This window comes from Hevea brasiliensis, chromosome 5 (assembly GCF_030052815.1).
Source record: "Hevea brasiliensis isolate MT/VB/25A 57/8 chromosome 5, ASM3005281v1, whole genome shotgun sequence".
NCBI lineage: Eukaryota > Viridiplantae > Streptophyta > Magnoliopsida > Malpighiales > Euphorbiaceae > Hevea > Hevea brasiliensis.
Genome location: NC_079497.1, coordinates 3,949,743 through 4,021,831, shown reverse-complemented (window position 1 = coordinate 4,021,831; position 72,089 = coordinate 3,949,743). Strand labels below are relative to the sequence as shown.

The 72,089-nt window shown below is 31.8% G+C and overlaps 2 protein-coding genes and 2 pseudogenes across 2 annotated transcripts; all 4 read right to left on the bottom strand.

Annotated features, from left to right (window-relative positions):
* Window positions 1-1,536: 1,536 nt before the first annotated feature.
* Window positions 1,537-2,558, bottom strand: LOC110654585 (germin-like protein subfamily 1 member 13). The gene is made up of 2 exons (XM_021810619.2): window positions 2,409-2,558; window positions 1,537-2,250 (listed from the first exon to the last, which is right to left on the bottom strand). Exons 1-2 carry the CDS (start codon window positions 2,527-2,529, stop codon window positions 1,706-1,708), a joined length of 666 nt encoding a protein of 221 aa, XP_021666311.2. The 5' UTR covers window positions 2,530-2,558; the 3' UTR covers window positions 1,537-1,705.
* A 10,825-nt stretch (window positions 2,559-13,383) lies between these two features.
* Window positions 13,384-14,182, bottom strand: LOC110654587 (germin-like protein subfamily 1 member 7; annotated as a pseudogene).
* Window positions 14,183-36,635: 22,453 nt separating this feature from the next.
* Window positions 36,636-56,229, bottom strand: LOC110654515 (germin-like protein subfamily 1 member 16; annotated as a pseudogene).
* Window positions 56,230-59,926: 3,697 nt separating this feature from the next.
* On the bottom strand, window positions 59,927-60,897 carry LOC110654588 (germin-like protein subfamily 1 member 13). Its single transcript, XM_021810621.2, has 2 exons — window positions 60,739-60,897; window positions 59,927-60,594 (listed from the first exon to the last, which is right to left on the bottom strand). The coding sequence occupies exons 1-2, from the start codon at window positions 60,857-60,859 to the stop codon at window positions 60,050-60,052; spliced, it is 666 nt and encodes a 221-aa protein (XP_021666313.2). The 5' UTR covers window positions 60,860-60,897; the 3' UTR covers window positions 59,927-60,049.
* Between the last annotated feature and the right edge of the window lie 11,192 nt (window positions 60,898-72,089).

Sequence of the window (72,089 nt, the reverse complement as noted above, 5' to 3'; positions counted from 1 at the left end):
TGGATAAATTTTTGCAACAGAACTAGAAGACAATGCAAAATTTTGGTGGCATAATTATAAGTTTGATGGCTGCTAAACCATTTTTTAATCTCTAATAATGATATGGTGTTAATATTAAATATGCATATATACAACAAAGAAAAATACGATTTTTCAAGAAGTGGTTTTGGCTGGCCATATTCTTCAAGCTAGCTATGATCCAATCCAAGACGAGCTAAGTAGTTCTCATTCAGTAGGACCATGGAGACAAAGGGAACAAATGACCTTATTCTGGTAATTCTATAACTAATTGGAAATCCTAGGTTGGGTATTTTGTGAAAGGCTTGCTCTGGGTTTTGCTGATTTTTTATAAGCATAAGTTCCATTAAATTATTAAAAAAAAAAAAAAAAAAACATGAGGAGAAAAGCCAATTAATTTGTCAATATATGGTAGTAGGTGTATAACGGCAAACAAACTTATTAAAAAATGCAACTTTCTATACATTTTCCAAGAAGTGGTTTGGGTTGGTTATGTGCTTCAAAGTTCAACGCTCAATGAGTGTGACCATGTAGACGCAGTAGATAACTGTTGTCCATAGATGTTAAATATAAGATTTAGATAAATATTCTTGTTTAAGTTAGCTTTTAAATGAAATTAAATCTACTCTATTCTCTTTACATATATCAGATTTATCCTACTTCAATGTTAAACTACTTGTATTTAATTGAAAATATTTATATATTTTAGAAACTTACAGCTATGTTTATTTATTAATTTTATATTTCATATATTCATGCTTAAATATAAAGAATGTATTGTCTCATATTAATTTATATAAAATATAGGCAAAACTCCTCCCTTTATAATAAATTTTGGGGTGAAATTAATGCCTGTACATTTTCTTTGCAATAACTTTCTGTGATTGTATCTAATTGAAAGCCCCATATAGTAAAATCACAACTAAAATGGTAAGTTTTTGGAGTTTGCATTTTAATTAAAAAACAGAATCTTGTCTGCCGTCTAATTTCATATAAACATGTGGGTGGTTGAGCAGTCATCGATTACCGAAAAATGCGTACATCATTTGTGAGCTAATGGCTGCTGAACAATATTGTCTTATAATATTTATCCAAAAAATTTAATCGGAAGCTTTGGCATACTTGTAAATATTTGCATATTTTGGGAAGTCAAGTAATCGAATTACGTTTAATATATTAGTGGTATTAATTAAACATTGAATTCTAACTAATTAAGAGCACATTCCAACAACTTTGAGCATCTATCTAAAACTTTATGTTATGTTAAACCAAAAAACAACAACAACAACAACTACTTAACGTTGAACACAGCGCTGTCACATGGGACTGACCAATCCGTAAGACTAGTGAATCAGTGAAGCAAACTAGTGTAATTATATTTTTGTTAATAACAGTTAAAATAATAATTAGTGTAATTATTTGAGTTGATTTCAGATCTCCTTCCCCTAGAGAAGTAGATGAATAAAAATGCCATACTGTAACCAAAATAAATCAACATATCTATATACATATAGGAAAGGCACAACAAGAACGCATCTCTTTATTTAATTAGAATAGGCACACCAAGAAATTACATCATTTTATTTGATTAGGATATGCTTGCTCAATTATTGGAGACACTGCATCGAACATAACTAAACTTCATTCTTAAACAGTGAGCAGCACTGACTTAATTTAAATGGTTGTTTTATGCATTGGCAAACAGTTTCTGAAGTTTTACCACTTCATCGTTGTCCAATTGGAAGGCCTTAGCGAGAACATCAGGATTAATGGGTGGATTAGGCCCGAAGATTGCATTTGCTATCGTGATGACACCTGGGTTTTGGCTGCTTAGACCAGCAAAGGCAATTGCATTGGTCTTTGCAATATTAAACTGGAAGTGAATGAGACCAATTGGAAATACAAAAACATCTCCTGGGTATAAGATTTTAGTGAAAAGGCGATTAGGGTTGGATGTCACAAAGCCAACATAAAGGGTGCCTTCCACGACTACAAGGATCTCTGTGGCACGAGGATGGGTGTGAGGAGGATTTAAGCCACCATTGGGTGCAAAGTCTAACCGAGCGAGAGAAATACCAAGAGTATTAAGTCCAAATAGTTTATCAACATTCACGAGGGTGACATTGGATCCAACTCGATTTCCTGTATTTCCAGGAACATTGAGTCCCGGGAAAAAGAAATCTTCAGCTACAGTAAGGTTTGGGTTCTTGCAGAACTTCCCATTGACAAACACTGCATTAATATATCAAAGTAATTGTCAATATCCATTTAATATACATATAACAAAATGAGAAAAAGATTTCTATGCAGGAAATACTGATCTTTGTAGGATAATGCTATGACAGAAACATGAAAGAAAACCGAAAAACTGAAAGCAAGCTTACACATACCAGCATTCTTAGGTTCAGGTATGGCAACACAGAAGTCCTGGAGAGGGCTAGGGTCAAAGGCAGAGGCAAAAGAGAAAGCCAATGCCAGAGACAATAAGGCAAAGAAATGAAAGCTTTTCATTATATGACTACTTTCTTTAGCCTTTAGTCGTTGAGGGGAAGATGTGAAAAATCTTGCATGAATAGATGAGTATTTATAGATGAAAGTTTCTCAAAATTCTCTAATGTGAAAGGTTGCCAGGTAGTCGTTAATGGTAGCCTTTTTTTTATTTCACCAATTACCAATTCTTCTACAATTGTATATGCATACATTTAATCATTAAATCATCCCTCCTTTTGAATTAATTTCCAATATCAACTTGGACTGATTCAACTCTTTCAAGCTTCTGTGAGTTGTGATGAAGTTCTTCGTTTTCACCTCCTAGAGTTAATTAATTTTCTTTTTTCACCCCTCTGTTTTTGCTTCAAGGGAGAGAGAGGGTATAAGGATTTGTACAACTTTTTCCATTATAAGATAAATGCATATATATTTTTTTCTTTTTTGAACTGCCCATTTTCATATTTAAAAGCTCAAAATTGTCCACATTATCCTTAATTACTATGTGTGAAAAATTAATTAATAAAAAGGGCAACTAAAATTCAATAAAACCTTGGTTAAAAAAAATTGATAATATATTATACAACCACTCGATTAAAGTAAAGTAATTTAATTTTGGCACAAAAAATTAATCGTTTTAGCTCATGTGATAATAGAAACGCATTTAGATTAAGGGTCCTTGAATTAATTAAAAAGAAAATTTCATATGCTATCGTGGATTTAATTAATTGGAGTGAATGAGTCAAAGTAATTAACTATTGATTTATTGTGATGGTTGGATTAAGATATTCTTAAGATTATAATCAAGCACATAAGTCTAATGGCAAGGACTTTAGACGTCGATCAAAAATAAATTACTTGGTTTTTGTTATCTTTCTATGTTGGTTTTCATTTAGAAAGCTATGGCCTTCAAACTGTACTTTCTATCTTCAGATAATTAGAAAACCTATCAACAGCGGGCATCGAGTCCCTGAGATTTTAAAAGTTTACAGGAGTGTAGTGGTAATTTTTCAAAAATTAATATTTTTTTAAAATAATCTATAATTTCATCTTTGATATTTGGTGAAATATATAGTTTAATTTCTATATTTTTAAAATAAAACAAGTTAGTCCTATTTTTAATTCATCAAGAAAATAGTCCTTATAGTTAATATACTGTTAAACCAAATTTCAATTGAAACAATGTAGTTATTATTATTTTTACGAAATCAATAATTTAATCCTTACATTTTTAAGATCAAACAAATTAATTTATTACTTTTTAAGTTTTATATTTACAAAGTTAACATATAGTATATTTAAATAATTATATATATATATGTTATATTTAAATATAAATATAATATATACATATATTATTTCACAAACGTAATAAATATGATTTTTTATTAAAATATCATGTATGCATCATATCCTAAATTATTAGAATTAAATGTGCCAAAATATATGTACTTGTATTTATAATTTATAGATAAATCCATTAGATATATGTAAGTACAATTAGGATGGTTAAAATAATTTTTTTAATATTTCTTTCAAAAAAAAGTAAATTTTAAATAAATTGGACAAGTTTTTTTTTTTTTTTAAATTGTATGTCATTAATATATTTTAAATTCAATAATTTATAATATTAAATATTCATTGTATTTTTGAGTTTACAATAATTCCATTTAATTTTTAGCAAATTAATTTTATTAAAAAAATTAAGATGTTTATTCTTATCACTATAATTTATTTATAACAGTTTATTAACTTTTTCTCTGTTAACTTATATTTATTTTATTTATATTATTTTTATAAATCATATATTTTAATTAGATTTTCCTAAATTAAATTTTTATGTCTGTCACTGTCACTACCCACTTAAGACATATACATTTCATAGTCCAGGAATTCGAACAATCTTAAAATATATATAATATTTTAATAAAATTTATCATTAATTAAATTTTATTTAATTATTTTAATAATATAATTGAAATTGAGAATACACTCCTGCTTAGAATATCCTTTATCGAGGTTGGATACATAAATGCATATTTAAGGACTTGAAGAGTAGTTGGATTCCTGAAATGGATAAGATAAATTGAGCTGACTATTTTAACAAATATTAGTATTGAACTCACCCACCCATTGCTTTCTATTCACATTACATGAATGATTAAGTGCCCTTACGTTTGTAAGACAATAATTAACCCTTAATTTAATGATAATTTTTCATAACTGAGATTTTCAAAATCAAAAGAACCTTAATATATATATTGGCAGATTTTGTTTTCTCTAATATAGTATTAAATCTACCTCTTTGATCATTATGACCTGAACAATTTTTCACCAATAAAATATATTTTGGAGGTGAAGTTTATTTTATCAAAAACAAATTTTGTTGGGTCTCTTAAGATTAGGGCCGCCATGCATTTGCATTTTATTTTTACTGATTTTATTTTGTCTTACTAATAATTCAAGGTCCCAGAATTATATTGAAAACTGATCACAATGTTGACAGTTTAACAGAAGATTAAAAAAATGTTTGCATATTTGTAAGAAAACACATATAATTAAATCTCTAATTGCACCTAATCCAGAAGAACCTGGGACATTTTATACATAGTCTTACTTGATCCTCTTTACTTATTCAATCCATGATAACAGGTATGTCTTTTTACTTATTTAAACCATAAAGAATATGATATTAGGTAGCTACCTTAATTAGTCTTTCGTAATTTCCTCCTTAATTAACGTTCACCACTTTTTTTTTTTATAGAAATGAAAAATATTTTATTAATTAGACATAAAGTTAAAAAAATATATATAATTCAACATATTATATTTTTGTATAAATGAAACTAATCCCTCGTATAAAAAATAATATAAAAAATTTGAAAAATTTGATAGTATTAATAGAGTATGTAAATTGTGATTATGTTAATGAGAATACATATGCTCACATATTTAATTATCCCCGTTTGCCAATTGAACTTTCAATTCCACTTTATTAGACTGGTTCAATTTTTAACATGTAGTTGGTATATAACGGAAAATATTTTATTTTCTGGTTCTTATAAATTTGAAAGAAGTGATTTTAGTGGTTTACCTGCTTCAAGACGATCCAAATATGAATTTGGTGGTTCAACCCTTGAATGTGGTGTTGGAACAGACGTGACCATTTTTTGTGATTAATTAATATTGTAGATTACATATAAAATAAATTATATATACCTTTGAAATTTTCCATTTTTAGTTCATCTTAATTTTTTTTAATTAAGCTGGATACACGGATAAACACCAAACATGTATATGCATATATGCTCTTTTTTATTAAATTTAAACTGTGAATGCATCATTTCACCTTAAATTTTATTAAAAAAGAATTATTTAACACTTCACCTTTAGTTACAACCCATATAATAACCAAACTTCATAAAAATGTAAATATTTAACCTTTAACATTTACACAATAAATCATTTGACATCTCATTTTATACTTGATTTTATAAAATTTTAGTTATTTAATCTTCATGATTGGTAACTTACATGCGTTTTGACGTAGATATTAATGCTGACTTTGCTAATTTCATTGAAAAATATGGACAAATTATGCTTAGTTAAATAATTAAAAAAAAAAATTTAATTAAAAAAAAAAAAAGAACGAACTTGGACACAAAGTGTCTAGGTTCATCCCCTTGCACCTTTTGTTTTTAGCTTGTCAGAATTTTTCCACGAGGGATTATTCAGTACACCTGGTGCACATACACCCTTTCTCTAAAATTAGGGAAAATTTGATTTTTTTTTTCTCTCTGAAGGAGTACTATCTTTTAGTACTCCGGGTGTATATAGTAATTCTCACTTTTCACACCTTGATTCCCTTTCTTTTTCATCTTTTTTACTCTTCCTCTAGTAGCACCTATTGGCGCCTACCACTCTAAAAACTAACCCCCTTTCTTTTGGGAAGCCGATGATTTATCAGTTGTTTTCGACGATCAGCACAGGCAAAGTATGCACCAATTAACTCCCCTCAACCCTAGCTTCTTTCCCAATCAATGGTACTTAATTTGGTGGAGTTTTCCAACTATAAGAAGAGAGGATAAAGAATTAGAGTAGCTATTATAATTTAATTAGTTTCATAATTAGAGCACATTTATTTTTTTTTTTTCATTAGTTAATTAGATATTATTTTAATTCAGCAGTCTAAATAACAATATAATCACATAGGTTTTTGGTACTTAATATCCAATCTTCGTTCGATTGACAATTCTCTTATCAATGTATTATTTGAGACTACACCGTGCACTTGTGGATTTGGTCTATTAAAGTCTTCAATATAAAGGCTCAAACAATCCTCCCATTAAGAAAACTTTTAGAATTGAATTAGTCGAATCTATTTTCTCTATAGTCATATATTTCAAATAGAAAATAAATATTTACATTATACCTTATTAATTAAGCTAAGTCTCATAAATAATAATCCATATCTTGAAACCGAAAGGTAATTTAGCATACAAATATAGTGATTGACTTATTGTATTGGTATTCAGGTCTTGCAAAAACATAAAATTTTTATTTGCTATCAATTAATTTTAATCTAAACGTTTTATATTTTTATTATTCTTTAGTACTATTCATTGCCAGAATTATATTGGATTATTTGAGATACGAGGGTTGGAAAATAAGGGGGAGAGATGAGGTATTAGAATTCTGACAAGGAAAAATAGAAAGATTAAAATTAAAATATATTTAATTAATTAACAATAAAATATTATTTTATTAATTTAAGTTGATTGTTAAAATTTACGCAAATATAAAATTTTAAAAAGTACATAAATAGAATTTGAAAAACTGTTAAAATTAATAATAATATTAGAAAAAAAAAAATAAAGTGTCTCCCCAATTTAAGTAGAAGCTATTTTAGCTTTGCCGCGTTAGAAGCGAGGTCAATATAGTAATTTTATTACTTTATACACTGAATTCAAGCAAGTAATTGCATACCCCATTATCCACAATTTTTTAGCATCTAACTTAAAAGTTATTACAAATTAAGAGTTAATTTATTGCGCAGAAAATAATTTTTATATAAAAAATATTTTATAAGAAAAATATTTTTTAAAAAAATATTTTTTTATTATTTGCAATGTTAGATTAATAATTGTATATTTCATGTATATATAAGTGTTTTTACATTTTAATAAGATTATCAAAATTTAGAAAATAGAAAATGATTTAATTTTCCTTTGATCAAAAAAATATTTTTTATTAATCCATTCTTCTTAAAAAAGCGTTAAAAAATATAGAAAATATTTTTCATAAAACAAACAGAACCTAATTTATTAACACTAATTCACCGAATAGCAATTATAACGAAAAAAGACTTTATCTCATTAAAATATATTTCTCTTACGCTGTTCACATGGATTATAATTTATTATGAGATAAAACTATACTTAAAGAAATATGGATATAGAAATTGAAATATTGGCGCATACAAAATGTGCAACATAGGAAAGGGGTCAGGCCAATTGTAACACTCTCACCATAGGTAGTCCGTACATTTTACTGTTCTGACTACTAATGTCTGTTCGGAAAGTCAAAATGTCTGAAACTACACCTAAACTATAGTGAGGAGACATAAATTGAAGAAATAAATGTAAAGAAAATATATGAAAATTTTAGAGAATTTATTAATTGATACAAAAATAGTAAAAAAATAACCCGATATGCACCATGAAGGATATTTTGGTCATTCACTCCAGAGATGAATTTTGACCTAAATGTCAAATTAAAATTTAGAAATAAAATAATTAACATAAATTAAATTTATGAATTTGAATTTGGAAAATGAGAATAAAAAGAAGAGGAAAAGAAAAGAAAAGAAAGGAAATAGACTTATGAAATTTAAAAACAATAAAGTATAATAATTATAGAATATATATAAGACACAAGATGACAAAAGCCACCAACTCACCTTCTTCTTCCTCTTCTTTCTCCTTTGTGCCGCCCACTTTGGTCTTCTCTCCACCATTTTTTTTCAAGCTTTAAGCTTGAATATTCCTTCATCTACCCATCAAAACCTTTAGCACCCTTCACAAAAAATACTCCCCACTCCATAAGGAAGCTATAGAAACCCATAAAGAGGAGAAAAGTTGAAGTTTAGGAAGCTTAAAGTTGGGTCAACGCAAAGGTTAGTGCTTTAAACTTTTAATCTCTTCTTTAAACATGAATATCATGCTAAATCAAGTGAAAATTTGCATGAAATTGAAAAGAAAATTTGAAGGAAAGAACCCTTGATTTTCGGCAGTCATGGAACTTGAGGTTTGTTGCTTTTAAGTGATGAAAAAATGGTTCCATGAGAATGTGTGATGAGTTGAAATGATTGGAAGTTTGATTGTGTAGTGTTTGTGTAAATTTGAAACTTTGAAAACTAGGGTTTGTGTAAATGCTTGAGGACTTTGTGTAAAATGCTTGAAATTGACCTATTGAGTTGAGATTGTTACTTATAGAAGTGTATTGCATGCAAATTGAAGTAAGGAAGTTGGAGGAATTGAGATATTGGGAGTGTTTGATTTTCTGCAGTTGGGACTTAATGAGTCCAGTCCCTTTTTTGAACCATAACTGAAAATGTGGGACTCCAATTGGTATGAGGCTAATTGGAGGTAAAATTAGACTCAAAATAGCCCATTTTTCATGCAGACACCATGTCCAAATTTTGTCAAAATCATGACCAATTCTCTGCCCAAACCCGGATGACCAAACACTGAAATCTAGAAAATGATCAAATGAATAGTATGTGTTCATTTGGTCATAACTCTCTCTATATTGGTCCAAATGACCTAAAATTTACATCAATGAAAAACTTAGACATAGGGCTACACTTTTCATGAAGATCACTTGACCCAGTTTTGCCTTTAACCAAGTCAAATTGTTAGTACAATTTGGGTCACTAAAGCTGCCAACCCAGAAATTGACCAAACCACTGTTCCTTTGGTATGCTTGACCAGTTTTGGTAAAAATACCATAACTTGGTCTCCAAAGTTGCAAATTAAGTGAAATCTATGCCAAAAGTTTTATAACACATAGCTCAATAATTTTTATGTTTTGAACAAGCTCCAAAACCCATTGCATCCTAGGGAAAATATTAGCCAAAGTTAGGAATTGAAATCTGGAAAATGTTAAGGTGAACCCAGAATACCATTTGATACCCGTGTGTTCATTTGGCCATAACTCCCACTAGGAAATTCCATTTGAGATATGCCAATATGATCTGGAACCATGATACTTAGGGCTACAACATTGATTTAGACACCTTTGCCAAATTCTAAGTGTAAAGACCCTAAAAAGAGGGTCAATCATACTGCCCTAAAGTTTGACTATTGCCTTTATAGTATTAAGAGTCCAGGTCAATACATTGACCATAACTCAATATTACAAGCTTGAAAATTTATGAAATTGTACCTAGGAGTCCCTAAGACAAAGAGGAACAAATCTTATGAAGGAACTTAAGTCTAAAAATGACCATAAAATGATCAAATGACTGGTCAAAGTTTATTAACCACGAATTGCCAATTCTGGACAACTTAGAGGCAAATGGACCAGTTATGGTATTTTGACCATAACTTGAGTTCTATAACCCCAAATTGAGTGATTCAAAAACTGAAATTCAAGTTTAAACATAGAGGAACAACTTCCAGGATGAAAGTGTGGCCAAACAGTGGCTGCAAACTGATCAAATGGATAGGAAAAGGTGAGACACAAAAACTGAAACTAAAGAAAGGTCAATGAGATAAATTATCTTGTGGTAGGGAATTTAACCCTAACAAGCTATTAAACACTAAACCATATGAAAGAGGTATGTGGGACCTATTTTCCCACTATAAAGTGATATGAACATTTAAATAAATATGTAATAATGTGTAATTGCCTATAGTATACCTAGACTTATTTATTTAGTTTGGATCGATTGGTATACCAATTAGGGACTACATCTAGCAGTACTGCCTATCGAGAAAATCATGAACTGATAATATATATCTGGTATGATTGTTCTACAGGCTATATGCCTAGTTACTGGCCATTGTGCCTACCTTATTTCTGGCTTTACAATCTTGACAGCGGCTCTCGTGCCCGACAGCTAGCCTCGTGCCTGACAGATGTATACAAGGTAGACATATGGCTATCTAACCCATATACTCCCATGTATCTAGCTCTTATAGTCTGTTATAGATTTATTGGGCACTGATAAAAATTAATTAGGACTTAAAATACAATAAGTAATTATAAAAGATCTCGATAATGTTAATTATTTCCAAAGTGCAATAAAAATATAAAAGACCCAGAAATTATGATTTGCAAATATTAATTCAATTGTTTAATTATTATTATTATAAATTATGCACCACTAAGCATTATGTTTAGCGCGTTGGTTTTCCATCGCAGTAATCGAGATCAGTCCCAAAGAATGCAAAGAAGAAGACCAAAGAGTGCCCCACAGAGCTCACCAGACCTGATCACACCAAAGTTCACCTCACTAGTCTTTTGTATTTTGGTAGGGCCCATGTATAGACTAATATTTTAATTCATTATGTCTAGTCATGATGTAATTACTAGTTTATGATGTATTTCATTTTGGACTTGTAAGTAAACTTTGAGATTGAAATGAAAACTTGTAATTTATTATTTATGAATTTCCATATAAATGCAATAGATCATACTTCATTTTGAGATCTTATAAATAGTTGTGAATGATATGATAAAAGAGAATATGATATGTGATTGCATACTCCGCAAGTATACTGGTCGTTCAAGTAGTAAAGAAAAGATATTGTCTCACAGAGATTTATTATTTGAGTACCAAACTATAAAAGTCATGATTATTTGGGCTATCGATAATTTGTACCAAAAATAGAGTAAGAGATGCAACAAATTAAATAGGAAAAATAAAGAAATTATGATGAATGAAGCAATTAAAATTCTAAGCACTATACTAATTTACTAAAATTTTTAATAGGTAATTAAGAATTTAATTAATTAATGGCAAAATTGATTCTAGAGTTGAGGTTCATGAAGTAAATTTCATTGGGATTTGGATAAGCAAAGCCAAGATTAAGGGAAATACAAGTTTGAAGGAAGTTGATTCTGATTTCCTTTAATCTCTCTTTCAAGCAAACTAAAGAGTGTTATAAAGGAAATTAAACCCCATTCTCATGCGATGTTTAATTACCCAAAACCCTTTAAGCATTTTAATTAACTTGAAATTCATCTTAACCCACTAGTTTATTTCTAACACTAGGTGATTAAGTTCATTATCTTGATTATCTATTATAGATTTTCACCTCTCGGTCCTTTAATCTAAGATTAAGAACAAAACCCAAAGGGTACCAATAATGGGTATGTAAATAAGCACACAAGATAAGAATCAAAGCTTATATATACTAAAGTCTAGTTAAAACCAGTCCAAATCCACAAATAAAACTTAAATCATTACACCCAACTCTGAAATCTTAAGTATCTACTCACTTATGCTTGTATTTACAAGTAGAAAATATGAAATAGAGCAAGAAAACATGATAATAAAACTAAAAATGAAAAAACTCAGAAGAAGAAAATCCAAATCTCTGAAAATGGAAGCTGGAAAACGTCACTCTGTAGGTGTTCTTCCTCCAAAAATGGCGTGATTCTCTCTTTCTTTCTTCTTTTAAATTTTTTTCTCTCTCTTTCTCCTTATGGTAAAAATGAGAATATGATGCTTATATATCCCTTCAAGGATTGCCCTAAAAATAGTCTCTAAAGGGATAAAGACAAAAGGTGTAAAAAGTGTGAAAAGAGAAAATTTTTCCATGTCAGCAAATCTGTTAGCGCCATCCCACATGCCTCATGTTGATTTAAGTTGTTTTCCACATGCCTCATGTTGATTTAGAGGAGGAGCCTTTAGATTCTGCACGACCAGCTACACGGGGCATGTGGGAGTCCTTGAAACTTTCGGCGTGTTTTGCTCCAAAATCTATGTTTACACGACCCTCAACACGGGGCATGTTGAAGCCCATGAAACTTTCGACGTGTTTTGTTTTGAAGTCTCTGTTTACACGACCCAGTGTGAATTTACATGCCTCATGTGAATTCCTGCTGGCTAACTCTTATCTTCACATGACCCTCAACACGGAGCATGTTGAAGCCCTTGAAAGTCTCGGCTGGTCTTGAATTTTCTTTATTTTTCACACTACTTTAAGCTTCCAAATCACTTTGAATTTCTTCTGTATGAACCTTTTTACCTTTAAACCTTATTAAAAACCTGTCAAAAACATTAAAATTCCAAAATTCAAATATAATGAAACTAAAATTGACAAATTCACTAAAATAAGCATTAAAAGCATAAAATTACTAAACTAAAAAGGTAAAATGGATGCAAAACTACCATAAAATACTTATATAAAATGAGTTTATCAATATGGAAATGTGTGAAATGAATATGGACATGTTAACAGACGATTAGTGGAACCCGCTAAATGCTAATAAAACAGAGGAGGCTCTATCCAGGTCTCCACAGAAATAAGTTATAAAAAAAAATTCCACATATGGAATACCTATTTTTAAATAATATTAAAAGTTGACAATAGATATAATAAAACAAGATAGGGTGCTCCAACACCGAATGTGACACTTCTTGCTTAGCTATATAGTAGATGGGTAAGGGGCGTCACACCAAGTGACAAACTGCAGCCATTATACTTCGTTTAAATCATATATACCGTCTTCAAAAATATATGCACACACAAAAATTAATTAAAAGCGTCTCTTGATTTAATTAATACTTGCTTGTGGCAATACAGAGAATGTTAAACACCATTACAATCAAATGGTTTTATGCGTGTTCTATGTATGTCTCTCTGATTAATTGCTTTCCCAGAATAACTTCTGAAGATAGTTGACAACATTCTTGTTTAATTGGAAAGCCTTAACTAGGACATCAGGATTAATGGGTGGATTTAACGCAAACAATGCATTTGCAATAGTGATAACACCAGGGTTTTGGCTGCTTAGACTAGCAAAGGCAACTGCATTTGTCTTTCCAACATTGAACTGGAAGTGAATGAGAGCGATTGGAAACACAAATACATCTCCTGGATATGACACTTTAGTGATAAGGCAATTAGGGTTGGATGTCATAAAGCCAACATAAAGGGGTTCCTTCAACGACTACTAAGATCTCTATTGCACGAGGGTGAGTGTACGGAGGATTTAAGCCAGCATTGGGTGCAAAGTCTAACCGAGCCAGAGAAATACCAAGAGTATTAAGTCCTGGTATTTTATCAATGTTCACGAGGGTGACATTTGATCCAACTCGATTTCCTGTATTTCCAGGAATGTTGAGTCCCAAAAATGAGAAATCATTAGCTACAGTGAGGTTTGGGTCCTTACAGAACTTCCCATCGACAAACACTGCATCAAAGAAATGTTGTGCACATATCAAAACAGGAAATTAAGGATTTCAAAATAATGGCCTTTATATATAGGAAATACTAAAGTAGAAATTAGAACTAAAAACAAGGTTATATATGCCAGCATTCTTGGGATCATCCATTGCCGCACAGAAGTCCTGAAGAGGGCTAGGATTGTCGGCAGAGGCCAATGAGAAAGCCAAAGCCAAGACTAGTACTGTAAAAGCGGCAAGGAATTAACTACCTTCCATTTTTTTATGTGTGTGAAGACTGTCTTTAGCTTATTTCTTATGAATGCAAGGTGCGAGAAGCCTTGCAGGTGTTGATGACTATTTATAGGTGAAAGTCTCTGAATTATTCAATGTTATACATTACACACAATAAGTGGATGAAGTGGTCTTTAATGGTTTCTTGTATTTTTTTTTTTTTAATTCCAACAACGAATCATTCTTGTAGAAATATATATCTATATATGGAAGTAACATTTGATTTTCTTTCTCAAAGCTTATATTACATCGCTACATTTTCCGAATGGAAATGGATGTTTCTCTTGATTGTTGAATTAATTTCAATATCTTGGACTGGTTTAACACTAGGCCACAATTTATTTAAAAATTTTTGAATTAAGATAGATAACTTTTTGTTGTGCACTGTGGAAGCATGTAAACTGTAAAGAAATAAAGCAAACACACAAAATATCAATATTTACATAGTTCACCCTCTCAACATAGGGCTACATCTACGGGCATGCCATCTTCTACTATCATCAATAATGAATCATTAATTACAAGCTCAAACTATACTACCCATCAACCTAATTACACCCAAGAGAACCCATACAACATCAAACTGCTTATAGTAAATATATTAGTTAGTCCATCTCAGTATTCTCTAGATATAACCCAATATATTTACTATTACAATACTACACTACAAAAGGTGTTTTCAATTATATGGGCAAGAGCCCTCTCATCAATGGACAAGAATTCCTTCCTCTTGAATTCTATGTCTTTACTCCACTTTAGGCTGAAGCCTCTCTCCACTACAATGGGCAAGTGTCTCTCATCAATGGGCAGAGCCAAATCCTCAGCAATTGGCAAACCCCCTCTCTACAATGGGTGACAGCCTCACTCCATGGGCTGAAAGCCATTCTCTTCAATGGGCAAAAGCCAAATAACCTTTTTCATTATTCTTCTATTTATAGTGTTAATTCTCTCAATCTTTATCTGATTAGGAGTCCCACTTAATTTAGGAATAACACTAAAATAAGAGTTCTACTCATTATAGGAAATATTCCTCCATCCTATTGAGGAATATTTCTCCCACTCAAATTAGGAAAAAGATCTCTCTCCAAATCTCATTAGGATTTTGAGTCATAATTCTAACAATCTCCACCTTGACTCAAAATCCATCAACCATTGTATACCTTAAATTCTTGGGTGTCATCAAATCATCAAATCTCCATGCTTGAGCTTGAACCCTTAAAATCATCAATTCTTCAATCTTCAGCTTGGGTGTAACTTGCTTCATTCTTCAAAAAATCTTGAATCATCAACCATCTTTATTTTGCATCAATAGCTCCATCTCAATTTCAACTCTCCACCACTACCATTATTGCACGTGCAATTTTGTACATGTCGCAATAGCTCCACCTTCAATCAAACTCACCAAGATCATCCCCATGCTCTGATACTAATTTATTGTGCACTGCGGAAGCATGTAAACTGTAAATAAACAAAGCAAATACACAAAACACCAATATTTACATGGTTCACCCTCTCAACATAGGATTACATCCACAGGCATCCCATCTTCCACTATCATCAATAATAAATAAATCATTACAAGCTTATAGCTATACTACCCATGAAAATAATTACATCCAAGAGAATCCATACAATATCGAACTGCTCATAGTAAATATATTAGTTAGTCCCTCTCAGTCTCCTCTAGACATAACCCAATATATTTACTATTACAATACTACACCGCAAAGTGTGTCTTCAACTATATAGGCAAGAGCCCTCTCACCAATGGATAAGAATCCCTTTCTCTTGAATTCTATGTCCTTACTCGACTTTAGGCCTAAGCCTCTCTCCACTGCAATGGCAAATGCCCCTCATCAATAAGCAGAGCCAAATCCTCAGCAATTGGCAAACCCCCTCTCTACAATGGGTGACAGCCTCACTTCATGGGCTGAAAGCTATTCTCTTCAATGGGCAAAAGTCAAATAACCTTTTCCATCATTCTCCTATTTATAGTGTTAATTCTCTCAATCCTTATTTGATTGGGAGTTCCACTCAACTTAGGAATAACACTAAAATAAGAGTTCTAATCATTATAGGAAATATTTCTCAATCCTATTAAGGAATATTTTTCCCACTCAAATTAGAAAAATATCTCTCTCAAAATTCCATTAGGATTTTGAGTCATAATTCTAACACTTTTCTTTATTTAATAGAGGGGCAAAGTAACAATTAGTGGGCTAATCTGAGATAATTCTCTCTCTTTTTTTCAATAAATATAAAGATTTAAATTTAAAACTTCTCACTCTTTATCTAAGAAAAGAAATCAGGCTCCTTCTATTTGCAATTAAGATAGATATATACTTTAACACAGTAAATGAAACTTTTAGAAGAACTTATTATTTTTTTTCAATTTAAATATTTGAGAAATTACTATATAAACTTTGGGTTGAAGAGCAATATTGATTGAGATAAACTCTAAATCACTTTTATACTGATTTACAAAAATCAACAAATCGTGGAAATTTGGTTTTAATTTTTGGCAGTATTTAATTTCCATCAACTTTCAAAGTCCTTGCCAGTAGAGTCTACGGTAGATTTATTCGCTTCATTATAATCAAAGGATCTCAAAAATCCAACTATATATCACATTTTAGGTGAAACCAATTAATAGTTAATTAGTCTTATTCCAATCCAATTATGAATTAACCAAATCCACCATAGCATGAACTTTTCTTTTGCGTAAATTACAATTGAATTTCTGAAATATTGTAATGCACACAAATCAATCTCTAATTTATTTTTAAGTAATGATATAAACCCCGGGGATGTTTTTGTGTTTCCAATTGGACTGATTCACTTCCAATTCAATATTGCAAAGACCAATGGTGTTGCCATTGTTAGTTTAAACAGCCAAAATCCTGGAGTTATCACTATAGCAAATGCAACCTTTGGATCTAATCCACCTATAAATCCTGATGTTCTGGCCAAGGCCTTCCAGCTGGACAAGAAAGTTGTCAAAGATCTTCAGGTGAAGTTTGGTGAGAGCAACAAGTAGGGAGACATGCATAAAACCAGCATAAACCCCTAACTTGTTTGATAATATTGTTTAATATTCATTGTAATGCCATAAGTATAATAAAACAAAGAGTGGTTTCCTATTATGTGCTGTTGTCTATATATATTCATTTTGGATGCAGTATGAAAAATTTGAAATTTGTCAAATAAGCTTTCCTGCTATTTCAGGAGCTCCGTTAGTAAGGGGACCAAATTTTCCATTTGTATATAACGTTGTTTGACTAGAGTGCTAAAGGACAATTAAAGTGTCAATTCTGATTACCCCCACAGTTCTGTGCCTCAACCAGAAATTTCCTAGAATAAAATCTAAATACACCTCTGTTTTGACCCTTGATCACCAAATTTATTTGATATAGATAAAAGATCAAAGTGATGTTTAAAAATGAGACATATAAGCTAAGGTTGAGAGAAAAAAATAGTAAAATGAAGCTTACCTCACTCTCTTGAAATTGAACCATCATCCGTTTGCCTCATCTTTACATGCAAAAGACACCACATTGTCAAATACTTGGTAAGGTAAAATCACTCATTGTCTATGATGATCCAAAAAAAAACAAAAATGAGAGATTTAGCAACGCCATTTGAAGAATTTTTGAGGGCATGGGAGCAGAAAAAAGAAGATTCCTTAAAGTTTGGAGGTGTTCGCCTTCCCTTCATTGGGGAATAAAATGAAAAAGTGGCTTGATCTTGAACCCGACAATCGGATCCTCACCACCATCTTCTCTCCTTTGCTTTACTTCGTTGGATTAATTCACTAGATTATGGAACCACCCTTCCTTTTACTATCAGAAGAAAAATTGCATATTTCGTTGGTTTGGTAGTTTCTCAAATGGATTATTGAATTTGCATTGATGGCATGGCAGGACTTTTCCTTTTTTTTTTTTTGTTAATAATTTTTATACGTCTTTATCCATTTTTGATATAAAATAACAAGAGGTTGAAATTCCATCCAATTAAAGAAATCGAATTGTCATCATTCATTACATCAAAAGGAGATGCTCTGAACACTCTATCCAGAATAAACCACCTATTTGATGGATTAAAAAAGTAAAAATTGAGCAAAAACCTTAATCTTTTTTAAACGAATCATTCATGAATGGGGCTTTCTAGTGGACATGGTACTTCTCTAAACAATGCCTTACAGAACACACAGGGATGCTGCCCTAGCATACAGGAAATTTTGAACAGAAGCACCTATAAATAACGAATTGAGAAAAAAAAAATTGTGCATACAGATAGTCAATGAACCCACATAAGTTCAAGAATGTATGAAACTTGGAGACACATTGATAACCAAATGATGTCCTCAAGAAATTGGCTTTAATATACCCAAAAACAATTCTATTATAATCCCCTCAAAAGCTATTCATTCTTCATGCAACACCCCCATCCCTGGATTCACTCTTGAATCTGTCAATGCCCGTTTCGTCCAACCTGCATAACTTCCTCCCATTGCTCTCCTTTCTGTCGTTTCGAGTCAATATGATTTTTTCAGTAGTATTAAATTTTATTAATTTAAATTTTAATCGAACAAGTTAATTTTAAGTTTGATCGACTCTTTTATATATGAATCGAAAAAAGTTAATTATATGTTGATTTCAATTCTCACAAATCAGATCAAAATTTGCTTAAAATAGCAAAGTAGAGTACGCTTACCACATTCTATAAGAAAAGGAAAACAAGTAGAACTTAAAAAAAAAATAAAATATTTATTACATATATCTGTTTCCATCAACATTAATTAATATGTGAAAGTCTTGTTAGTTGTTGGATGAAATTTAATTAGTATAATTAAAGTTTTCAATAAGATGCTAAAAAAATAAGTGGTGAATGGAATATGCTAATTCAACATTAATTATTTAAAAGGTAAATTATAATTTAATGTCTAAAGTTTGATAAAATCTATAATTTAGTCTATACCATTAAAATTTCAAAAAAATTACTATTAATTCTAACGAAAATGACCATAATGTCTTTAACTCCATTATAACAATTTATTTTCTGATGAACTGGCTACCTAGGGCATTTTACAGTCCACAAATAATTATCACTTTTTTATTAAAAAACACCATCATTAATAAAAAAAAAATATATCTCACTGCTATTACATTTCTAAATTTGAGTATTAGTAACATTAATCAAAATTATACTTCTTTTCTTTATAGTTATCCATCAACTTTTTTTAGAGAATTCATCAAATAATGTTTATTTTCATTATATTTGTGTAATTTCATTGGCCATAATCTTATACAAACCCAACATCAAATGCTTATAATCCCATTTAAATGCTACTACATGAGAATTCTATTAAATTCCTAATAATATATAGAGTTTTTTAAATTATTTTCTTATTTTTTTTAATTTTATGATACTTTTATTTTATTTAAGATATATTGATTTTTAATAATCAATTTAATTTAATTCTTTATTATTGTTAATAATATTATTATTGCATAACAAGAATTTATTTTTTATTTTAAATAATAGTAGTCTATAATGGATTAGTATACAATATTCAACTAAAAAAGATAATTTTTTCCAGTAATTATTTTTAAATATTAAGATAAAATTATAGACTTGTAGGGAAAAATTTTCTTTTCTTCTTTATATTAACTATGATAATAAATAAATAACTGTTTAGTGACAAAAATTAAATTATTTTTGTTTAATAATATAGTAAACGGTTATTCAAAATGCAACTTAAAAAATGTTAGTGTTAATATTGTTAATACTACAGATTCCAAAATGTTTTGAGCTTAAAAAAGTCACAAATAAGGATTACAATGAGTTGAGTATTGTTTTTGTACTCAATCCAATTAAATTTATTGGAATGAATTCATATAGTATATGATTGAGTTTAGAATATATTTAAATTTTAAAAATAATTTACATATCGAATTTATATTAAAGTTGAATTTTATGTGCTAAGTACTTATTATCTAAATTAGTTTATATAATTTATTAAGTAAATATATTATAAAATTTCTAATTTTAAAATGTAAATTATTATTAAAAATATATATTTTTATAAATTATTAATTAAAAGTTTGATAATGAAATTTGAATAATTTAAGATAAATTTAATTAAATTTAAAATAAATTTAAAAATTAATAATTGATGTTGAATAATATATATATATATATATATATATATATATATATATATATATTATTTTTTTATTTTAAAATACCCTATGCATTGTCTTCCTATTTTCATCAACCCATTAAACTATTAATCCCAAAGTACCTAACTGTTTTTGTTTAATGGGTTGATGAAAATAGGAAGACAATGCATAGGGTACAATGCATAGGGTATATATATATATATATTATTCAATACACCCTATGCATTGTCTTCCTATTTTCATCAACCCATTAAACAAAAACAGTTAGGTACTTTGGGATTAATAATGTGTAACGCCCTCACCATAAGTAGTCCGTACATTTTACTATTTCAACAATTAATGTCTGTTCGGACAGTCAAAATGCTTGGAACTACATTTAAACTATAGTGAGGAGGCATAAACTGATGGAATAAATGTTAAGAAAATATAGGAAAAATTTAGAGAAAAATAAAATAAAATTTAGAGAATTCATTAATTTGTACAAAAATAATAAAGTGACCCGATATGCATTATGAAGGACATTTTGGTCATTTCACCCCCAAAAGTGAATTTTGATCTAAATGTTAAAATAAAAATTTAGAGAATAAAATAATTAACACAAATTAAAAATTATGAAATTGAATTAGGGAAATGAGAAGAGAAAGAAGAAGAAAAGAAAAGAAAAGAAAAGAAAGGAAAAGAAAAGAAAAAGGTTTATGAAAATTAAAACAAATTAAGTACACATAAATATATAAATATATATAGCATAAGAGGATAAAACCCTACCAACTCACTTCTTCTTCTTCTTCTCTTTCTCCTTGTGCCGTCCACCCTTGTGCCCCCTCTCCACCATTTTTGTCAAGCTTTCAAGCTTGATTTCCCAAGCTTCCACACACCAAAACCCATAGTCCCCTTCATTAAAAATACTCCCCACACCCTAAGGAAGCTATAGATACCCATAAAAAAGAGAAAATTTGAAGTTTAGGAAGCTTGAAATTGGGTCACCACAAAGGTTAGTGCTTTAAACTTTTAATCTCTACTTTAAGCATGAATATCATGCTAAATCAAGTGAAAATTTGCATGAAATTGAAAGAAAATTTGAAGGAAAGAACCCTTGATTTTTGGCAGCCATGAAAGTTGAAGTTTGTTACTTTTAAGAGATGAAAAAATGATTCCATGAGAATGTGTGATGAGTTGAAATGTTTGAGAGTTTGATTGTGTAGGGTTTGTGTAAATTTAAAACTTTGAAAACTAGTGTTTGTGTAAATGCTTGAGGACTTTGTGTAAATGCTTGAAATTGAGCTATTGAGTTGAGATTGTGCTTATAGAAGTGTTATGCATACAAATTGAAGTAAGAAAGTTGGAGGAGATTGAATTTTGGGAGTGTTTGATTTTCTGCAGGTTGGGACTCAATGAGTCTAGTCCTTTTATTGAATCATAACTGAAAATGTGTGACTCAAATTGGTATGAGGCCAATTGGAGGTAAAATTATACTCAAAATATCCCATTTTTCACGTGGACACCATGCCCAAATTCTGTCAAAATTATGACCAATTCTCTACCCAAACCTAGATGACCAAACACTGAAACTCAGAAAATGACCAAATGAACGTGTTCATTTGGTCATAACTCTCTCTATACTAGTCCAAATAACCTAAAATTTACATCAATGGAAAGCTTAGACATAGGAATACACTTTTCATGAGGACCACTTGACCCAGTTTTGCCTTTAACCAAGTCAAATTGTTAGCAAAAATTGGGTCACTAAAACTGCCAACCCAGAAATTGACCAAAACACTGTTCCTTTGGTATGCTTGACCAGTTTTTGGTAAAAATGCCATAACTTGGTCTCCAAAGTTGTAAATTGAGTGAAACTAGTGCCAAAAGTTTTATAAGACATAGCTCAACAATTTTTATGTTTTGACCAAGCTCCATAACCCATTGCATCCTAGGGAAAATATTAGCCAAAATTAGAATTGAAATATGGAAAATGTTAAGTTGAACCCAGAATGCCATTTGATACCAGTGTGTTCATTTGGCCATAAATCCCACTAGGAAATTCCATTTGAGATGTGCCAATATGATCTGAAAACATGACACTTAGGGCTACAACATTGATTCAGATACCTTTGCTAAATTCTAAGTGTAAAGACCCTAAAAAGAGGGTCAAACATACTGCCCTGAAGTTTGACTATTGCCTTTATAGGATTAAGAGTCCAGGTCAATACATTGACCATAACTCACTATACCAAGCTTGAAAAATTATGAAATTGTACCTGGGAGTCCCTAAGACATAGAGGAACAAATATTATGAAGGAACCTAAGTCTAAAAATGACCATAAAGTCATCAAATGACTGGTCAAAGTTTATTGACCAGGAATTGCCAATTCTGGATAGCTTAGAGGCAAATAGACCAGTTATGGTATTTTGACCATAACATGAGTTCTATAACCCTGAATTAAGTGATTCAAAAACTGAAATTCAAGTTTAAACATAGAGGAGCAATTGTTATGAAGGAAGTGTGACCAAATAGATATCCTAACCTAGCTAAATTCTTAGATAAAGATAATACATCAAAATGAACCTAAAAAAAGGTTCATGGGGAAAAATGCTATACATGGTAATTAAAATACTCATAAGGCTAATTAAATATTAAAAATGATATGAATATGTAAATTGGGGCTAATGTCCTATTAATATGAAATTAATGATACCACTGAACAGTACTAGAAAATAGTGACAGTGAATAGTACTAAAATAATTAAAAATGTTTAATTGCCCATAGTATACCTAGACTTATTTATTTAGTTTGGATAAATTGGTATATCAATTAGGGACTACAGATAGCAGTATTGCCTACTGAGAAAATCATGAACTGACAATATATGTTTGGTATGATTGTTCTACAGGCTATATGCCTACTTACTAGCCATTGTGCCTACTTTATTTCTGGCTTTACAAGCCTGACAACGAGTCTCGTGCTTGATAGCTGGCCTCATGCCTGACAGATGTATACAGGGTAGACATATGGCTGTTTAGCCTGTATACTCCCGTGTATCTAGCTCTTATAGTCTGTTATACATTTCTTGGGCATTGATAATGATTAATTAATACTGAATATACAATAAGTAAACAGAAAATATCCTAATAATTTTAATTGTTTCCAAAGTGAAACAAAAATGTAAAAGACCCAGAAATTACGAATTACAATTATTATTTCAATTGTTAAATTATTTTTATTATAAATTATGCACCACTAAGCGTTATGCTTAGCACGTTGATTTTCCATCACGTAGGTACTAGATATCAACTGCAGCAGTAGCAGCAGCACCAGTAGTGCCCTGACAGAGCTCTGACTAGATCTGCCACCCACCAGAGTCACCTCACGAGTCTTGTGTATTTTGGTAGGGCCCATGTATAGACTAGTATTTTGGTTCATTATGTCTAGTCATGATGTATCTCATTTTGGATTTGTAATTAAACTTTGAGATTGAAATGAAAACTTGTAATTTATTATCTAAGAAATTCCATATGAATGCAATAGATGATACTTTATTTTGGGATCTCATAAATAGCTGAGAATGATATGATAAAATACAATATGATATGAAAATGTGAGAATGAATATGAACATGTTAACAGGTGAATAGTGGACCCACCAGATGCTAATAAAACAGAGGAGGCTCTGTCCGGGTCTCCACAAAAATAAGTTATATAAATATAAATATAATATATATATATATATATATATATATATATTTCTACACATGGATTACTACTTTTAAATGGTATTAAAAGTTTACAATAAATATGATAAAACAAGATAGGGTGCTCCGGCACCGAATGTGACACTTCTTGCTCGGCTATACAGTAGACGGGTAAGGAGTGTCACATTTAGTGGTATCAGAGCAAAGGTTTAGGCGGTTCAAGACCTAGATAGTTAGAAATAAATAGATTGCATCACATGCATGGGCCTTTAAATAGAGTTAAAATGACACTAATGCAGATCTATTCTTTGTCTGTTTTATAGGATCGATGGCATCTGATGTTTCAGAGCACAGACCTCTAGGACCGATAGAGGAGGAGGTAGAAAGTCACGTACCCACACCTGCTCCTAGTCGGGGGCAAAGTAGTAGTAGAGTGGAATTATCTTGAGGTGTTGTGAGTAGGGCACAGTAGGCCTTCTATAAATAGATGACACAGCTGCTCCGTCAGGTCACCGAAGCCATTCCTCAGCCACAGCCACCCCCACCTCCACAGCCACAGCCACCACTACCACCACCACCTGTACGGCCACCTCCACCCCCACAGTAGCAACCTGTACACAGATCCCCACTAAAGAGACTGCGGAAGTATGGGGCAGTTGACTTCAGAGGTAAGAGGGATGATGATCCAGCCGTAGTAGAGCATTGGCTAGAGAGGACAGAGAGGGTATTGCAGCAATTGCACTGCACCTCAAAGCAGCAGTTGGAGTGTGCTCTGTCCCTACTATAGGAAGATGCTTATAGATGGTGGGTGACAGTATCTAGAGTGGTACAACCTGCACAGATCACTTGGGAGTTCTTTCTGGCTGAATTTAGAAAGAAATTCATCAGTCATGTGTACTTGGAGGCCAGAAGGAGAGAATTCCTGGCACTGAGACAGAGGCAGCTTACAGTCTTCGAGTATGAGCGAGAATTCGTGAGACTCAGGGGATATGCATTAGAGTTGATGCCCATAGAAACTGATAAGTGCAGAAGGTTTGAAGATGAACTAAATGATAACATCAGGTTGATAGTGACATCTCACCACTTCATTGATTTCTCTCTGTTGGTAGCATCAGCCCTTAATGTGGAGAGAGTTAGAAATAAAGAGTAGTCTAGAAAGGATAGGCAATGCAAGAGGGGTTCTGGATTTGGTCTGTCTGGTTCAGCAGACATGGGTAGTAAGAGGCCCAAGGAGTCTCAGGGTTAGACTTAGGGTCAGGGTAAAAAGCAAAAGTCTCAGTTTGCTTCAAGTAGAGGAGGAGGACAGTCTGGTACATCAGTGGGTAGTTCACCTGGTGCAGCTACACGGGGATCAGCTCCACCACCTGCTTGTGTACATTATGGTAGACCCCATAGAGGAGAGTGCAGATTGTTGACGGGTGGATGTTTCAGATGTGGGTTTACGATCACTTCCTGAAGGATTGTGCACAGAGAAACACTAGTGTACCCACTACTCCACCTCAGATAGAGAGGTCTGCCCCAACAACACAAAGGGGTAGGAGACCTGCGAGGCCTGATACAGCTAGTACATCACAAGGGCCTACTGTAGAGACAGTACAGAGGCAGGAGCTAGGGTAGCACCTCGTGCTTATGCCATGAGAGCTCGAGATAAGCCAAAGCCAGCTAATGTTATTACATTTTCTTTTTATGACTTGCTAGTATGTGCATTGATTGATCCGGGTTCCACACATTCATATGTGTGTATCACACAGCCAGTTGATAGAGGGGTACAAGTAGAGGAGCTAGAGGAGGACATACAAGTCACAAACCCTTTAGGCCATAGTGTCATGGTGAAAAAGGTCTACAAGGGTTATCCTATGAGGATACAGGGTTATGAGTTTCCAGCTGACTTGACTGAGCTACCATTCTAAGAGTTTGATGTGATATTGAGTATGGATTGGTTATCACATCATCAGGTGATGGTAGATTATTGGCTAATGAGGATGTCACTACAGACAGCAGATGGGGATGAGATTATAGTTGTGAATGAAGGAACGGGTTGTCTTTCTACCATCATATCAGCCATAGCAGCCAGGAGATTGATAAGAAAGGGATGTGAGGCTTTCTTAGCACATGTGGTTGACACCAGGAAGACTAGCCCAAGCATAAAGGAGATCCCCACAGTATGTGCATTTTCAGATGTGTTTCCAGAAGAGTTGCTGGGTTTGCCACCCGATAGAGAAGTGGAGTTTACCATAGAGGTTATGTCGGGTACTGCACCAATGTCCATTGCTCCATATAGGATGGCACCTACTGAACTGGGAGAGTTGAAAGTTCAGTTACATGAGCTACTAAACAAGGGCATCATACGCCCTAGTGTGTCACCCTGGAGAGCACCAGTGCTATTTGTGAAGAAGAAGGATGGTACCCTTCGGCTATGTATAGGCTACCGACAACTGAATAAGGTGACTGTGAAAAACAAATACCCTTTACCTAGGGTAGATGACCGATTTGATCAGTTGAGGGGAGCTGGAGTATTCTCCAAGATAGATCTCAGATCCGACTATCACCAGTTGAGAGTGAAGGAGGCAGATGTTCTTAATACTGCTTTTAGGACCCGGTATGGACACTATGAGTTTCTAGTGATGCCATTTGGGTTGATAAATGCATCAGCAGCTTTCATGGACCAAATGAATCGTATCTTTCATCCCTACTTGGATTGGTTTATTATGGTCTTTATAGATTATATTTCGGTGTATTCCAAGAACCGGGAGGAGCATGATGAACACCTGAGAGTAGTACTATAGACACAGTGAGAAAAGCAATTGTATACCAAGTTGTCCAAGTGTGACTTCTGGTTGGATGAGATATCCTTCCTTGGACACATTGTATCAGCAGCTGGGATCAGGGTAGATCCAAGGAATACTGAAGCAATTGTTGAATGGAAACCTCGCAGAAATGTAACAGAGGTCAGAAGCTTTTTGGGGTTAGCTGGATACTACAGGAGATTTGTGAAGGGATTTTCCCTTATTGCAGCCCCACTGACTAAGTTACTGCATAAGAATATAAAGTTTGACTAGAATGATAAATGTCAAACCAGCTTTGAGAAGCTGAAGGCTATGCTTATAGAAGCTCCAGTGTTGATACAGCCATAGTCAAAGAAAGACTATGTGATCTACAGTGATGCCTCTCACAATGGGCTTGGGTGTGTTCTGATGCAGGAAGGGAAAGTAGTTGCCTATGCTTCCAGATAGCTAAGGCCACATGAAAAGAACTACCCAACTAATGATCTGGAATTGGCGGCAATAATATTTGCATTGAGGACATGGAGGCATTACCTATATGGTGAGAAATGCTACATCTATACAGATCTCAAGAGTCTGAAGTATTTGCCAACCCAGAAGGAACTCAATCTGAGATAGAGGATATGGATTGAATTCCTTAAAGATTATGATTATGCGATCGACTATCACCCTAAAAAGGCAAATATAGTAGCTGACGCACTGAGTAGGAAGTCCATGATGGCTTTGAGAGCATTGAATGCTCGGTTGTCCTTAGCACAGGATGGGGTACTTTTGGCTGATTTGTGTATAAAGCCAAGTTCATTACAGTAAATACAAGAAGCACAGTTAAGGGATGAGAAGTTACTAACTGTGATGGGCAGAACTCAATAGGGGAAGGAGACTAACTATGAGTTGAAAGGAGATGGGTGCCTGTACTATAAAGGCAGAATCTGTGTACCAGGAGATGAGGAACTGAAGAAAAATATCTTGAAAGAGGCGCACAGTAGCTTCTATGCTATGTACCCAGGAAGTACTAAGATGTACCAAGACCTGAAAACACATTATTGGTGGCCTGGAATGAAGAAAGAAATTGGTGATTTTGTGACTAGATGTTTGACATGCCAGCAGGTTAAGGCTGAGCATCAGGTTCCATCAGGGTTGTTACATCCTATATCCATACCAGAGTGGAAATGGGACTGCATCACTATGGATTTTGTGACTGGGCTACCATTGACACAGAGAAAGCATGATACTATATCGGTAATTATAGATAGATTGACCAAGTTAGCTCACTTCCTACCAGTTAGAGCTGACTACTCACTGGAGAGATTAGTAGAGATTTACATAGATGAGATAGTCTGACTACATGGAGTGCCCACATCTATCATATCTGACTGAGACCCGAGATTTACTTCCAGGTTTTGGAAGAGGCTACAGGAGTCTTTAGGCACTTAACTGCACTTCAGTACGGCTTTTTATCCACAGACGGATGGACAGTTAGAAAGGGTGATTCAGGTAACCCTTAGAACTTAATGAATTACTATAATTGTTAAAGGAATGATAATAATTACCTAACACAAATGACATGAATGACATGATATGATAGGTATTGGAGGATATGTTGAAAAGCTACATCATTAATTTTGAAGGAAGTTGGGAGAAGTATCTTCCTTTGGTAAAGTTTGCTTACAACAACAGCCACTAAGCTAGCATGAAAATGGCTCCATATGAAGCATTGTATGGGAGGAGATGTAAGACTCCCTTATACTGGACAGAAATAGGTGAAGAAAAGGTAGTGGGCCCAGATTTAGTGAGACAGACTGAGGAAAAAGTGAAACTCATCAGATACAATTTGAAAGTCACCTCAGACAGATAGAAGTCATATGCTGACCTGAGAAGAAAGGATATAAAGTATGAGGTTGGCGATAAAGTGTTTCTCAAGTTATCACCTTGGAAGAAAGTGCTGAGATTTAGTAAGAAGGGTAAGTTAAGCCCTAGGTTTGTTGGTCCATACGATGTCATCTAGCGTGTGGGTCCAGTAGCCTACAGGCTAGCTTTACCACCTGAGCTGGACAAGATTCACAACGTGTTTCATGTGTCGATGCTCAAGAAATACAGATCAGATCCTTCACATGTCATTTCAGTAGAGGAGATAATTATGCAACCTGATTTGACATATGAAGAAGAACCAGTCAGAATCTTGGCATGGAAAGTGAAAGAACTCAGAAACAAGAGGATCCCACTAGTGAAAGTCTTGTGGAGACACCACAATACAGAAGAAGTGACATGGGAGAGCGAGGAGATGATGAGGCAGCAGTTCCCTATCAGCTCTTCACATTAGGTAAATTTCGAGGACAAAATTTCTATTATAAGGGAAGAATTGTAACGCCCTCACCATAGGTAGTCCATACATTTTATTATTCCGATGACTAATGTCTATTCGGACAGTCAAAATACCTGGAACTACACTTAATCTGTAGTGAGGAGGCATAAACTGATGGAATAAATGTTAAGAAAATATAGGAAAAATTTTAAAAAAAATTAAATAAAATTTAGAGAATTCATTAATTTGTACAAAAATAATAAAAGTGACCCGATATGCATTATGAAGGGCATTTTGGTCATTTCACCCCCAAAGGTGAATTTTGACCTAAATGTCAAAATAAAAATTTAGAGAATAAAATAATTAACACAAATTAAAAATTATGAAATTGAATTAGGGAAATGAGAAGAGAAAGAAGAAGAAAAGAAAATAAAAGAAAGGAAAAGAAAAGAAAAAGGTTTATGAAAATTAAAAAAATTAAGTACACATAAATATATAAATATATATAGCTTAAGAGGACAAAACCCCACCAACTCACTTCTTCTTCTTCTTCTCTTTCTCCTTGTGTCGTCCACCCTTGTGCCCCCTCTCCACCATTTTTGTCAAGTTTTCAAGCTTGATTTCCCAAGCTTCCACACACCAAAACCCATAGTCCCCTTTATTAAAAATACTCTCCACACCCTAAGAAAGCTATAGATACCCATAAAGAAGAGAAAAAAAAAATTGAAGTTTAGAAAGCTTGAAGTTGGGTCACCACAAAGGTTAGTGCTTTAAACTTTTAATCTCTACTTTAAGCATGAATATCATGCAACATCAAATGAAAATTTGCATGAAATTGAAAAGAAAATTTGAAGGAAAGAACCCTTGATTTTTGGCAGCCATGGAACTTGAAGTTTGTTACTTTTAAGTGATGAAAAAATGGTTCCATGAGAATGTGTGATGAGTTTAAATGTTTGGGAGTTTGATTGTGTAGGGTTTGTGTAAATTTGAAACTTTGAAAATTAGGGTTTGTGTAAATGCTTGAGGACTTTGTGTAAATGCTTGAAATTGACCTATTGAGTTGAGATTGTGCTTATAGAAGTGTTATGTATGCAAATTGAAGTAAGAAAGTTGGAGGAGATTGAATTTTGGGAGTGTTTGATTTTCTGCAGGTTGGGAATCAATGAGTCCAGTCCCTTTATTGAACCATAACTGAAAATGTGTGACTCTAATTGGAGGTAAAATTAGACTCAAAATAGCCCATTTTCATGTAGACCCCATGCCCAAATTCTGTCAAAATCATGACTAATTCTCTGCCCAAACTCGGATGACCAAACATTGAAACCCAGAAAATGACCAAATGAACAGTATGTGTTCATTTGGTCATAACTCTCTCTATACTGGTCCAAATAACCTAAAATTTACATCAATGGAAAGCTTAGACATAGGGCTACACTTTTCATGAAGATCACTTGACCCAGTTTTGCGTTTAACTAAGTCAAATTGTTAGCACAGGTTGGGTTACTAAAACTGCCAACCCAGAAATTGACCAAAATATTGTTCCTTTGGTATGCTTGACTAGTTTTGGCAAAAATGTCATAACTTGGTCTCCAAAGTTGCAAATTGAGTGAAACCAGTGCCAAAAGTTTTATAGGACATAGCTCAACAATTTTTATGTTTTGAACAAGCACCAAAACCCATTTCATCCTAGGGAAAATATTAGCCAAAGTTAGGAATTGAAATCTGGAAAATGTTAAGTTGAACCCAAAATGCCATTTGATACCTGTGTGTTCATTTGGCCATAAATCCCACTAGGAAATTCCATTTAAGATATGCCAATATGATCTGGAAACTCGACACTTAGGGCTATAACATTGATTTAGACACCTTTGCCAAATTCTAAGTGTAAAGACCCTAAAAAGAGGGTCAAACATACTGCCCTGAAGTTTGACTATTGCCTTTATAGGATTAAGAGTTCAGGTCAATACATTGACCATAACTCACTATACCCAGTTTGATAAATTATGAAATTGTACCTGGGAGTCCCTAAGACATAGAGGAACAAATATTATGAAGGAACCTAAGTCTAAAAATGACCATAAAATGATCAAATTACTAGTCAAAGTTTATTGACCAGTAATTGCTAATTCTGGACAACTTAGAGGCAAATGGACCAGTTATGGTATTTTGATCATAACTTGAGTTCTATAACCCTGAATTAAGTGATTAAAAAACTGAATTTCAAGTTTAAACATAGAGGAGCAATTGTTATGAAGGAAGTGTGACCAAATAGACATCCTAACCTAGCCAAATTCCTAGATAAACATAATACATCAAAATGAACCTAAAGAAAGTTTCATGGGGAAAAATGCTATGCATGGTAATTAAAATACTCATAAGGCTAATTAAACATTAAAAATGATATGAATATGTAAATTGAGACTAATGTCCTATTAATATGAAATTAATGGTACCACTGAACAGTACTAGAAAATAGTGACAGTGAATAGTACTAAAATAATTAAAAATGTTTAATTGTCCATAGTATACCTAGACTTATTTATTTAGTTTGGATAAATTGGTTTACCAATTAGGGACTATAGATAGCAGTACTGCTTATCGAGAAAATCATGAACTAATAATATATGTCTGATATGATTGTTTTATAGGCTATATGCCTACTTACTGGCCATTGTGCCTACTTTATTTCTAGCCTTACAAGCCTAACAGCGGGTTTCACACCCAACAGCTGGCCTCGTGCCTAACAGATGTATACATAGTAGACATATGGCTGTCTAACCCGTATACTTCCATGTATCTAGCTCTTATAGTCTGTTATAAGTTTCTTGGTCATTGATAATAATTAATTAATACTGAATACACAATAAGTAAACAGAAAAGATCCCAATAATTTTAATTGTTTCCAAAGTGAAATAAAAATGTAAAAGACCCAAAAATTACGAATTGCAATTATTATTTCAATTGTTAAATTATTATTATTATAAATTATGCACTACTAAGCGTTATGCTTAGGGCGCGTAGGTACTAGAGATCAGCCGCAGTAGCAGCACCAGTAGTGCGTGACAGAGCTCTGACTAGATCCGCTACCGACCAGAGTCACCTTACTAGTCTTGTGAATTTTGGTAGGGCTCGTGTATAGACTAGTATTTTGGTTCATCATGTCTAGTCATGATGTATCTCATTTTAGACTTGTAATTAAACTTTGAGATTGAAATGAAAACTTATAATTTATTATCTATGAAATTCCATATGAATGCAATAGATGATACTTCATTTTGAGATCTCATAAATATTTGAGAGTGATATGATAAAAGACAATATGATATGAAAATGTGAGAATGAATATAAATATGCTAACAGGTGAATAGTAAAACCCGCCAGATGCTAATAAAACAGAGGAGGCTCTGTCCGAGTCTCCACAGAAATAAGTTTATATATATATATATATATATATATATATATATATATATATATATATATATATATATATATATATATATATATATAATTCTACACATGGATTACTACTTTTAAATGATATTAAAAGTTTACAATAGATATGATAAAATAAGATAGGGTGCTCTGGCACTGAATGTGGCACTTCACAGAGGAGGCTCTGTCCAGGTCTCCATAGAAATAAGTTATATATATAAAAAATTTCTACACGTGGATTACTACTTTTAAATGATATTAAAAATTTACAATAGATATGATAAAACAAGATAGGGTGCTCCGGCACCGAATGTGGCACTTCTTGCTCGGCTATACAGTAGACGGGTAAGGGGCATCACATAATGTATCTGAATGAATGGAGTGGATGGATGTTTTTTTTAAGGCAATGTATTAAAAAAAGTAGAGTTTTGGAGCTTTTAAAACCTAAAAAAATCTTACTTTCTTTAAAAAATCTTATTCGCCAATAAATTTGATACTTTTAAAACTCATACTTTATCTTCAAAAACTATTTTCCAAATATAGGGTCTGTTCAATAATATTAATTGTTTTAGTAGCAGTTAGCTATTCTAGTAATTGTTAACTATTTTATTAATTGTTAGCCATTTGTATAGTGATTTAAAGTAAAAGTATTCAGTAAAAATAGTTATTAAATTAGTTGTAAAATATAAAAATTCCTTGCATTAAGTAATTAAAAATTAATTGTCAGTCTAGTAAAATTAAATTGGGTTAACTTAGATAAAATCAGAATTACTCTAATAATTATTATTATCATTTGCTTTTAATTGTGCGAAATTATTTACCTAAGATCATATTTGTAATTTATTTTCTTTTTCATTAGTTAATTAGATATTATTTTAATGCAGTAGTCTAAATAACAGTATAATTACGTAGGTTTTTGGTACTTAATATCCGTGGGATCAACAATTCTATTATTTAAATTATTACTATTAAATTAATTTTAAATTAAAATTTCTCTCTTATTTAATTTAATTTGAATAAATTTTTACTTATTATGATAATGAATTTTTAATTAATTTATGATAAAATTAATTAAATATTTTTTTAATTCTTTTTATACATATATTAATAGTAGTTTCCATGGTTATTTTATTTAAAACATAACAAAAATACTTTATTCTAAAAATAATTTAAATTTCGTAAAATTTTATCTCATAATTTATATAAATCAATATTTATTTTTTGTAAATTACAGAAAATATATTAGAATAATAAGAAAATAATATTATTTTAAAAATATAAAAATAAAATTTTTTATTATTAATATAATTAAGAATATTAAATTACTAATGATGAATTGAATTATTTAATTTTAATAATAATGAAAATATATAACATTATTAATCGTTAAAAATAACATTCTATAATATTATTTTTTAAAAAAATACTATATCTAACTGTAAATTTTTTTTATTAATGTGATATATTTTTTATAAAATAATTCTTAGACAAAAATTTTTTCAATTTACATAAATTTATAATATAAAATAAATACATTTCATAAATATTAAAATTTTAAAATATCACCATTTTCTATTAATATAATAAATATTAAAAATACATATTATTTTTCAAAAGATAAATTCTATAATTTTAATATTGTAATTTCAATTTTTTTTTTACTTATCTTTATTTGTAGTTAAATTTTTTATGCAATCATATTTATAATTTATCTTTGAAATTCTACTTCTATATAAAAATATAGTTGAGAGATAATTTATGTATAAAAATAGATATTTAATTAAAATTTAAAAATAATTATGTTGAAAATTAATAATAATAGAATATAGATCATCAAAATATAGTTATAATTATATTCGATATATAATTATAATGAAATAAAATATTCAAAAGTTTAAGAAATATTAAATAAAAAATTTATAAAAAAATAATAATTAAATAAATATTAATTAAATATATTTAAATAAATAAATTTTGAGAATGATAATTAACAATTTTTGAAAGAAATAATTAAAAAAATAGTGCAAATAAAAAAAAGATTTAGGAGCATTTAGGTGAAATAAAAATACTTAATGAGAGAATAGTGCTTAATGTGTATCAAATGTCTCATATGATATACTATATATAGACAAATAAATGAAAACTATTTAAATAAAAAATTAATTTATAATTAAATATTATTTAATTAAAAAATAGTAACAAAAACATTTAAATTCAAATTTTATAACAGTAAAATATTTTTTTATTTACTTAATTGTTTCAATTAAATGGCCATAATAATAATAATAATAATAATAATAATAATAATAATAATAATAATAATAATAATAATAATAATAATAATAAGCATTAATTAATTTTAGAAATATGAAATAAAAAGAATATTAAATTATTAACAAAAAAATAATATATACTATTTATAAATAAGTTAAATCTCTATATTTTATTTTTATAACTTTTATGTAAACTACATTTTTTGTCTCTCAAATTTTTTAATAAAGATTTCATAATAAAAATAATAAAAAATATAACAATATAATAAAATGATTTATTAAATATATTAAATAATTTAAGATTAATTAAATTATACGATAGTTGATTATGAGATCATAAATTAATGGTCAATTTTCTTTAAACTAATGACTATCAAAGGCCTTTATTATTATTATTATTACTATTATTATTATTATTAATTTTTTTTAAAATTATTTTTATTTTAAACTACTATTATTATTATTATTATTGTTATTATTATTATTATTATGGAGGGTAACATGTGACAAATAATGTTTTTACATAAATGAATTTATAAAAAAAAAATATAAATAATTTTTAAATATTACATTTAATTACAAAATATCTTAATTTTTTAAAAATTAAATTTTAAAGAAAATAATAATTTAAATCATAAATGTTAAGGTAGTGTTATAAATAATAATAATAATTAAAAGAAAAATAAAAAAATAAATAATAATTGGTATAAAGGAGAATATTTATGAAATGTGACACGTGACAAACATTTTAAGAAAAGTACCACTTATCATCTTCTGAAACACCACTATACTTTATATATATATATATATATATATATATATATATATATATATATATATATATATATATATATATATATATATATATATTAGTCAGATCCATTTTCTTTACAATCATATATTTCAAATGGAAAATAAATATTTACATTATGCCTTATTAATTAAGCTAAATCTCATAAATAATAATAATCCATATCTTGGAACCGAAAAGTAATTTAGCATACAAATGTAGTGGTTGACTGATTATATTATTTCATGAAAAATAATTTTTATATAAAAAATATTTTATATGAAAAAATATTTTTTTTGTTATTTATTTATAATGTTAAACTAATAATCGTATATATCATATATATATATATATATATATATATATATATATATATATATAGGTATTTTTATATTTTAATAAAATGATTAAAGTCTAAAAAATAGAAAAAAAAAACTTAGTTTTCTTTTGATTAAAAAAATATTTTTTATTAATCCATTTTTTTGAGAAAACACTAGAAAATATAGAAAATATATTTTTCGTGAAACAAACACAACTTAATATATTATAACTATTTCACCAAACAGCAATTATAACGAGAAAAAAAATAACTTTATCTCATTAAAATATATTTCTCTCACACCGTTTGCATCGGTTATAATTTATTATGAGATAAAACTATACTTGATGAAATAATATATTATTTATAAATTTTATTTTTATGAAAACTTGGAGTATTATCAAATTGATCGTTGTAAAAGAAATATGGATATAGAAATTGAAATATTGGCGCATACAAAATGTGCAATGCAGGAAAGGGGTCGGGCTAATTGACAAACTGCGACAACTATATTTCGTATAAATCATATACCGTCTTCAAAAATATATGCATAGAAAAATTAATTAAAAGTATCCCTTTATTTAATTAGTACTTGCTTATGGCAATGCAGAGAATATAAAACACCATTACAATTAAATGGTTTTATGGGTGTTTTATGTATGGCTCTCTGATTAATTGCTTTCCCAGAATAACTTCTGAAGATAGTTGACAACATTCTTGTCTAATTGGAAAGCCTTAACTAGAACATCAGGATTAATGGGTGGATTTGACGCAAACGATGCATTTGCAACAGTGATAACACCAGGGTTTTGGCTGCTTAGACCAGCAAAGGCACATGCATTTGTCTTTCCAACATTGAACTGGAAGTGAATGAGACCAATTGGAAACACAAATACATCTCCTGGATACAACACTTTAGTGATAAGGCGATTAGGGTTGGATGTCACAAAGCCAACATAAAGGGTTCCTTCAACGATTACTAAGATCTCTGTGGCACGAGGGTGAGTGTGAGGAGGATTTAAGCCACCATTTGGTGCAAAGTCTAACCGAGCCAGAGAAATACCAAGAGTATTAAGTCCTGGTATTTTATCAACGTTCACGAGAGTGACATTTGATCCAACTCGATTTCTTGTATTTGCAGGAATGTTGAGTCCCGAAAATGAGAAATCATTAGCTATAGTGAGGTTCGGGTTCTTGCAGAACTTCCCGTTGACAAACACTGCATCAAAGAAATGTTATGCATATATCAAAATAGGAAATTAAGGATTTCAAAATAATGGCCTTTATATATAGGAAATACTAAAGCAGAAATTAGAACTAAAAACAAGGTTATATGTAAGCATTCTTGGGATCATCCATTGCCACACAGAATGTAATGCCCTCGCCGTAGGTAGTCCGTACATTTTACTGTTCTGACGACTAATGTCTGTTCGGACAGTCAAAATGTCTGGAACTACACCTAAACTATAATGAGGAGGCATAAATTGAAGAAATAAATGTTAAGAAAATATAGAAAAAATTTAGAAAAAGATAAATTAAAGTTTAGAGAATTTATACATTGATAAAAAATAATAAAAATAACCCAATATGCACTACTAAGGGCATTTTGGTCATTTCACCCCCAAAGGTGAATTTTGACCTAAATGTCAAAATAAAAAAAATTAAAGGATAAAATAATTAACATTAATTAAAATTTACGAAATAGATTAGGAAAATGAGAAGAGAAAAGAAAAGAAAAGAAAAGAAAAGAAAAGAAAAATAAGCTTATGAAAATTTAAAACAAAATTAAGTATAATAAAAATATAAATATATAAGCCACATAAGACAAACCCCAACCACTTTCATCTTCTTCCTCCACTTCTCTCTCTCCTTCTCCCTTGTGCCTCCCACCTTGGCCCCTCAAGTCCTCCATTGATATTCAAGCTCCAAGCTTGATTTCCCAAGCTTTCACTCACCAAAACCCATAACACTCTTGATTAAAAATACTCCCCACACCCTAAGGAAGCTATAGATACCAAAAAGAAGCAAGGAAAGTGAAGTTTAACAAGTTACAAAAAAAGGTTAGTGCTCAAAACTCTTAATCTCCTCTTTAAGCATGAAAATCATGCTAAACCAAGTGAAGATTTACATGAAATTAAAAAGAAAAATTTGGGAAAGAAACTCTTGAATTTGGTAGCCCTAAAGGAACCATGAAAATGATGGATTTTGTTGGTTTTAGTTTAGTTAGGGAAGTTAATTAACAAGGTATTATATGTGGGAATTGATTTCATGGTTATATATGTGAATTTGATGTTTGAAATTAGGGTTGTACACTTGAAAGTGGGGATTTTGTGACATTTTTGAATTTGACCTAATTGTGTTGAGATTGATGATAATAGAAGTGACATGTATGCTTATTTGGAGTTCGGAGAAGGAGGAAATTGAATTTTGGGAGTGTCAAATTTTCTATAGGTTGGGACTCAATGAGTTCAGTGTGTTTGTTGAACCCTAACTGACAATGTGTGACTCCAATTAGAGGTGTTTTGGGACATCCAAACCTTCATTTTTCAAGAAGAAACCCTTCCCAAATTCTATCAAAATCATGACCAATTCTCTGCCCAAACCCGGATGACCAAACACTACCAACCCAGAAAATGACCAAATGAACAGTACGTGTTTATTTGGTCATAACTCTCTCTATACTGGTCCAAATGACCTAAAATTTCATCAATGGAAAGCTTAGACATAGGGCTACACTTTTCATGAGGACCACTTGACCCAGTTTTGCCTTTAACCAATTCAAATTATTAGCACAAGTTGGGTCACTAAAACTGCCAACCCAGAAAATGACCAAATGAATAGTACATGTTCATTTGGTCATAACTCTCTCTATACTTGTCCAAATGACCTAAAATTTCATCAATGGAAAGCTTAGACATAGGGCTACACTTTTCATGAAGACCACTTGACCCAGTTCTGCCTTTAACCAATTCAAATTGTTAGAATAATTTGGGTCACTAAAACTGCCAACCTAGAAAATGACCAAAAGAACAGTACGTGTTCATTTGGTCATAACTCTCTCTATACTGGTCCAAATGACCTAAAATTTCATCCATGGAAAGCTTAGACATAGGGCTATACTTTTCATGAAGACCACTTGACCCAGTTTTGCCTTTAACCAAATCAAATTGTTAGCAGAAATTTAGTCACTAAAACTGCCAAACCAGAAATTGTCCCAAAATACTATTCCTTTGGTATTTTGACCATAACTTGAGTTCTATAACCCCAAATTCATTGATTCAAAAACTGAAATTCAAGTTTAAACATAGAGGAGCAATTGTTATGAAGGAAGTGTGACTAAATAGACATCCTAACCTAATCAAATTCCTAGATAAAGATAACACATCAACATGAACCTAAAGAAAGGTTCATGGGAAAAATGCTATATAAGATAATTAAAATACTCATAAGGAAAATTAAATATTAAAAATGATATGAATATATAAATTAAGACTAATGTCCTATTAATATGAAATTAATGGTACCAATGAACAGTACTAGAAAATAGTAATAGTGAATAGTACTAAATTAATTAAAAATGTTTAATTGTCCATAGTATACCTAGACTTATTTATTTAGTTTGGATAAATTGGTATACCAATTAGGGACTACAGATAGTAATATTGCCTACCAAGAAAATCATAAACTGATAATATATGTCTACTATGATTGTTCTACAGGCTATATGCCTACTTACTGGCCATTGTGCCTACTTTATTTCTGGCTTTACAAGCCTGACAGTGGGTCTCGTGCCCGACAGTTGGCCTCATGCCTGACAGACGTATACTGGATAGACATATGGCTGTCTAACCAGTATACATCCATGCATCCGACTTTTATAATTTGTTATAGGTTTCTTGGGCACTGATAAAAAAAAATTAATTAAGATTTAAAATACAATAAGTAATCATAAAAGATCCCAATAATGTTAATTGTTTCCAAAAAGCAATAAAAATATAAAAGACCCAGAAATTATGAGTTGCAGATATTATTTCATATGTTAAATTATTTTTATTATAAATTATGCACCACTAAGCGTTATGCTTAGCACGTTGGTTTTCCATCGCGTAGGTACTGAAGATCAGTCCCAGCAGCCGCAACAACAGCACAAGTAGTGCACTAACAGAGCTCTAATCAAATCTGTCATTGTCCAGAGTCACCTCACCGGTCTTTTGCATTTTAGTAGGGCCCATGTATAGACTAGTATTTTGGTTCATTATGTTTAGTCATGATGTAATTACTAGTTTATGATGTATTTCATTTTGGACTTGAAATGAAAACTAATAATTTATTATCTATGAATTTCTATATGAATGCAATAGATGACACTTCATTTTGAGATCTCATAATAGTTGTGAATGATATGATAAAAGAGAATACGATATGGAACTATGTGAGATGACTATGAATATGTTAACTGGTGATAGTGGAACCCGCCAGATGCTAATAAAACAGAGGAGGATCTGTCCGGGTCTCCACAGAAATAAGATATAAAAAAAAAAAAAATTCTACCCATAAATTACCTGACTTAAATGACATTAAAATTTACAATAGACATGACAAGACAAGATAGGGTGCTCCGGCACCGAATGTGGCACTTCTTGCTCGGCTATACAATAGACGGGTAAGAGGCATCACATTTAGTGGTATCAGAGCAGAGGTTTAGGCGGTCCTAGACCTAAATAGTTAGAAATAGATAGAGTGCATCACATGCATGGGCCTTTAAATAGAGTCAAGGTGACACTAATGCAGATCTGTTTCTTTGTCTATTTTATAGGATCGATGGCATCTGATCCTTCAGAGCACGGACCTCCAGGACCGATAGAGGAGGAAGTAGAGAGTCATGCACCTACTCCTAGTCAGGGGAGAAGTGGTAGTAGAGCAGAGTCATCTTGAGGTACTATGAGTAGGGTAGCAGGCCTTTTATGAATAGATGACACAGTTGTTCCGTCAGATCACCGGAGCCATTCCCCTCCACCTCCACAGCCACAACCACAGCCACCACCACCACCACCTGTACAGCCACCTCCACTCCCACAGCTGCAACCTGTACACAGATCTCCACTAGAGAGACTACAAAAGTATGGTGCAGTTGACTTCAGAGGTAAGAGGGATGATGATCCAGCCGTAGCAGAGTATTGGCTAGAGAGGACAGAGAGGGTATTGTAGCAATTGCACTGCACCCCAGAGCAGCAGTTGGAGTGTGCTCTATCACTGCTATAGGAGGATGCATATAGATGGTGGGTGAGAGTATCTAGAGTGGTACAGGCTGCACAGATCACCTGGGATTTCTTTCTGGCTAAATTCAGAAAGAAATACATCAGTCATGTGTACTTGGAGGCCAGAAGTAGAGAATTCCTAGCACTGAGACAGAGGTAGCTAACAGTCTCCGAATATGAGCGGGAATTCATGAGACTTAGTGGATATACGTTGGAGTTGATACCGATAGAGGTTGATAAATACAGAAGATTTGAGGACAGACTGAATGACAACATCAGGTTGATAGTGACATCTCACCACTTCACAGATTTCTCTATGTTGATAGCATCAGCCCTTGATATGGAGAGAGTCAGAAATGAAGAGCAGTCCAGAAAGGATAGGCAACACAAGAGGGGTTCTGGGTTTGGTCAGTCTGGTTCAGCAGACACGGGTAGTAAGAGGCCCAAGGAGACTCAGGGTTGGGGCAAGAAACAGAAGTCTCGGTTTGCTCCAAGGAGAGGAGGAGGACAATCTGGTGCATCAGTGGGTAGTTCACCTGGTGCAGCTACACGGGGATCAGCCTCGCCACCTACTTGTGTACATTGTGGTAGACCCCACAGAGGAGAGTGTAGATTGTTGACAGGTGGATGTTTTAGATGTGGGTCTATGGATCACTTCCTGAAGGATTGTCCACAGAGGAACACTAGTGCTCCCATTGATCCACCTCAGATGGAGAGGTTTGCCCTAGCAGCACATAGGGGTAGAAGACCTGCGAGGCCTGATACAACTGGCACATCACAGAGGTCTACTGCAGAGATAGTGCAGAGGCAGGAGACTAGGGTAGCACCATGTGCTTATGCTATGAGAGCTCGAGATGAGCCAGAACTAGCTGATGTCATTAAAGGTACATTTTCTTTTTATGACCTGCTAGTATGTGCATTGATTGATCCGGGTTCCACACATTCATATGTGTGTATCACACCACCAGTTGATAGAGGGGTACAAGTAGAGGAGCTAGAGGAGGACATACAAGTCACAAACCCTTTAGGCCATACTGTCATAGTGGAAAAGATCTACAAGGGTTGTCCTCTGAAGATACAAGGGTATGAGTTTTTAGCTGACTTGATTGAGCTACCATTTCATGAGTTCGATGTGATATTAGGTATGGACTGGTTATCACGTCATCAGGCGATAGTAGATTGTCGGCTAAAGAGGATGTCACTACAGACAGTAGATGGGGATGAGGTTACAATTGTGGGTGAAGGAACGGGTTGTCTTTCCACCATCATATCAGCCACAACAGCCAGGAGATTGATAAGAAAGGGCTATGAGGCTTTCTTAGCACATGTGGTTGATACCAGGAAGACTAGCCCAAGCATGCAGGAGATCCCCACTATATGTGGTTTTCCGGATGTGTTTCCAAAAGAGTTGTTGGGTTTGCCACCCGATAGAGAAGTGGAGTTTGCTATAGAGGTTATGCCGGGTATTGCACCAATGTCCATTGCTCCATATAGGATGGCACCTACTGAACTGAGAGAGTTGAAAGTTCAGTTACAGGAGTTACTAGACAAGGGCTTCATATGCCCTAGTGTGTCACCCTGGGGAGCACCAGTGCTATTTTTGAAGAAGAAGGACGGTACCCTTCGGTTATGTATAGACTACTGGCAGCTGAATAAGGTGACTGTGAAAAATAAATACCCTTTACCTAGGGTAGATGACCTGTTTGATCAGTTGAGGGGAGCTGGAGTATTCTCTAAGATAGATCTCAGATCAGGCTATCACCAGTTGAGAGTGAAGGAGACAGATGTTCCTAAAACTGCTTTTAGGACCCGGTATGGACACTATGAGTTCCTAGTGATGCTATTTGGGCTAACAAATGCACCAGCAGCTTTCATGGATCTAATGAACCGCATCTTTCATCCCTACTTGGATCAGTTTGTTGTGGTCTTTATAAATGATATATTGGTGTATTCTAGGAACCGGGAGGAGCATGATGAACACTTGAGAGTAGTACTACAGACACTGCGAGAAAAACAGTTGTATGCCAAGTTATCCAAGTGTGACTTCTGGTTGGATGAGATATCCTTTCTTGGACATATTGTGTCAGCAGATGGAATCAGGGTAGATCCAAGGAAGATTGAAGCAATAGTTGAATGGAAGCCTCCCAGAAATGTAACAAAAGTCAGAAGCTTTTTTGGGTTAGCTGGATACTACAGGAGATTTGTGAAGGGATTTTCCCTTATAGCAGCCCCACTGACTAACTTACTGCATAAGAATGTAAAGTTTGACTGGAATGAAAAATGTCAAACTAGCTTTGAGAAGCTGAAGGCTATGCTTACAGAAGCTCTAGTGTTGACACAGCCAGAGTCAAAGAAAGACTATGTGATCTACAGTGATGCCTCTCACAATGGGCTTGGGTGTGTTCTGATGTAGGAAGGGAAAGTAGTTGCCTATGCTTCTAGACAGCTAAGGCCACATGAAAAGAACTACCCAACTTATGATCTAGAATTGGAGGCAATAATATTTGCATTGAAGATATAGAGGCATTACCTATATGGTGAGAAGTGTTACATCTACACTGATCACAAGAGTCTAAAGTACTTGCCAACTCAGAAGGAACTCAATATGAGACAAAGGAGATGGATTGAATTCCTTAAAGACTATGACTGTGTGATCGACTACCATCCTGGGAAAGCAAACATAGTGGCTGACGCCCTAAGCAGGAAGTCCATGATGACTTTGAGAGCATTGAATGCTCGGTTGTCTTTAGCACAGTATGGGGTACTTTTGGCTGAGTTGTGTGTAAAGCCAAATTTGTTATAGCAAATACAAGAAGCACAGTTAAGTGATGAAAAGTTGCTAACTGTTATGGGCAGAACTTAAGAGGGAAAGGAGAATGATTATGAGTTGAAAGCAGATGGGTGCCTATACTATAAAGGCAGAATATGTGTACCAAGAGATGAGGAACTGAAGAAGAATATCTTGAAAGAGGCGCACAGTAGCTTCCATGCTATGCACCCAGGAAGTACCAAGATGTACCAAGACCTGAAAACATATTATTGGTGGCCTGGAATGAAGAAAGATATTGGTGATTTTGTGACTAGATGTTTGACATGCCAGCAGGTTAAGGCTAAGCATCAGGTCCCATTAGGGTTGTTGCAATCTATATCCATACCAGAATGGAAATGAGACTGCGTTACCATGGATTTTATGACTGGGCTACCATTGACACAGAGGAAGCATGATACTATATGGGTGATTGTGGATAGATTGACCAAGTCAGCTCATTTCCTATCAGTTAGAACCAACTACTCATTAGAGAGATTAGCAAAAATTTACATAGATGAGATAGTTCGACTACATGGAGTGCCAACATTGATCATATCTGACCGAGATCCGAGATTTATTTCGAGGTTTTGGAAGAGGCTACAGGAGTCTTTAGGCACTCGACTACACTTCAATACGGCTTTTCATCCACAGACGAATGGGCAGTCAAAACGGGTGATTCAGGTAACCCTTAGAACCTAGTAAATTATTATAAATGTTAAAAGACTACTAAAAATGACATGAATCACATAATAGGTATTGGAGGATATGTTGAGAAGCTGCATCATTGATTTTGAAGCAAGTTGGGAGAAGTATCTTCCTTTGGTAGAGTTTACTTACAACAATAGCTACCAAGCCAGTATAAAAATGGCTCCATATGAAGCGTTGTATGGGAGGAGATGTAGAACTCCCTTATGCTGGACAAAAATGGGTGAGGAGAAAGTAGTGGGCCCAGATTTAGTGAGACAGACAGAGGAAAAAGTGAAACTCATCAGAGACAATTTGAAAGTCACCTTGGACAGACAGAAGTCATATGCCGACCTGAGGAGAAAGGATATAGAGTATGAAGTTGGCGATAAGGTGTTTCTTAAGGTATCACCTTGGAAGAAAGTGCTAAGATTTGGTAAGAAGGGTAAGTTGAGCCCTAGATTTATTGGTCCATACGATGTCATTGAGCGTGTGGGTCCAGTAGCCTACAGGCTAGCTTTACCACCTGAGTTGGATAAGATCCACAGTGTATTCCATGTGTCGATGCTCAGGAGATACAGATCAGATCCTTCACATGTCATTTCAGCAGAGGAGATAATTGTGCAACTTGATTTGACATATGAAGAAGAACCCATCAGAATCTTGGACGGGAAGTGAAAGAACTCAGAAACAAGAGAATCCCACTAGTAAAAGTCTTGGGGAGACACCACAACACAAAAGAAGTGACATGGGAGAGCGAGGAGACGATGAGGCAGCAGTTCCCTCAGCTCTTCACATTAGGTAAATTTCAAGGACGAAATTATTATTAGAAGGGAAGAATTGTAACGCCCTCGCTGTAGGTGTCCGTACATTTTACTATTATGATGACTAATGTCTGTTTGGACAGTCAAAATATCTGGAACTACACCTAAACTATAGTGAAGAGGCATAAATTGAAGAAATAAATGTTAAGAAAATATAGGAAAAATTTAGAAAAAGATAAATTAAAGTTTAGAGAATTTATACATTGATACAAAATAATAAAAATAACCCAATATGCACTACTAAGGGTATTTTGGTTATTTCACCCCCAAAGGTGAATTTTGACCTAAATGTCAAAATAAAAAAAAAATTTAGAAGATAAAATAATTAACATTAATTAAAATTTATGAAATAGATTAGGAAAATGAGAAGAGAAAAGAAAAGAAAAGAAAAGAAAAGAAAAATAAGCTTATGAAAATTTAAAACAAAATTAAGTACAATAAAAATATAAATATATAAGCCACATAAGACAAACCCCAACCACCTTCATCTTCTTCCTCCACTTCTTCTCTCTCTCCCTCTCCCTTGTGCAGCCCACCTTGGCCCCTCAAGTCCTCCATTGATATTCAAGCTCCAAGCTTAATTTCCCAAGCTTTCACTCACCAAAACCCAAATACTCCCCACACCCTAAGGAAGCTATAAATACCAAAAAGAAGCAAGGAAGTGAAGTTTAACAAGTTACAAAAAAAGGTTAGTGCTCAAAACTCTTAATCTCTTCTTTAAGCATGAAAATCATGCTAAACTAAGTGAAGATTTACATGAATTTAAAAAGAAAAATTTAAGAAAGAAACCCTTGAATTTGGCAGCCCTAGAGGAACCATGAAAATGATGGATTTTGTTAGTTTTAGTTTAGTTAGAGAAGTTAATTAACAAGGTATTATATGTGAGAATTGATTTCATAGTTATATATGTGAATTTGATGTTTGAAATTAGGGTTGTACACTTAAAAGTGGGGATTTTGTGACATTTTTGAATTTGACCTAATTGTGTTGAGATTGATGATAATAGAAGTGACATGTATGCTTATTTGGAGTTTGGAGAAGTAGGAGATTGAATTTTGGGAGTGTCAAATTTTCTGCAGGTTGGGACTCAATGAGTCTAGTGTGTTTGTTGAACACTAACTGACAATGTGTGACTTCAATTGGTATGAGGCTAATTGGAGGTGTTTTGGGACATCCAAACCTTCATTTTTCAAGAAGAAACCTTGCTCAAATTCTGTCAAAATCATGACTAATTCTCTGCCCAAACCCGGATGACCAAACACTGCCAACCCAGAAAATGACCAAATAAATACATGTTCATTTGGTCATAAATCTCTCTATACTGGTCCAAATGACCTGAAATTTCATCAATGGAAAGCTTAGACATAGGGCTACACTTTTCATGAGGACTACTTGACCCAGTTTTGCCTTTAACCAATTCAAATTATTAGCACAATTTGGGTCACTAAAACTGCCAACCTAGAAAATGACTAAATAGACAGTACGTGTTCATTGGTCATAACTCTCTCTATACTGGTCCAAATGACCTAAAATTTCATCAATGGAAAGCTTAGACATAGGGCTATACTTTTCATGAAGACCACTTGACCCAGTTTTGCCTTTAACCAAATCAAATTGCTAGCACAAATTTAGTCACTAAAACTGCCAACCCAGAAATTGTCCCAAAATACTATTCCTTTGGTATTTTGATCATAACTTGAGTTCTATAACCCCAAATTCAGTAATTCAAAAACTGAAATTCAAGTTTAAACATAGAGGAGCAGTTGTTATGAAGGAAGTATGACTAAATATGTAACACCCCTATTTGTATAGCCTAGTATATTTCACTGTTCCGGTGACCGGAGTCGATCCAGATAATTAAGGAGATTAGAACCATACTTAAGACAACTAGATAACCTATAAATACAAATAATTAGTAATATCCAATTAGTTAAGTATAAACAAGAAAAATAGAACATAAGAAGTTAAACGAGCCGAGAGTCACAGCGATGGGTGACCTTATCGGGAACGACTGCGAAGTCATTTTAAACTCAAATTTCGAACCTTAAAATGTGACGCCGTGGTCCTTAGGACCCTTATAAACACAGTGGACAACAGAAAATCATGAAAAAGAATTGTTAAGCCAGTCAAATAATTAGGTCAGGGAGCCGGAAGAAATATTGAATTATTTGCAAACCGGGATGAACTGGCGAAGGACAATTTGGTCAATTGACCCCGAGAGCTGACTCCTGACCTAACTGTCAAATAAAATCGGAGAAAAGAAAATTTCAGAATTGAGAATTAAATTAAAGAACTAATAGAAAAATAAATAGAAAAAAAAAGAGAATGGAAAAGTGAAAAAGGTGATGACATCATGCATGACCTCATGCATGATGCAATAAATATGTAATTAATAAATTTAATTAAATTGATTTTTGGTCTTCCATAAGATAAAGACATAAAAAAAAAGAAAAAAAAAAAGAAAAGAAAAAAGTTTATTACATCACCCTTATGACATCATCATGATGTCAAAATTCATTTTAAATTTCCTACCTAAATTGACTAAGTCAAAAACATTTTTTTAGGACATAAAATGCATAAAAGGGAGAAGAAAATCAGCTTGCCTTCTTCCTCACCCAAATTTGCCGTCCACTTCTCTCCTCTTTCATCTCTTTCTTGTTTCCTCCATTAAAGCTTAATTTAAAGCTTCACAAACCCTAAAATCCTCCATTAAATCCCTAAAAATTCTTAATAAACCCTACTTTGGCAACTTGAAAAGTAGATTGAAGAAGAAAAGGAAGGAAGAAAAATAGAGATTTGAAGATTGGAAATTCAAGAAAAGGTTAGTAATCTAAACTTGAAATATTTTAGTTAAATGTTTATGTTCTTAGTTCAATTAACCTAGAAATATACTTGAAATGAAAAAAAAAAAAAAAAAAATCTTTGGAGGACCAAAGGAAAATTCGTCCAGCCTATGTAGGGGTGAGAATTGCATGCATTTGATTGAATTAAAAGTAAAAATGAGCTTGAATGAGTTGAAAGATTGTGTTTATATGCTTTGAATTAGTTAATTACAATGAATTAGTGTGGTTAGGGTTTGAAACCTAGGGTTTTGAGGCAAAAATTTGGAGAAATTTGTAAATAGTGTCTTTGACCTAATGTGAAGTGAAAAATGGTCATTTGTGACCAAATGAGGTGTGTTAGAAGTGTTGGAATTAAAAGCCAATTCGGATTGGATAAGGTCATGTGCTGGCAGCATGACCAAAATTTCCTTTGAGGGACCAAAATGAAATTTTACAAGTCCAATGGATATGGGAACAATTGGGGATGAAAATAGGCACTAAATGACACAATTTTCATTTGGGAAGCCTGCCCAAAAAGTGACTAAAACCTAGTGAACAAAGTGGCCGAAGTTGGAAAATCGCAAGCTGCCTCTGCACAAACTGACCAAATGAATAGTGTTTGTTCATTTGGTCATAACTCGAGCTAGGCAGGTCAAAATGACCTGAAATTTTACCAGTGGTTAGATGAGATATAGACCTAAAACTTTCATGAAGAACATAAACCCAAATTATGCCATTAACCCAATCAAATTACTGAACAAAGTTGAACCACTGAATCTATAGAACTGCAGATTTGCCATATGAACAATAAAGTTTCAATGGCTATAACTCTCTCTAGAAAACTCCGATTTAGGTGATTCTTGAACTGATGGAAACCTAAGACATAGTAGAACATTTCATATGAAGAAAATTAGAGCAAATTATGGACTTAACTTGATCAAATTTCTGAACGAAGTTGGAGCAATAAATCTGCAGAACTAAATTCTGCAGCATGAACAGTAACTGTATTTTGGCTATAACTTGAGCTACAAAACTCCAATTGGAGTGATTCAAAAAGGAGAATAAACTTAAGACAATAGGGAACATTTTCTATGAAGAAAGTTTTGCCAAATTCCAACAGTAAAAGGACCGATGAAACAGTGCAACTTAGGACTCCAAAACTGAAAATTGGCAATTTTGCCTTAAAGACCTAAGTTTTGAGAAAATGACCAAAACCAATAAATTTAGTAACCAAAATGTGGTATGTGGGTGAAGTTGGAGTTCCCATACCTATTAAGCCTTAGAAAGTCAATAATTTGACTTGAATAGCGTAGTGAATAGTAACCCGAAACACAAAAATTTCAAGAACATCGAGTTTAGCACGTTAGAGCTAGGTAAAAGTGAAGCTAAATTTATTTTGGGTTTATGTTAAGTTCTAGTACTGAAACATTATAAAATTGTGTGTTTCAGTTGAAAAGAATACAGGGAAAGAACCCGAGAAACCGAGTCGAGGCCAAGAGGCGACTCGCTTGAGGTTTGTGCACAACGTGTAATTTTTGTAAATTATTTGCTTCATATTGTTTTGAATGATTTGAAAAAGTGAATTGAGACATTATTTATAATGCTTTAATCGAAATTGTTGAAAGTTATTGTGTATATTTGAAATGACAATGTTTAGCAAATTATTAAGTTTTGAACCACAGTGTCATGACCATATATTTGAATACCTCACTAGCACGACTAGTGGGGGTAATTAGTTTCGAATTTTGATTCCTTCTCTAGAGAAGTGTTGAGGTGTGCTAGTAGAAGAGGATGTGAATGGATATCCATATATTTGAGCTAGCTAGCCTGGTGATGTAATTTCTCTTTAGCCTCTGGCTATTGAGATTCTATTTATTTCGAATGGCATGAACTAACTGTGAGTTTTATGAAATGTGTTTGATACTTCGAAATGAAATTGTTTGGAATAAAATCTTATAATTCATGTTTTGTGTTTAACTCGCATGCTCAGTTCAATTTTTGAATAAATGTGATTTAAATTCTGCATAAAGATTATTTTAGTATGTTGTGCACCACTGAGTTCTAGTACTCAGCGATAGCTGTTATTGCTGTCGCAGATATAGAAACTAGAGGAGCAGCAGACTGAGCTGTTGAGGGTTGAGGATCTATCAGCTTGAAGTTATCGGGTATAGTTTATACCCTGGCTGTAAATATTTATTTTGATGTATGTATTGCACATAAATGTATGGACATGTAAAAATGATTCTTGAGCAGCTTGTACAAAGTTTGTATAAAATTTGTAATAAATTTTAGTTTGGATTTTCTGAATGTAAATTGTAGTATGATGTATATACAAATTGTTTATCTTTAAGGAAATATGAATGAATGATATTGATTGACAATATTTTGAGAATTGTTGAATTTTGAAATTGAGAAAATGGTTGAGATTGATTGTGAATTTGAAGAAGTAGTTGAAAAATTATTGAAAGTGTTTTTTTTCAGGTATTTGAAGAACTGTTTTCTCAAAATACAAATCAAACAAAATTTTTATAAAATTTGCGGAAAAATAAAATGGACCAAAAATATTAACTAGTTTTAATTTTAATTAAATGTTTTAAATACCTATTAGAAAATGCTCACCACTAAACAAAAGTAAGAAAATTGTTTTAAAATCCCTTGTAGGGTACTTAATGAGTTATCAGTAGGTGAAGTTCGGTAGTTCATTAGGTATTCTACGGGATCATGTTATGCCTTACAGAGGAGTAAGGTGTGATAAAATAGACGTCCTAACCTAGTCAAATTCTTAGATAAAGATAACACATCAACATGAACCTAAAGAAAGGTTCATGGGAAAAATGCTATATAGGATAATTAAAATACTCATAAGGAAAATTAAATATTAAAAATGATATGAATATGTAAATTAGGACTAATGTCCTATTAATATGAAATTAATGGTACCAATAGACAGTACTAGAAAATAGTAATAGTGAATAGTGCTAAATTAATTAAAAATATTTAATTGCCCATAGTATACCTAGACTTATTTATTTAGTTTGGATAAATTGGTATATCAATTAGGGACTACAGATAGCAGTACTGCTTACCGAGAAATTCATGAGCTGACAATATATGTCTGGTATAATTGTTCTACAGGCTATATGCCTACTTACTGGCCATTGTGCTTACTTTATTTCTGGCTTTACAAGTGTAACACCCCTATGTTTGGTAGTGCATTCTATTGTTTCAGTGACCAGTGTTGTCCGGACAGTTAGGATGCCTAGAACTACACTTAGATATGGATGAGGAGACATAAAATAATGAAATAAAAGAAAAGAAAATACAAGAAAAACAAAGGAAAAACAATAACAATGAAATGTAACCAAGTTAAATGAGCCGAGAACCCTAGCGATGGGTGACCGCACCGGGAAGTTGCGGTGTGAACCGTTAACTAGCCCTGGACTGCGGGGAACGTTGGAAAATATTTTTAGGACTTAAATAAATGTCTATTGAAGTATAAATATCATTAGAAACATCAAATAAAAATTAATTAATTAGTACAAAGAAAAGTGAGAAATCGAGAAAACGACAAAAATCGGTGTTACCGAAAAATTGGGAATGCAACCTGAACAGGGGCATTGTGGCCAATTGACACCCCAAGTTATCTTTTGACCTAAATGTCCATTAAAAATACATGATATTACACTTGGAAAATGTCATAAAAAATTAAATTGGTGGTACCTAATTCAATTAGCAAAAGATAGGAGCTTAATATGAGAATTTGGAAATTTAAGAATAAACAAACATTAAATCTCCACTTAGTGGTCCACTAACACCTAAAGTGGACTATTAACCTTCATTTTGGACAGCAGAAACTCGCCTTCTTCAACCTCTCAAAATCCAGCCGAAAATGGAAGAAAGAAATTCCTCCATGGCCGAATTTGAAGAACCTTCATGCAAGCATGATCCAAGCCATTTTTCCACTTGATTTCTTCACTAAAGTTGTTCTACACAACTTGGGCAGTAGATAGGCGGCAAGAAAATCAAGTTTAGTCAAGGTTTTGAAGCGTTTCAAAAGTGGTCAATATGTATTTTTTATTATTGTTTCATTAAACCTTGAATAGATGTTATGGGTAGTTGAATTGTGGAAGGATTTTTGAAGTTTGATGAGTTAAGGGAGAGGTACATTTTTGGCAGCCATGAAACTTCAATAAGGGCAGTTTATCCTTGCATGTAAATGGTAGATTAAAGTGTTGATGAAGTGTTTATGTGTGTAGGAATAAATTAGATAATGCATACTAAATGTATGTGTGAAAGTACACTTGATTTTGGAAGTTTGGAAAGCTAATTAAAGAAGATTACAATTGGCAACTTGAAGTGTAAATCAAAATATGTTGTTTCATGGGTTGGTTTATGGAATTATATTGTTGAATTATGGTGCTTGTTATGGCAGCATGTATATGTGTATCAAGGTTTGAGTTTGGACATGTAAATGAGCTTGTCATGTGGTTAAATTGTTTGTAATTTGGACTTGGAAAATTATGTACTATAATGTGCATATTGAGTGTGGTTACAAGCTGCCAAAATGACCAAAAATGAGTTGCTAAATGTGTTTATGTTATGGTACAAACCAGAATTGGCATGGATGTATAACTTGGTAAATGTTAAATGTATAATTGATGAGTGATGAATAATGTGCAATAAGGCAGTGTGTGTTTTGGCTTAGAACCTTAAGTGTGTGGCTCCAATTGGTATGAGACCAATTGGAGGTGAAACTAGGCGCAAAATGTGCCAACTTTCATGAAGGAAGCTTACCAAAATTTTGCTTGGAAGGTGACTTGAAAAATGACCAAATCTGAATTAGTGCATTGAAAGCCTGAAAATTGACCATTTGGGAAGCAGTTAGTGTTTTGACCATAACTCACTCAAAACAGGTCCAATTGATCTGAAATTTTTACCATGAATAGTTGAGACATATATCTACAACTCTTATGAAGACACCAACACCTAGAAATGATCATAAGCAAGTCAAATAGCTTGCACAAGTTTAGGTCCAAAAACTGGCCGAACCAAAAGTGACCTAAAAATGACCTAAAGTGACCATTTTGATGCGTTTTGACTAGCATTGGTAGATTGACCATAACTTGGTCTACACAACTCAGAATGACCTGAAATTTTTCCCCGCGTGCAATAAGACATAGACTTACAAGTTTGTAGTTTTGACCGAAACCCGAAAACCAAGGGAACTAAGTCATCCGGCTAGGTCAAATTAATATACCGGAATCCGTTAAATTGCAATAAAACGCAATATACATGGAAATGAATTTGGTAACATGTACCAATACTAAAAGGCTATAAATGTGACATATTGGTAACATTAAAACCTAATTCACCTAGAATGCATCGAAGGTCGACATCTTAGGTTGACTAAGGAAAAAATAGAATTCAATAAGTTAATTATTGAACCTTATTGTTAGAGACAGTTTAAATGAGTACTGAAACACTTCAAATTGTGTGTTTCAGTTAGCAGAGACTCAGGGAAAGGGAAGGAAACACTGAGTCATAGCCAAGAGACAGTTATCAGAGGTTTGTGCACAACAGTTATTTCTTTTGAATTTTTCAATTGAAATAAATTATGACTATTTATATATTATTGTTTTAAATTGTGAAAATTTATTTGAATGACATTTGATGGATACTTATTGATTGAAAAGCATTATAAATGGTTTGAAACCACAGCTATCATGTATATTGATTGAATTCCTCGCTAGCTTATCTAGTGGGACGAATTGAATTCCCTCTCTGGCTGAAGTGTTGAGGTGTGTGCCTGTTGAGGACGAATAGAATGAGTACTCATATTTTTGCTAGCTAGCTATGTTATTCCTCATTAGCCATTGGCTTTTGGGACGAATTGAATTCCTCACTAGCCATCGGCTTTTGGGATGAATTGAACTTTGGAGCATGATTAAGCTGTGTGTGTGATTTATTGATATTCATTGTGATATTGTAAAATGGAGTTTAAATTCTTATTGACATTCACTGTCTTTTGAATTTAACTATGTTTTGATTTATTGAGATTTATTGTGAAATTGTGAAATGGAGTTTAAATTCTTTATGACATTCATTGTCTTTGAATTTAACTATGGTTTTAAGTATCCACTATTTATATGACTTATGATTTGTGATTTAAAGTTGTATTTGGTTAATGTTGTGCACCACTGAGACATTGTCTCAGCGATAGCTTTTCATTGCTATCGCAGGTAGATAGACTGACACGGCAGCAGACTAGGCTGCTAGTGCTTCATTGAGAGATCATTGGGTATATTGAGTATACCATATTTTGCATTTTGTATTGTAATGTATGTTCACTGTATGTATATAGTGTTCTTGGTTTTGAGCAGTTGAAAATTAAAATTGTACATTGAAGTTGTAAAATAAATTATAAATTATTTTGGTTTGTAAATATTGTGATTATTTCTTTTATCTCAGCCTTTGAAAATACTGAAAATTTATTGTGGATTTCAATTGAGAATCATATTGTGTTGATTAAATGTTGGAGTTTGAGATTGAGAAATATATTTGAAGTGCTTTTTATAGGTTTTTGAAGAACTGTTTTATTCAAAATACAGATGGCACTCCGCCAAAATTTTTATAGAAATTACTAATAATTCAAATGTGTTAGCTGTTTCACTTCAGTTTAAAAAAAATTTTAACAACTGTAAATAGTGCTCACCACTGTAAAAAGAAGTAAGAAAAGTTTTAAAATCCCTTGTAGTGTATTTAATGGGTTATCAGTAGACGAAGTTGGTAATTCATTAGGTATACTACAGGATCATGTTATGACTTACAGAGGGGTAGGGTGTGACAACAAGCCTGACAGCGGGTCTCGTGCCCGACAGCTGGCCTCGTGCCTGACAGACGTATACTGGATAGACATATGGCTGTCTAACCAGTATACACCCGTGCATCCAGCTTTTATAGTTTGTTATAGGTTTCTTGGGCACTGATAAAAAAAAATTAATTAAGATTTAAAATACAATAAGTAATGATAAAAGATCCCGATAATGTTAATTGTTTCCAAAGAGCAATAAAAATATAAAAGACCCAGAAATTATGAGTTGCAGATATTATTTCATATGTTAAATTATTGTTATTATAAATTATGCACCACTAAGCGTTATGCTTAGCGCGTTGGTTTTTCATCGCGTAGATACTGGAGATCAATCCCAACAGCCACAACAGCCGCAGTAGCAGCACCAGTAGTGCACTGACAGAGTTCTGATCAGATCTGCCATTGTCCAGAGTCACCTCACCGGTCTTTTATATTTTGGTAGGGCCTATGTATAGACTACTATTTTGGTTCATTATGTTTAGTCATGATGTAATTACTAGTTTATGATGTATTTCATTTTGGACTTGAAATGAAAACTTATAATTTATTATCTATGAATTTCCATATGAATGCAATAGATGACACTTCATTTTGAGATCTCATAAATAGTTGTGAATGATATGATAAAAGAGAATATGATATGGAAATATGTGAGATAACTATGAATATGTTAACAGGTGATAGTGAAACCCGCTAGATGCTAATAAAACAGAGGAGGATCTGTCTGGGTCTCCACAGAAATAAGATATAAAAAAAAAAAAATTTCTACCCATAAATTACCTGACTTAAATGACATTAAAATTTACAATAGACATGACAAGACAAGATAGGGTGCTCAGGCATTGAATGTGGCACTTCTTGCTCGGCTATATAATAGACAGGTAAGGAGCGTCACACAGAAGTCCTGGAGAGGGCTAGGATCGTCGGCAGAGGCCAATGAGAAAGCCAAAGCCAAGACTAGTACTGCAAAAGCTGCAAGGGATTGACTGCCTTCCATTTTTTGTGTGCGAAGACTGTCTTTAGCTTATTTCTTATGAGTGCAATGTGCGAGAAGCCTTGCAGGTGTTGATGACTCTTTGTAAGTGAAAGTCTCTGAATTATTCAGTGTTATACATTACACACAATAAGCTGATGAAGTGGTCTTTAATGGTTTCTTGTGTGTGTGTGTATATATATATATATATTTAATTCCAACAAAGAATCATTCTCGTAGAAATATTATCTATATATGGAAGTAACATTTGATTTTCTTTCTCAAAGCTTATATTACATCGCTACATTTTCCGGATGGAAATGGTTGTTTCTCTTGATCCTTGAATTAATTTTCAAAATCTTGGACTGGTTCAACACTAGGCCACAATTAATTTAAAAACTTTTGAATTAAGATAGATAACTTTTCTTTATTTAAGAGAGGCGCAAAGTAACAATTAGTGGGCTAAAGTGAAATAATTCTCTTTTTTTTTTTTCAATAAATATATAGACTTAAACTTAAAACTTCATACTCTTTATCTAAGAAGATAAATTAGGCTCCTTCTAATTCGCAATTAAGATAGATATATACTTTAACACAGTAAATGAAACTTTTAGAAGAACTTAATTTTTTTTTTTTCAATTTAAATATTTGCGAAATTACTATATAAACTTTGGGTTGAAGAGCAATATTGATTAATATGAACTCTAAATCACTTTTATACTGATTTACTGCAATATTTCTTTTTTTTTTTTTAATTTATTAAATGAATTTTATATCTATGAATCGTTCAAATATCAGTTTACTAATTTACTATTGTAACCAATACCTCAGATACTAAAGTAAATTATAATAATCAACGGACAAGTCTTCTAGATCATGATGAGAACTTAAGCTGAAGATTAACCCAAATTTTTGCAAGAATTTAATTCAGTTGGTTTATAGAATTCAATTCTTTTTAATTTAAAAAATTTTTTATTTTAAAAAAATAAAATTTATAAATAATTATGTGAGAATTTTTAAAATGTTTTTTTTTTTACAAATGATTTATTCTAAATGAACCCTAATTGATGGAAATTATTGCAAGTAATGTCTATCATAGGACGCAGTATATTATGTGATAGAGATAAACATGCTCAAACAGCCCAAGATAGGCATTCATTGCTTAATTAAAGTTTAATTCCTCTTCTTAGTTAATTGAGTTGATCATCCGTGTGTGCATTTATTTTATTTATTGAAAAGAAATTTAAATTGATCATATCAGCTAAGGCATTAAAAAAGAGTTAAAATGATATTCAGTGAAGTAGTATAATATAATTTTTAAATATTGATGCAGAATTTGTTTAAAATAAAATTAAATATTAAAAGGAAAAATTATATAATTACTCCAATTAATTTGAAATTAAAATTTAGTTGTTATTATGTTGTTATATTGTGTAATAAATTTCTGGCAGTCAGATTAATTTTCCATAAAGGCTACTCGGTTCTGATTTCTATGCGGTATTATGCATTCACATTAGGTCACTGCATTATAAAAATATTTCATGTATATTTTTAATAAAAATAATTAATCTCATGTATTTAATAAAAATATTTAGGCTTTTTTTTAATTTGTAAAAAAAAATTAATTAAATTTTTACGTAATCATGTTTATATACTTCTTAAAATGAAATTTTTTTTAGTTAAAAAGAATTGAATTTGAGAATTGACCAAAAATAAATTAATTAAATTAAATTTTTATAAAATTATAATTTCTAAATAGGGGTTAATTAGTAATCTCATATGTGCCTAGTGCAAGAGATTAACCATCTATTTGAAATCTAAAATTTTAAAGTATCCAATTCAATTATTTTTTTTTAATTCTTATATTTGAAATGAAATAATTTATTTTTTTAATTAAAAAAATCATTTTCAAAAAAATAGAATTAATAAGCCTGATTTTATGAATCCAATTGAATTTTTTTTTTCTTACAAATTATTTATTTCAAACAAAGCCTAACAGATATTAATTCTTTAGAACTTAACAAATAAATATTAACTTAATCTTCGGAATAAGTCCAAGTAATTTAAAAAAAATAATAATAATTAGCTATTAATTAATCATCTGAACAGGTCTTAGTGAAAACTTGGGTTGTTGCTGAAACTAGAAGGTTGCACCTAAGCCACCAGATTAAGCCATGCAAGTCCAGAAATTTCTTACATTTATCAAGAACAATCTACTGTAAAAGAAATGTCCTCTTTTTTATCACTAGAATCATCCACAATCCCACTTGCCATTAGAGTACAAGCACAGCCCCAAACGACCTACCCATAAACTCACAAAGTACCCTGTGTGATTTCGGAGCTAGAATTTCATTTTTTTTTTTAAGTCAACACCATATATATAAGATTTAAAAAATAATTTAATTATATTTATTATCTATATATTTTAAAGGATCAATATTATATATTAAAAAATTTGTATAATGAGGTAGAATTCATTTTTTTTATAAAAAAATTAAGAAAACGAAAATTATGAACAAAAAACATATAAAAATATGATAAAGTTGACAGTTTAACCAAATAGTAATTAATATAATTTTAACAAGTAATTGACCTCAAGTCTTGCACCTAATCCAGAAGACTTTGGAAAAATTTGAGACTTATAAGGTCCTCTTTATTTAACTCTTTTATCGTTATTAATTTGATGAAATGGTGTAGTGATATTAGGTATGTTAATTTTGAAATTTCTTGTGCGTTAATTGGTATTTAACCTCTGTAGGATTATATATGTCTAAGAGTCTATTCAAACCATAAATTTCAATTTCCATTGGGCACTTTACAACTTAAACATATTATGATCCTAACCAATTTTATAATAACAATAATAATAATATCTCAATGTGTCCATGGCTTCCACGGGTAGGGAGAATTTGAAGCGTCTTCTCAATGTTTTCTGGTATGACTTTTTAGTTTGCTGTTTTTTTCTTTTTTATTTGTTCAGAAGATGATAGAAATTATGGAGGTTGCAAATAGACATTCAACTGCCATTCCAATTTAATTAGGCGCGCCCTCTTCTTTTTCTCTTCGTCTTATTTGTTTTAGTTTTTCTTTTCCACTTTTTATTAAAATTTGCGTTAACTAATCCTTGATTTATTTAGGACAATTCATAATTTATCTATTTGTTTTAAATTTTAAAAAAACTCTGTCCCTTAATTTTTATTCTTTCAAGAATTATATACATATATAATTTTAAAATATAATAAATACAATTTTTATTAAGATATTCTTTGTGTGCAGTAGTCTAAATTATTAAGAATAAACGTGTTAAAAGTAGTTATAACAATATGAGACAGTATTTATGTTTTGTCTTGCTAAGTTATGCTTTTGTTTATTTGATCCTAAAACAATAGATCATTTTCTCAATCACAGCTACTGTCTTGATTGCATTTCGTCATTGAGTTTTTAAGTCACTAACTCACATAAAATAGAGTAAACAGCTTTAATTTTTTATGGTGTTTTGAATACGAGTCAAAAATTAATAAGTGTCAAATTCACCGCTCTTCAATACTTTTTTCTGAGACAACAAGTCTAATGATGGAGAAATTTTCTTAAGTTGATTTTTAATTCCATTTCCTTGCAAAATAAATGAACAAAGCTGCAATACTATGAACCAACCAACATATATAGGTAAGGTTATGGGTACTTAATGTAAAAAAATAAAACATATACAGGCAAGGCACACTGAAAAAATATCTATCTATTTAATTAGGATATATATGCTAGCTCAATTATTGACGAAATTGCAGTAAACATAAATAAACAACATTCATAAATAGTGAGCAGCATTGAACTTCTTATGGTTGTTTTATGCATTCTCAAATAGTTTCTGAAGTTTTTCCACCATATCCTTGTCCAATTGGAAGGCCTTAGCAAGAACATCAGGATTAATGGGTGGATTAGGCCCAAAGATTGCGTCTGCTATAGTGATGACTCCTGGGTTTTGGCTGCTTAGACCAGCAAAGGCAACTGCATTCGTCTTTGCAATATTAAACTGGAAGTGAATGAGACCAATTGGAAATACAAAAACATCTCCTGGGTATAAAACTTTCGTGATAAGGCGATTAGGGTTGGATGTCACAAAGCCAACATAAAGGGTGCCTTCCACGACTACAAGGATCTCTGTGCCACGAGGGTGAATGTGGGGAGGGTTTAAGCCACCGTAGGATGCAAAGTCTAATCGAGCGAGAGAAATACCAAGAGTATTAAGTCCTGGTATTTTATCAACATTCACGAGGGTGACATTCGATCCAACTCGATTTCCTATATTTCCAGGAACATTGAGTCCCGGAAAAAAGAAATCTTCTGCTACAGTAAGGTTTGGGTTCTTGCAGAACTTCCCATTGACAAACACTGCATTAATACATGGAAGTTATTGTCAGTATCCATTGACCATGCATGCATATAACAAAATGAGAAAACTATTTCTATAGAGGCAAATACTATTCTTTATTGGATAATACTATGACAGAAGCGTAAAAGAAAGCAAGCTTATACCAGCATTCTCAGGTTCGGGTATTGCAACACAGAAGTCCTGGAGAGGGCTAGGGTCATCGGCAGAGGCAAAAGAGAAGGCCAAAGCCAGAGCCAAAAAGACAAGGAAATGAAAGCACTTCATTTTATGACTACTTTCTTTAGCTTTAGTTGTTGTCTTGTTGAGGGGAAGTTGTGAAAAATCTTGCATGGATAGATGAGTATTTATAGGTGAAAGTCTGTTGACTATTCTCTGTGATCTGATCTACATGCTGATGAAAGGTTGCCAATAATTGTTAATGGCTAGCTGTTCTTTATTTCACCAAACCACGAGTTCTTCTACAAGTATATATGCATATGCATTTAATCGTCCCCCCTTTTTGAAATAATCTGCAATATGAATGGTTCAACGCTAGGCCACAATTACCTATAAAAAATAAATAAATAAAAAATAAACCTCTAGGCCACAATTTCAAGCTTCTGTGACCTGTGATAATATACCCCTTTGTTTTTCATTTTACCTCATCGAAATTTTAATTTTCTTCTTTACCCCTATGTTTTTGGTTTAAGGGAGAGAGAGGAAGAAACAAAAATATACTTTTGGGCACAAACAATAATCGTTGTAGTTTATTTGATAATAGAAACATATTAAGTGTCATATTGAATTGAAAAGAAAAGTTCATATGCTATATTGGGTTTTTGATTAATTGGATTGGATGAGTCAGATTAATTAACTATTGATTAATTAATTAATTAATTATAACTTAAATGTAAAAGTTGTAGAGATCCTTAGATTATAGTAAAGCAGAGAAGTCTTCTGTCGACACTACTGGCAAGGGTTTTAAAAGTTGATTAAAATTAATAAATTACTGAAACTGACGTCCTCCAAATAATCAAAACCAAATTTCCAGGATTTGTTAGTTTTTGTTGCCTTTCTAAGGCGGTTTTCATTTTGATAGCTATGGGCCCATAACTAAACTTTCTATCTTCAGCTAACAAGAAACACCAGTGTCATATACGTTCGAATTGCTATATATGTTAAGTGAAAATGAAACTCAAAGATATTTTTTATGATATTTTTACATTTAAATAATTTGAATCTAGATAGAAATGGCATATTATAATTTTATATATTAAGTTTGCCATCAAGTCTTATTCAATTATATTAAAAATAAAATTGAAAATCTAATCAACTCTGCTCATAGAATTATCATTTATCAAGATTGGATACATAAATATAAATGTAAGCTTTAATGTAATAACATTGAAATCGTTTTTAAAATTCTGAGATTTTAAACTTAAGTTTTAATCATAATCTATTAAAAAAAAAAGTTAGATATACATAGATGCATATTTAAGGACATGATAAGAGTGGTTGGATTCTTGAAATGGATGGGATAACTTGAGCTGACTATTCTAACATAACTTAGTATTTGGACTCACCTACTCATTGATTTATATTACAAGAATGATCGAGTCCTTTTTTCCCATCTTAAGGTACTCCTACTCTTATAAGACAAAATCAACCCTTAATTTAATAATAATTATTCAAAATTGAGATTGTTAGCATAATTACAGCAATCAGCATGATTATAGGAGATTTGTGTAACATAATTACAGCAATCAGCATGATTATAGGAGATTTGTGTAGCATAATTATAGCAATTATTATTCTTGTCCAAATTAGTTCATATTCTCATGTATAAATAGATGTAATATCTCTGTAAATGAGACAGCATAAATACACAATCCTTTTCTTCATTACTTGTATTCTTTCTTCTAACATGGTATCGAGCCATAAAACTTTTATTTCTAGTTTTTGGGGTCTCTCTCGCCTCTCTACAACCTGCTCGTTCATTCTTTCATACCTATTATTATACCATTTTTGTCTCCTCATCTTGTTATCAATGGAGAAATCTGATATTTCAAAACCTATTGCAACAGTTCTGACTGGTTCCAACTATAATCTTTGGGTTCAAGGAATGAAAAGTTTTTTGATAGGTCGCAAGCTTTGGCGTATTGTTACCGGAGATATCACTACGCCGACAAGAGAGAACGATGAAACTGATGCAAAATTTGCTGACCGTCTTGAGGATTGGGATAGTAAAAATCATCAGATCATCACCTGGTTTTGTAATACCGCCTCGCCCATCCACATCCGGTTGCTAATTATGACTCGCAAAAGAAATCGGGATTTTTGGCTAATCGATATCGTACACCAGGACTTGCCCACTATTATCGGTTGTGGACTACTCTTCATAATCAAACAAGAAGCAGTCAATCGTGAATGATTTTCTTGCCCAGGTCCAACCCATTTGGAATCAAATATCTCAGGCCAAAATCAGTGAAGATCATCTTCATCTCATTCAAGTTCTAATGGATCTTCGATCAGAATATGAGGCCGTTCGAGCGTCCCTGCTATATCGAAATCCACTCCCATCATTGGATACTGCTATTCAAGAAATTATTTTTGAAGAGACTCGTCTTAGTTTGCATAAAACTCCTCAATTTGAAACTGCTCTTGCAACTACTCGATCCTCACATCGTAAATCGGCAATCAACTCGTAAGAATTGTAATCAAATTGGTCATGCTTTTGCATATTGTCCTACCATAAAATGCGATATTGTCATGGTTACGGTCATATTCTTGAACATTGTCCCACACGCCTCCAAGATCAAAAGGAGGGCATTCTAAATTCAAGAATGTCTCAAAGCCTGGATCTTCCTCTCACATGTCGCTCATCGAGGGCTCTACCGCCATCACCATGAGTGATCTTGAGGCACTATTCAAACAGTTATCTCTTCTAATTCTCCCCGCCGCCATGTCCGCCACTCCGGTAATTCTTATTGGCTTTTGACTCGCATGTTGTAATCATATGACCACTAATCTTAAATTCTTGTCTTCTCAGAAAACCTCAGATCTTCCTTACCACCAATCCATACCGCAAATGGTACTAAAATGAACATCACACATACCGGTCATGTGTCTACCTCAAATCTTCATCTCCCGACACCTATTAAATCCCAAATATGGCACTCAATCTTAGATCTTTTGGACACTTGTGTGAAAAAGGACTAAATGATATATTATCTCACCATGGTGTCCAGGTACAGGAACCACAAACGCGACAGATTCTAGGGGAGGGTCGCAGAGTGGGTCGATTATTTGAGCTTACATCTTTACATCATCCTCCGAGATTTGTGTCTCAGCCTACAATCCCTAATTCCTCCATTCACCAATGGCATCTTCGTCTTGGTCATGCTTCTACCAGTAAAATTCAACCTTTAATTTCTCGTGGATTATTAGGATCTACTAAGTTTGAGTCATTTAATTGTTTAAATTGTCAGCTTGCAAAACAACCTGCATTATCTTTTTCCCATAATAATACTACTTCAGACACTCCTTTTGGTTTAATTCATTCTGACATTTGGGGTCCTTCTCCTATTTCTTCAATAAATGGTTTTCGTTATTTTGTAATATTTATTGATGATTATTCTCGGTTTACTTGGATATATTTTTTGAAACATCGATCTGAGTTATCACAAATTTACATCACATTTGCAAAAATGATTAAAACTCAGTTCTCTTGTGACATTAAAATTCTCCGAACAGACAATGCCATGGAATATCGGGAGTCTTGTTTATCTCACAGTTACTCGACCTGATATTTCATATGCTGTTCATCTGGTCAGCCAGTTTATGTCTGCTCCTCGCTCAACTCATTTCTCTGCAGTACTTCGAATCCTTCGTTATATCAAAGGCACTCTTTTTCATGGTTTGCACTTTTCCGCTACCTCCTCCCTAGTATTATCCGCTACTCGATGTCGATTGGGCGGTGATCCGGCTGCATCGCCGCTCTACAATCGTTATTGTTTCTTCTTGGGTAATTCTCTTATCTCTTGGCGTAGCAAAAAGCAAACTGTTGTTGCACGTTCTAGCACAGAATCTGAATATCGTGCTCTTGCTGATGCTACATCTGAATTACTTTGGTTACGGTGGTTATTAACTGATTTGGGTGTCACTCATTCTTCTGCCACAATACTTCATTGCGATAATAGAAGTGCCATACAGATTTCTCATAATGATGTATTTCATGAGCGTACCAAACACATCGAAATTGATTGTCATTTTGTACGTCATCATGTTGCTCATGGCACCATATGTTTGATTCCTATCTCCTCTGTCAGCCAAACCGCTGATATATTCACCAAAACGCATCCTCCCGCCGCTTCAGATCTCTTAAGCAAACTCAAGTTGGCACTGTGCTACCACCTTGAGTTTGAGGGGGTGTTAGCATAATTACAAAGAATCAAGATGATTATAGGAGATTTGTGTAACATAATTACAGCAATCAGCATGATTATAGGAGATTTGTGTAGCATAATTATAGCAATTATTATTCTTGTCCAAATTAGTTCATATTCTCATGTATAAATAGATGTAATATCTCTGTAAATGAGACACAGACAAATTCAAAATCAAGAGACCTTTCATCTTTGATCGGCAGATTAATTTTATCTAATATTAAATTTATATGATTTTTATTTGATAACTGTGCTTGTTTTTAATTTGTTAATATGTCACATCGATTTGAAATGGGGTAACTTGCTTCTTATAATAATTCACGTTATAGGTATTCAGTCTTAAACCAGAAGATGGTATATTAATATTAAATCTAACTTATTTTCTTAAGACAATTTTTATAGGTTAGTCTCATAAGATTACAAAAAAGCGTTTGAAAATTCAAATACTTGAAAAGAAAAAATCGAATTGGTGTTATCATCCCTTTGGAATTGATCAATGAGTAGAGCAGTATATTATTTATTAATATTTTATTTTAATAATAATAAAATTGCTTATAAATTTTTATGCTTTTAAATTTTAATTTTAATTAGAATCTAATTAATAAAAAAAAATAATATTTTGATGGATCCAATTGCCAAGTTACCACTGGTGTGGAGTCTGGTGATTAACTCGATGAGATGGTCTTATCCTATCCCTGTTTAACTCCCGCACCAACATGATAACTAAATATTGTTTTTCTTAGAAATACAATAGAAAGAGGTAGCGGGTTGTCTAATGATTTGTTTCATTGGATAATATCTGTGGTAAGTACCTTCTTATGAAGTTAGGTTAAATCAAAGATATCAACCGATAACTCTAAGCCTCGGGTCGAAGAGGTAACGACCGTCATACCTGAAGAGTCATATTTCTTTTTGAAAAAAAAAATAGAATTAATTAAGAAAAATCAAACATCCACAATCTTTTCGGCCCTTGTTAAATGTAACCAAATAATGGAAATTATACTACGGATATGATAAACAAATTATTGTAATTAATTAAGCTGGCCATTTAGCATCCGAAAATCATCTGTATTATTTTAGCAAATTAATGGGATTAATCATCCGCAAATAATGGCATAATTCATTAAAAAAAAAAAAATCTTCCAGCTAAACATAAATCTTAAAAAACTAGACAAAATAACAAAATAGCATAAGAATTAAAAAAATTAACGAATCAAATTGAAGAGATATTAAAAAAATTAAATATTAATAAAATAATTAAACGATATATATATAAAAATTGAATGATATAAAATAGAGAGGAGCTAAATAAAATAGAATAAAAAAAATTATATTATACCTTAAAAAGAGGGGAATGTCTAAAATTTAAATTAAAATATTTCATTTGATTTGAATTTATGCCATAAGAAATTATTAGAATCATTTATATTTAATATTTAAATAATAATTATTATTTAAATTTAAATTTATAAATATAAAATTTAAATAATTAATTTTTATTGAGTTTTAGTTATAATCATTTAATGATAATTAAATAATTTTAATATTTTAATTTAAATTATAATAAAAAAAATTATAAATTACCAAAATTAATAAAAACAAGTTAAAAGGTTAATCAAAAAATTAAAATTTAATATATTTATTATTTTATTAAAAAAATTAATCATCTCTAAAGGCTCCCTTGCTCTCCCTCTGTTACTGGATAAAAAATATTTATATTTTAACAGGTTATTCTCTTATCAATAATAAAAAAAAATGACAATTTTGTAGTTCAACAGAAAATTAATAGAGTTTTGACATATGTGTAACATATTATTTATATTCTTATTATTGGTCCTCTTTACTTATTAAATTCATAAATATTTATTTAATTATATAATTTATAAATATCAATACGTCTCTACTGCTTAATTTAATACATAAATTAAGGATATGTTTTTAAATGTGTAAGTGGACTAACTAATATTACTAAATTATGTGTTATTATTTTGATTTAAAAAAGTATCATATCCTTTAATATATATATATATATATATATATATATATATATATATATATATATATATATATATATATATATATATATATATATATATATATTTAAATTTACCCTCAAATAATTGCATTTTTAATGAAATTTTGATTTTTTTTTAATGTAGTAATGGGCTAATGGCATACTGGAGTTAATTTCATGCATCCTTCCTAATTAAGTCATTATTTTATTATCATTCCTGTTATAGTAGGCACACAACTTTAAGCCAGATGCATAATTATACAATTATAACATATAAGAAAATAGAAGAAAAATAATACAGAATTTATGTAATTCAAACTTAAGATTTACATGCATGGATAAAATAAGAGAAAAAAGTTCTATTATGATAAAAAAGTAAGATACAATCACTCAGAACTCTTCAACTCTAATCTCAATGTGTTTCCTAAATATCTCATAATTCTTCGGTAAAGAGCAGAATGTTACAATATTTATACTAGTTCATATCATGAAGGTGTTGCCCCACAGCCCTAATGAAATTAGTGATGGGCTTTGAGCTTGAGCGTATTAGCTCATGTCTTCTGCTATCACTATAAATCTCACTTTTTATCTTAATCTGGTTGCAGCGAGAAAATTTTCATTTAATCATAATTTAAATTCATAAAAATATACTTAAAATTCAGGCCACATAAAAATAAAAATCCCTTAACCTTAATTTGAATAATATTAAAATCTTTATTACATTTTTTAGTCAGAAAATTATTATATTGTCCTTCACTTTTCTCGCTCTTCTTTGTCGCTCTCCTCACCTCTAATTAGATGTCTACATTCCTAACATCGAATGGACGTGAGACCACCTCCAATCTACTCTTTTCTTTTTGGGCATCTTTTTTTTACCAATCTCAGTCTTTACTATCATCGGAAAAGGAAGAATTAAAGAGAGATGGTTGAATATCCCCTCTATTTGATTCTTTTATTTTCGACGATGGTAGAGGCTTGGTTGACGGGACAATGATGCCCATGAGGAAACGAGTCGATTTGTGGTGACATCACCATCCGTCCAATGTCCGGAATATCGGAATTTGACTTGGTCTTCTTTGTGGGTCACTATTCTAATAGGTGATTATTCTCCTCTTTACGACATGACGGTTTCTTACTCCAAATCAATATTGTCAGAGGCGGAGCCAGGGAGGGCTAGGGGTGGCCTTGGCTCCCCAAAACATTTTTTAAAATATTTTAGTAGATATAAATTTTAATATTTTTATTAATTATTTTAAAAATTTATATTAATTTCTCTAAATATTTATAAAAAGATACTATTGGCTTTTCAAATTTTTTATTAGTCTCTAATAATTTATAATTTATATATTATGACATAAATTTAAATATTAAATTATTTTATTGTCATTAAATAATTATAAATTTTTAATTAAAAATTAACTATTCAAACTTTAATATTTACAAGTTAAAATTAGTTTTTATTTTTGCTTTCCCTATCCTTGTATGGGTAAATATAATTTTTTTTCTTTATTTTTCCCTCTCATTTTATTTCCTTTCCTTCATTTCATTTAAATTAAAAATTAATTTATTTACATATATACAAATAAATGAAATTAGTGATCTCAAATCTCATGTAAATTTTGGATGATCAATTTAAATATATATTTATTTTTATATGATATATTTACTTTATTATTTTATTAATCTATAATTTTTCATATCTATTTAAATTTAATGATTATCATCTTTTAATGTTATGTTATTATGCCATATAATCTAACCATTTGAGGATTATATTTTTTTTTATTTGAATTAATGAAAATATCAGGATTTAATATAATGTTTTGATTGATTTTTATTTTTTAAAATAATATAATTTACATTATGTAGTTATATAATAATCAAAACTACAGTTTTGTAACGCTTATATTTATTATAATTTTTATAAAAAATTCTTATAATTTGATATTTTATATTATTTTATTTTATAGACTATATATGTGTAAATAATTTTATTGATATAATATGATTAGCTTGTCCCCTTAATAAAAATTTTCTTGTTCCACCCTTGAATATTGCCACACGTTTTCAGGGCCGGGGGAGGGTCGCTCAAATCTATCTGAGTTTGGGAATGTGGGAATCCAGCTAGATTATCCTCTTTGCAACCCGATGGTTTCTTGCTCCAAATCAATTACTCTGCATGTTGCAGAGTTCAAGGGAGAGCCGCTGAAGTGGTGTCGTGTCTGTTCAACTTTAAAAATGTCACAATTCGCTCGTTGAGAGTCATAATTCTCCTCTTCACAACCCGATGCATTGTCAAGTTCAGGGAAGGATCCTTGGAGGGAAGAGAGGTGGCACTGATGCTAATAGGGTGAGAGGCAATGGTGAAAGATAAACAAAGGGAAATAGGAAGAGAAAGGGAGGGGCAAAAAAGAGAGGTAATTTTGGGTGGGGAAGATGATAAGGTACTTTCATTTTCTTTTTTTCAAAATGAAATCAAGTCAGAATGTTAATTTAGAAATATATAATATTCATTATAGAGAATTTAATATTATTTAAATTAAATTTTAAAAATTTTTAAAACAAATATTAAAATTGAGAAATGATAATAAAACAATCACCTAAATTAAGGATGATAGTCAAAATTTAGCCGGCAAAAATGGGTAAATCAATAGTGACCTTGAGGAGATGGGAGAAAATCTGTTTCGTCCAGAAATTATGTAGAAGCTATTTGGCTTTACCATTTCTTCATACCAAGTCAATGAATTAATATTCAATTCACAGGTAATTAAAACAATTAATGTTGAATTAGCATATTCCATTCACCACTTATTTATTTTTTTTACCATCTTATTGAGAACTTTAATTATACTAAATTTCATCCAACAACCAATGACACAGTCACGAATTAAGCAATTTTTGAACTGATTTGTGAAAATTGACTTGAAATCTTCAATTCAAATTAACATGTAATTAATTTATTTCAATTCACATAAAATTTGGAATAATTTAAATTCAATTTGCCTATAAAAGAGTCAATCAAAGTTGAAATTACTATTTGATTAAAATTAAAAAATAAAAATTAAATATTATTAAAAAAATCATATTAATTTAAAACGATTTGTAAATTGATTTGAATTTAATATATAACTTTTTTATAACGATTTATAAATAATTAGAATTAATTCATAATTTAATATTATTAAAATTTAAAAATTTAAATAACCTAAAACTTCCAGTTTATCTGCTTCAAGCTACAATCCAATCTCCAATTTAAAATTTTGGTTTTAAGTTGTTACATAGAAATAACCATGTTCGAACAGCCCAAGATGGGCATTCATTGCTTAATTAAAGTTTAATTCCCTAATCCTAGTTAATTGAGTTGATAATATCAGCCAAGGCATTATCGAATGAGATAAGCTGACCATATATATCAGTTACTTGCCCATTACAAACCTATATATATATATAGAAGAAATTAACACCATGTTAAGAAGCAGTATTCTGCCTAAGTAATTAATCAGAGTAGTTAAAAAATTGGCAGGTGCTCTGCATGAAAATGTGACAAAATTGATGAAAAAAATAGGAGGAAAAGAAAAAGGCTTAAAATAATATGAAAGAAAGTAGTTTAAAAAAGATTTATAATTTTTAAATATTAATGTAGGATATATACTCTAACTAATTTGGAATTAAGGAATTAAAACGTGTTGTGTTGTTATATTATACAATGAATTGCAGGCAGTTAGATTAATTTTCCATCAAGAGTGAAGGCTGCTCGTTTCTGATTTCTATGTGGTATATAGATATTCATAATAGGTCATTGCATTATTTATAGCTAGAATCAACATTTAGTAATCTTATGCCTCATAATGTAAGAGATAAAGAGTTATTAATTAAATCTTTACGACTTAACAAATAAATATTGACCTAATCTTCGGAACAAGTCCAAGTTAGAATTAAAATTCTCTTGCTTTTACTTAATCATCGGAACAGGTCATAGTGAAAACTTGGGAAGTTGCTGAAGCGTTAATGAAGCAATCATGAACAATCTACCGTGCACGAAATGTCCTCTTTTTGATCACTATGATCATCCACAATCCCACTTGCATTAAAGTACAGCCCCAAACGACCTACCCATGAACTCACAAAACATATGGTGTGTGATTAGTATATGTATAGAGAATTCTGTGCCTTTTCATGTAGAGAAAGTCAGTCAAATTTTTTTTGTTGTTATTTTACATATATGTATATATAAAACAGACTCTATACAACCAACAAAATAGAATATTTAGTTTGTTCCAGTCATATCACTCACCTACAAAGTTTCTATTCCCCCACCTAATTACTAAAAGAAGCAGAGTTCATTATTTTTATAAAAAAAAATGAAAAAAAAAAAGAAACGAAAATTATTAACAAAACAAGGTCATCATCATATGTGATCGAAAAAATGTATAAAAATCTGATAATGTTGACAGTTTAACCAAATAGTATAATATAATTTTAACAAGTAATTGACCTCAAGTCTTGCACCTAATCTAGAAGACTTTGGATAAGTTTAAGTCTGAAAATTCTTGTGTGTTAATTGGAAAGCTTTATACATATATATATGTATAAAAGCTTCCATTCCAAGTATGTAACCACTCCAAATGACAATGATTCTTTTCCCTTCTCATATAATTAGTCAATAACCATTGCCGAGTTCACACATTTGTAGTTAATAATGCCAATCTATGTATATAATTGAACATAACACATATTAAAATAGTTGAAATTTAACCTCTATGGAATATATGTCGAACAATGTATTACCAATTCAATTTTTATTTATAAAAAAAAAAGAGATATTTATAAATCATGAACAATAATTGACATCAGATACTATAAAACATCCAACCATAATTATGGTTGCATCAGATAGGGAAAGAGACCATTTAGCTAAATTATGTGCCACTATAAATTTTAACTATTCAAGGACTGATTAATACAAATCATTATTACCAGTCAGATTAAAGCTTAATTGATCTTTCTCCATCTTTAAACTGTAAAAATTGAAAAATAAAAAAAGTCTGAGTTTAAG

Excerpts from the sequence above, each read along its gene's own strand:
- LOC110654585 (XM_021810619.2), bottom strand. The coding sequence starts at position 2,529 with ATGAAAAGCTTTCATTTCTTTGCCTTATTGTCTCTGGCATTGGCTTTC. Across the intron at positions 2,251-2,408 it reads ACCTGAACCTAAGAATGCTG|TGTTTGTCAATGGGAAGTTC; the intron begins GTATGTGTAAGC and ends ATATTAATGCAG.
- LOC110654588 (XM_021810621.2), bottom strand. The coding sequence starts at position 60,859 with ATGAAGTGCTTTCATTTCCTTGTCTTTTTGGCTCTGGCTTTGGCCTTC. Across the intron at positions 60,595-60,738 it reads ACCCGAACCTGAGAATGCTG|TGTTTGTCAATGGGAAGTTC; the intron begins GTATAAGCTTGC and ends GTATTAATGCAG.